Source organism: Polyodon spathula, chromosome 14 (genome assembly GCF_017654505.1).
Source record: "Polyodon spathula isolate WHYD16114869_AA chromosome 14, ASM1765450v1, whole genome shotgun sequence".
Classification (NCBI taxonomy): domain Eukaryota; kingdom Metazoa; phylum Chordata; class Actinopteri; order Acipenseriformes; family Polyodontidae; genus Polyodon; species Polyodon spathula.
The window spans coordinates 21,079,508-21,151,596 of NC_054547.1; positions in this window are offsets into that span (position 1 = coordinate 21,079,508).

Below are 72,089 nucleotides of genomic sequence, written 5' to 3' on the forward strand. Positions count from 1 at the left end.
GGACTATCGGGGAATACAGAGATTCCCAATCGGGACTGTTGTCCTCCGGGGGTCCGAGGGGCTTCCACCAAGCGGTGTCTCGGTGGGAGACGAGGGCAAGGAAGTGGAGAGTGTGGAGCACCATCGCGTACAGGATCCTACTCAACACGGATCGGAGGAGGAGAACGGCGAGATTCTGCTCAGGTTATTCTCAAGGGGAGATCGAGGGGTGTGCTGCACCTTGGGTTCGATTAACAGGAAAGGAGAGCAGGGGGTAGGGAGGGAAGTGTGCTCTCCAGTTCCGAGGACCCCCTCGAGATACCAGACAGAGTCTGACAGGACCACCCTTGTGTCCGGTGCAGAGAGCCAACCCTGTGAGCCTCCTGCGAAGGAGTCAGAGGAAGGGCACGATGCACAGCGCTTACAGTTGTCCAGACAGAGGGCAGCCCTGACGCACTCCTCTCCTGAACGCGAGAGGCACAGTCAGGGACCAGTTGACCTTTATGAGGCAATCGGCAGAGGCATACAACATCCGGAACAGGCTGACGAAGCGGTGCCTGAATCTGAATGCTCGTAGGGTTCCAAAGAGATATTCATGATCCACCAGGTCGAATGCCTTCTCCTGATCTAGAGAGAGGAATGCAACCGACCAACCACTCCTCCTGCAGTAGTGTATGAGGTCCCGAACCAGGAAGATGTTTTCAAATATCGTTCCTGTTTGGGACCGTGTAGGACTGGTCGGTGTGGATCACGTTTGCCAGCATGGACTTGAGCCTCAGGGAGGTGGTCTTGGCCACGATTTTGTAGTCCATGCACAGCAGCGAGGGGCGCCAGTTCTTGAGGCAGTGCAGATCCCCTTTCTTTGGCAGCAGTATAATTACTGATTGCTACCAATGCTATACGTGATCCTCTGTAAGGATTTGTTGGTGACACTTCACGGAAGATCCTGAGATCTCCCAAAGTTCAGCAACTGATTGTGAAACTTTCGGGCACAAATGTCCATGCTTGTGCCCAAAGTTTTGTTGGCGTGACTGGCCCTGAGGAAGAATCTCACCGAGTTAAAGATCCTTTGGAAATCCCCCCCATTTGTCCGGGGCCAGATGTAGCTTATCCCTGTGGTGTATGGTGGCCTTCAAGAACTCCAGGAGCTCTGCCGCAGGGATGTCTGGAGGAGGAGCAGACAGACTCTCCGAGCCCATGGTTCTCCATCGCCCCCCTCGCAATGGAGAAGCACAAGGCACTGAAGTTGGTGGGTGAGCACATTTTATTTTGATTTTAACCGAGTCTCCCAGCGCCCCACCCCCAGGGGACGCAGCAGGAGAAATTGGCAGAGGGACCCTCGCAGGGACAGTCTGCACCCTCGATTTAGGGGCACAAATGGGCACTCGGCGTCACCAGAATTGGTCCCTCTTTTGAGGGCCGAGGCATGGTCTCAGGCCTGTCCCCGGCCCTTGGATGGAGGAGATCTACCCTCTCAGGTTCTTCCCTTCCCTTTGCGGCAGTCACGGGCTCCGGCATACCCATGGAGCCCGGAACCACCTCAGGTAATGTTGCGGTCTCCCCGTCAGCAGTTGCACAAGGGCCGGGGCCCTCTTCGCCACTGGTAGGGTAAGCCCGAGGCAATTACTTTTTCTGGGGCTCCTCCTGCGCCCTCTCAGTGACCGCGTTGTAGCTGGCACCTCGTGTTGGGTGGGGAACCGACTTGGTGGCCCCATTTCATGTCGGGAAAAGGATCTACCCTGAGGGCACCACCTTCCGCCCTCCCTAGTTCTTTCCCTCCCCTAAATGCCTCGGTGGCCATTGTTTGCATGGCCACCTTTTCAGCAGAGCCCACGTTTGCATCAGTGGCTGGTTCTGTCTGCCCTCCCTCCACGGCATGAGGGCTAAGACCCCTGCCATGGTCGGGGAGGGAAGCTCGAGGAAGCCCCTATTCTGGGGGCTTGTGGCAGAGCAGAGCTCTGCCCTTTATAAATTGGCAGTTATGGGGTTAAATTCCCCTACCTGCCTGGGTAGTTTGTGTTTATTTGTAATAAAAGTATTATTTTTTTGAACTGCAGTCTGTCTCTGGACCTCTAGCCACTCGTTAGCCTGTCACATTTGGTGTCAGAAGAGGGATATAGCACCTCCAGGATGCTCAGAGCAGTACTGCGGGGGATTTTTTTGGGACATTTTATTTTTTTAAGAAAAATAAATTAGAAAAAAAAATGGGAAAGAAGAGCAAACAGCGGCAAAGGCAGAAGGAGATCCAACAGCCGAAGAAATGTAAGCAGCTGCAAGAACAGCCACCGCTGGAGGACCCGGCCAGCCTCTTCCCCTGGTGTTCCTGGTGCGGGAAGGAGGACCACTGCTGGAGGTCCTGCCCAGATGTGCCACCGGCAGACTGGTGTGGACATTGTGAGGAGGACAGCCACAACTAGGCAGGATGCCCCTACAATCAGGCCCAGGAAGAGGAGCAGTTTTCACCCTGGGCATCAGGGACCACCCCACTACCTCCACCACCATCCCAGGAGATATGGGACTGGCTGATGCACCCTGAGGCGGACCTCTTCCACGACCTCCCCATAGTTATCAACATGCTGTGGTGTCGAGATGGGGAGAGGTGGGAAAAGTGGGAGGAACAACATCACCCGGCGTCCTTCCCAGAGATTGCCCTCATGGTAGTTAATTACCTGGTGGTAGACATGGGAGAGGCCCCAGTCATTCAAACAAAGAGGGTGGAGCCGTCGACCCGAGAGCCAGAGAGGGAGGAGCCGCCGCCGTCCCGAGGCAGTCTTCCCAGCGACAGCGAGTGGAAGCGACAGAGTGGGAGAAGTACAGGCGTGGAAAAGTACAGAGCAGTTTAGAAGCAGAAAGGAGAAATTGCATCTTGAATTGCTTTAATCAGAAAACAGAAGACATTGGGGGAACACAGCAGCAGCTCAAAGTCAAACAGCCGCGTGTGTTTTGCTGATAACAAACAAGCTGAAACTCTGAGCAGCTGATTCAAATTCAGCGCCGTTCTGAGACACGGGTGAGGGGAGGAGCCAACAGCACAGCAGAACCACGCAGTTAAACGAGGCAGTCTTCCCAGCGACAGCGAGATGTACAGGCATGGAAAAGTACAGAGCAGTTTAGAAGCAGTTTGAAAGCAGGTTGACGGCTGCAGAAGAAACTAAACTTAAAAAAAAACCCTCAACATGGTCTTCAAGCCAATAATCTGTGACACCTGCTTGATGTGGGAAATCCGAGAAAACCCAGTGGATCTAAACCAAGTGTGCGTAAAGTGCCGCGCGATCCAGGATTTGCAGAAAATAGTAAGTATGCTAGAAATGGAGCTGGAAGAAGTGAGACAGCAACAGGATCTTGAGGAACTGGCACACCCACAATTCATGGAAGTCTGCATCACCCCTATCAGACTGAAAGCCACCAGGGAGATAGAAGGTCAGAACAGCTGGGTTCAGGTAGGCAGAAGCAGGGAAAAAAAGAAACTTCGTCAAACACAACCACCAGAAATCAAAACAACCAACAGATTTGAGTCACTTCAGAATTTTGATGAGCAGAACCAACAACAAGAGAATGAAAGGCACAACATCCAGGATCCCATTGACAGTGGTGACCAGACAGCAAAAAGAAGGGAGGTCATGATTGTTGGGGACTCCATATTGAGAAATACAGCAAGTTCAATTCGCAGTTTGGACCCCCTTACTACAACAGTGTGCTGCCTTCCGGGAGCCTCGGTCAAGCACATCACTGAGAACGTGGACACGCTCCTAGAACGAACAGGAGACGACCCGGTAGTAGTCGTCCACATCGGTACAAACAACATTGGAAGAGACAGACCAAAATCCCTGCAAAACAAATTCAGAGAGCTAGGAAGTAAATTAAAAGAGAAAACCAAAACTGTAGTATTTTCTGGTATACTACCGGCACCTTGCAAAGGACCATATGGACAGCTGGAAATAATTAATCAAAACTCATGGCTGAAGACGTGGTGCACATGGGAAGGCTTCACCTATCTTGATCATTGGACCACATTCTACAACAAGGACTATCTGTATAGACGGGGTGGACTGCATTTAAATAACAAGGGAACCAGTCTACTTGGAGAAAAAATCCTTGAGCAGGTTCAGAAGCATTTAAACTAGAAAGGAAGAGGGGAGAAATCAACAAAAGAACAGAAGGGAGACAGCATCAAAACAAGAACAACAACTCAGGTAAGACTACCATTAAATGTATTTATCTAAATGCTAGAAGTATCAGAAACAAAATTCTAGAACTTGAAGCTACTGCACTAACAAGTAACTATGATGTGATAGGTGTTACAGAAACGTGGTTGTCTGAGAGTGATGGGGACGAATATAATATTTGTGGGTATACACTGTATAGGAAAGACAGGCAGGACAGAAGAGGAGGAGGGGTGGCACTATACATAAGAAACAGTCTTGAAGCCCAGGTGTTAAACCTGGACAAAGAAAATAAAGCAGAATCAATATGGGTCAGAATAACAGACGAAAAGTCAAAGGACATAATAATAGGAGCATGCTATAGACCGCCAGATTCAGACGGTGAGCACAATAATCTGTTATACAATGACATTAGAAATGCGTGTAGCAAAAGAGAAGCCATACTAATGGGGGATTTCAACTTCCCCCCAAAAAAATGGGAAAACCGGTGGGTAGCGCGAAGGATGAAATAGAAATGGTGGAAATGATAAATGACTGCTTCCTAACACAATTTGTCAAGGCACTAACTAGAGGGGAGGCATGCCTTGATTTAGTCTTTTTAAATAACGAAGACAGAATAAATAAAACAGAGGTCAGAGAACCACTGGCAAACTCAGACCACAACATGGTCTCATTTGAAGTGTTTTTTAAATCCCCAAAAGTAATGACTAAAGCTAAGGTTTACAATTTTAGAAAAGCAAACTATGAAGGTATGAAACAGAGACTAACAGAAGTAGATTGGAGTAAAATAGAGAAAACACCCACAGAAGAAGGATGGTTGTTCTTCAAAAATGTAGTACTAGAGGCACAAAACAATTACATCCCTAAAGCAGACAAATCTAAATGTAAAACTAAATTGCCAAAATGGTTTAATAGATCAATTAAAAAAAATATTCAGCGAAAAAAGGCACTTTACAGAGCATTAAAAAAGGACCAAAAAGAAAGTACGCAGAAAGAGTACACAGAACTGCAAAGGCAAGTCAAAAAGGAAGTTAGAAAGGCCAAGAGAGAAATAGAAATGAACATTGCTAAGGGAGCTAAAACCAATTCCAAAATGTTTTTCCAATATTACAACAGCAAGAGAACATTCAAAGAGGAGATTAAATGTTTAAGAGATACAAATGGCAAAATCGTAGATGAAGAAAAAAAAATAGCAAATATATTAAATGATTACTTTTCACAAGTTTTTACAAAGGAAGATACTGACAACATGCCCCACATGTCATCCAGTTCCTATCCAGTTTTAAATAACTTTAGCATAACTGAGGCAGAAGTGTTAAAGGGACTAGGAGCTCTTAAAATAAACAAATCCCCTGGGCCGGATGAGATCCTCCCAGTAGTACTCAAAGAAATGAAAGAAGTAATTTACAAACCGCTAACCAAGATCATGCAGCAGTCTCTTGACACAGGGGTGGTACCGACAGACTGGAAAATTGCAAACGTAATACCGATCCACAAAAAGGGAAACAAAACTGAACCAGGTAACTACAGACCAGTAAGCCTGACTTCTATTATATGCAAACTTATGGAAACTATAATAAGATCCAAAATGGAAAATTACCTATATGGTAACAGGGTACTGGGAGACAGTCAACATGGTTTTAGGAAAGGGAGATCGTGTCTAACTAACTTGCTTGATTTTTTTGAGGATGCAACATCGATAATGGATAATTGCAAAGCATATGACATGGTTTATTTAGATTTCCAGAAAGCTTTTGACAAAGTCCCGCACAAAAGATTAATTCTCAAACTGAACGCAGTAGGGATTCAAGGAAACACATGTACATGGATTAGGGAGTGGTTAACATGTAGAAAACAGAAAGTACTGATTAGAGGAAAAACCTCAGAATGGAGTGTGGTAACCAGTGGTGTACCACAGGGATCAGTATTAGGTCCTCTGCTATTCCTAATCTACATTAATGATTTAGATTCTGGTATAGTAAGCAAACTTGTTAAATTTGCAGATGACACAAAAGTAGGAGGAGTGGCAAACATTGTTGCAGCAGCAAAGGTCATTCAAAATGATCTAGACAAGATTCAGAACTGGGCAGACACATGGCAAATGACATTTAATAGAGAAAAGTGTAAGGTACTGCACGCAGGAAATAAAAATGTACATTATAAATATCATATGGGAGATATTGAAATTGGAGAAGGAATCTATGAAAAAGACCTAGGAGTTTTTGTTGACTCAGAAATGTCTTCATCTAGACAATGTGGGGAAGCTATAAAAAAGGCTAACAAGATGCTCAGATACATTGTGAAAAGTGTTGAATTTAAATCAAGGGAAGTAATGTTAAAACTGTACAATGCACTAGTAAGACCTCATCTTGAATATTGTGTTCAGTTTTGGTCACCTCGCTATAAAAAAGATATTGCTGCTCTAGAAAGAATGCAAAGAAGAGCGACCAGAATTATTCCGGGCTTAAAAGGCATGTCATATGCAGACAGGCTAAAAGAATTGAATCTGTTCAGTCTTGAACAAAGAAGACTACGTGGCGACCTAATTCAAGCATTCAAAATTCTAAAAGGTATTGACAGTGTCGACCCAAGGGACTTTTTCAGCCTGAAAAAAGAAACAAGGACCAGGGGTCACAAATGGAGTTTAGAAAAAGGGGCATTCAGAACAGAAAATAGGAGACACTTTTTTACACAGAGAATTGTGAGAGTCTGGAATCAACTCCCCAGTAATGTTGTTGAAGCTGACACCCTGGGATCCTTCAAGAAGCTGCTTGATGAGATTCTGATATCAATAAGCTACTAACAACCAAACGAGCAAGATGGGCCGAATGGCCTCCTCTCGTTTGTAAACTTTCTTATGTTCTTATGTTCTTAAGTGATAAGACGTTTTATCTTTCCTGAAATACAACGGCTGGTGAATGGGGACTTTTATTACATTAAACTGAAGACCTATTTGAATTATTAGTACAGTATTTGGTGCTGTGAGAGTACATCCACCATGTCAACTAGGATTACAGATGTTCATATAAATATTGTAACTGCACTTTAGGACGGTATGTATAGGAAGCCAATAATTTTGTGTGTTTCTCAAATTATATATACACCTTAAAACATCATCTTCCACTAAAAACGTGTAGGTTTTCTATATTAAAACTTGTTTAGATATAAGAACAAAAGAAAGTTTACAAACGAGAGGAGGCCATATGGTCCTTTGCAAGGTGCGGGTAGTATACCAGAAAATACCACAGTTTTGGTTTTCTCTTTTAATTTCCTTCCTAGCTCTCTGAATTTGTTTTGCAGGGATTTTGGTCTGTCTCTTCCAATGTTGTTTGTACCGATGTGGACGACTACTACCGGGTCGTCTCCTGTTCGTTCTAGGAGCCTGTCCACGTTTTCAGTGATGTGCTTGACCGAGGCTCCCGGAAGGCAGCACACTGTTGTAGTAAGGGGGTCCAAACTGCGAATTGAACTTGCTGTGTTTCTCAATATGGAGTCCCCAACAATCATGACCTCCCTTCTTTTTGCTGTCTGGTCACCACTGTCAATAGGGTCCTGGATGTTGTTCCTTTCATTCTCTTGTTGTTGGTTCTGCTCATCAAAATTCTGAAGTGACTCAAATCTGTTGGTTGTTTTGATTTCTGGTGGTTGTGTTTGAGGAAGTTTCTTTTTTTCCCTGCTTCTGCCTACCTGAACCCAGCTGTTCTGACCTTCTATCTCCCTGGTGGCTTTCAGTCTGTTAGGGGTGATGCAGACTTCCATGAATTGTGGGTGTGCCAGTTCCTCAAGATCCTGTTGCTGTCTCACTTCTTCCAGCTCCATTTCTAGCATACTTACTAGTTTATGCAAATCCTGGATCGCGCCGCACTTTTCGCACACTTGGTTTAGCTCCGCTGGGTTTTCTCGGATTTCCCACATCAAGCAGGTGTCACAGATTATTGGCTTGAAGACCATGTTGAGTTTTTTTTTTTTTTTTTTTTTAAGTTTAGTTTCTTCTGCAGCCGTCAACCTGCTTTCAAACTGCTTCGAAACTGCTCTGTACTTTTCTACATCACATTACTTATCACATTTCCTTTTTTACAGCAGTAAAGGAAAATAATTAGACACAAGCACAAGAATATAAGCTGTAAATCTTTTATTAAATTTATGTTTACCATGGTTACTTTTTTAAACAAAATTGTCTTTATTTGACTGCAACATATAAATACATAAAAGTATTATTAAGCCCCACAATAGTCCTACAAGTCTCTGCATGCTGTTAATTTTTTTTTAAAATATAATTTACAGCAAGTAAGGTGGGGAATCATGCATATCCTTTTAAGATTTCCTCACAATTTTATATATGATCATATGAAGAAACATGTGTATTTCTGTGTGTGTATTGAGAGGAACGTTAGTTCCTCGTACAAGTTAGAAAAACTTGTTTGAAACTACCTTAGCCCGCAGCGCCACTGGGCAGTTGTTGAAATTCGTTAATTTTTTAAGCTTACATCCATGCCTGATCAGCTTTTGCTGAAAACTAAGGTTCTGCTCGATTCTAGAAATGCTCTCTTTCATGTTTGAAAATTTCTGTTTTCCCGTTTGGTAGAATGTAGTGCTCCGGGCAGATTGTTTCCCCAAATATTGATCTAGGATCAGTGAGAGAAACAGAAAATGAAAAATACCTATTCATTAACTCCGATAGCGGGAAGACAAACTGTACCTAACCGTACCCTAACCCTAACCTTAACTATAGCCATAACCTTGCACTATTATATTCTGAAAATTGTTTTCTGTGTTTTCCTCTCACTGATCCTGGATCACTACTCGTGTGAACCGCACCGAATGTAGTTCCTTGTTTAACACTAGAACTGCCAGTCCTATTTAAAAGCCCACGTTGGGACTGTCCAACACAGAGGACTACTCCATCCATCAAATGACGGCTGGAGAGAAGAATTCAAATTAGCATCCTCAATTTGAGGATGCTAAATGGATGGGCTTTTAACTAATTAAATGAAAAATCGGTTGAAAGGACTGTAAGTTAAATATTCAAAACAAAAGGGGGGAGTGGTACAGAGCATGTCACCCAGAGCCCACTCGTCTACAAAGGCTGACATGTTGCTCCCTGAACATGGCTCCGCAGTCAAGGAGACCCTTCCCGGCGATCTTACACTTCCTAGTCTTGTAGCTAGCCAGTCTAGCAAGAGCCAGGAGCAGATTCACCAGGAGGTCTCTCGCCTTGCTGGAGCCACGAACAGGGTGCCCAAAAATGAGATGGGGGGAGAAATGCACTGCACAGCAGAAGGTTCTTTAGCAGAAGAAATAACGGCTGCAGCCTGGCACACAAATAATAAATGTGAACTACCAACTCGGACTGACCGCAGAAAGGGCACGCGGCGTCCGAGTCAGTAAAGTGACGCAGGATCTCTCCTAACGCAAATGCTCCGTGTAGCACCCTCCACCCCAGGTCCCCAGCTTCCCTTGGGATCAGCGGGGAGTACAGGGCCTCCCACTGGGGACCGCCGCCCTTCGGTGGTTGGAGGGGCTCCCGCCAAGCGGTGTCTCGGCGGGAGACACGGGTGAGGAAGTGGAGGGTGTGGACCACCATCGCGTCGAGGAGATCTGCGAGATCCTGCTCAGGTTGTTCTCGAGGGGAGGCCAAGGGGGATCCCGCGCCTTGGGTTCCTAGAACTGTCAGTCCTATTTAAAGTCCATTAAACGGGACCATCCAATGTACAGGTCATTTGACGGCTGGAGAAAAAAGTTCTCATTAACATCCTCAATTTGAGGATGCTAAATGGGCTTATAACTAATTTAACTAAAACCGGTCAAAAAAAAGGACTGTAAATTAAATATTCAAAGAAAACGGGGAGGTGGTACAGAGCACGCCCCCTAGAGTCCACTGGTCGACAAACGATGCCATGTCGCCAGCAGACTCCGCGTGGGCGTGCTCTTAATTAATCCTTGAACGGACGAGGGCCCTGAACATGGCTCCGCAGTCAAAGAGACCTTCCCCGCTCATCTTCCGCTTCCTGGTCTTGTAAATGGCCAGTTTAGCAAGAGCCAGGAGCAGATTGATGAGGAGGTCTCTCTTTTTGTTGGAGCCACGAACAGGGTGCCAGAAAATGAGGAGGGTGGGAAAGAAATGCAGCCAGAACTGCAGCAGAAGGTTCTTGAGCATCAGGAAGAACAGCTGCAGCCTGGCACAAAGAAAATAAATGTGAGCCACCGACTTGGACTGACCTCAGAAAGGGCATGCGGCGTCCGAGTCAGTAAAGGGACGCAGGATCTCTCCCGACGCGAGCGCTCCGTGCAGGACCCTCCATCCCAGGTCCCCAGCTTCCCTTAGGATCAACGGGGAGTACAGGGCCTCCCACTGGGGACCACCTCCCTCCTGTGGTTGGAGGGGCTCCCGCCAAGCGGAGTCTCGGCGGGAGACAAGGGCGAGGAAGTGGAGGGTGTGGACCACCATCGCGTCGAGGAGATCTGCGAGATCCTGCTCAGGTTGTTCTCGAGGGGAGGCCAAGGGGGGTCCCGCGCCTTGGGTTTCTAGAACCGCCAGTAGTAGTCATTTTGACGGGTACATTTTAAACATCATATGAAAATGAAATGCAAACTATCATATACAACTCAAAATATTTATTTATGAACATCATAACTAACACTTGCATAGCAGAAACACCTTATTTAAATGAAAAAATAAAAAAAGGCTTTTTTTCTAAATTCATGCATATATTGCATGACGTAAAAAATGAAAAACTAATAAAATAAACATTCCAAAAGGAGATATTGTGTAAACAGGTGTAAACTGCTATATGTACGTACAGAATTATAAGAACAAAGCAATGAGGTCAAACAATAGGTCTTGTTTTACTAAACATTTTAAAATTAATAAACAATCAATTACCACAATGACAATTATCGTAGTATGCTGCTTAAAACATAATAACACAATATTCATAATAAAGTTGAGTTCTTATTTATAAACAGTAACATGTTTAAAGCTTGGGACTCCCTGTCTGTAGCTTGGTGTTGTTTACATTATCTTCAGCATATTTTAAGTGACTGAAAGCTGAAATTACTTTTTTTAAAACCACTTTTCTTATACCAATACAGTATTGGTAAGCAATAATCAGTTTGTTTGAAAATAAGGATTTCATCACTGATAATAGGTGCACAGGCAGTGATTCCATGAGTGCTACTGGGCTCAAGCACAAAATTGAGAAAATAAAAAGTCAAATTATAGTGTGGATGCTTTACAAACAGAACTGTTATTGCCGCATTTAAAAATATAAAATCCATTTATCAAAAGCCTCCCATCTTTCTTTACTTTTGTATTTGTTTTTCTATCATTAGTATCTATAGTAGATAAGGCATCCGTCAGTTCTGGCAGATTCTATTGCACTTGTTGAAGTGGTTTTCTCCCACTGTTAATTAAAAAAAAATAGCCACCTAGCTATTTCATCCCGGGGTTCAACCTGCGTTATGCCTACTGTAGATGCCTGTAACCAGATCCAGTCTGCTGTGCTTGATCGTATGCCTGGAGAGGACATTCATCTTATGGACTGTGGAATGCCCGTTTAACTTCCAGAGAAATATGCTGAAATAAATTAACGCCTACACAGCTGACTGCAGTCGTATAGCTGGACTGGAAACTACCCTACGAGTCAAAATAGGATGCAAACGAATGTGTCATTATTCCAACTTCTAGGCATTGCCATCTAGTGCTGAATTCTGAAGTTGAAAAACTAAACTGCATATCTCCAAAGTAGGCTTTCACTAAATGTTGTTATTGTCATCAGTACACTGAAAAAAATCTAATGCTGCCCAAGAAGTTCATGTGCACTGAACCATATGCATTAGCCAAATCCAGGAATGTCACATGGAGCTCCTTCCTCTCCTTTTTTGCTGATTGAATTTGTTGCCGGATTACTCTTATGTGTTCTAAGCATCCTGGGAAACCTGGAATGCCTGCTTTTTGTACTGAGGTGTCAATTAAGCAGTTTTTTAATAGGTAGGTTGACAATCTCTGAGCAATAATGCTGAAGAAAATCTTGCCTTCTACGTCTAATAGGGAAATAGGACGAAACTGACCGATGCTTGTAGAATCCTTTTCTTTTGGTATAAAGACTCCACCTGCTTGACGCCATGCTCTTGGTACAACCTGTTTTTTCCATGCCACTTTCATCAATTTCCACAGGATTCGTAGAACTCCAGAAGCACTCTTGTACACTCTGTATGGAATTCCATTAGGCCCTGGCGATGATGATGCCCTTGATTTTTTCACAGCTTGCTCTACTTCTTTCCACTTAGGTGCACAGTCCTCCATTTGGTATTTGGGTGGATCGATAGGTGGGATGTCTGAAGGAAATGACATAGGCTCCTGCCTTTTTGAATCTGTATGCATTTCCTCCAAATCTCTCTCCAGCTCAAACTTAGATGATTTTAGTGTGCCATTTTTCTCACTGGTGAATATCTTCTTTACAAATTTGAATGGATCTTTATAACAGTTAGTTCTCGCACGCTCTTTCTTTTTGTAGCGTTTCCGTAGGCACTCAGCTCTGTACAATGTTGCAAGCTTATCTTTTATGACTCTTTGTAACAGATGGAGTCCCTCCTTCTGACTTTGTTTTGCTTTTCTCCATTGCTTCCTCAACTGCATCCTTTCGCTACTTAAGTGTTCAATCTCCTGCTGCCATCTAGACTTTCTAGGAATAGTTTGTACTTTTTCCTTCCTTTTTTCAATTCCAAACCTCTCACTTCTATATGCGTAGATGATGTCCCCAGATTTATCCAGCTTCTTTTCAACTGTTCCATTTAACCTTTCCAAAGTAAAACAGACAGCCATGTTTACTGTGTCCCATGCAGTTTTCTCACAAGCTCTTAACCATTTAACTCCAGGCTTGAGCCCGTTGAGGTTCTTTTTTCCAACAGTTATCAAAATACAGTTTGACATACAACAATCATCACAATGTGGATAGTGTTTGGTATTGTTAGTTTAAGAAATTTATAAACAAAATGCTAGTGTCAATCTTGTATTTAGAAAGTTTTAGGAAAATTATGTATACTCATGTAAACATTTTAAAGGTTTGCTGACTCTCTGACTCACTTAGAGTGACTCATAAATTTCAATCTGGGCTAGAGACAGCAATTTTATCAGAGTCTGACCATTTAGAAAAACAGACACACTTTCTTGAGCCACTTGGGCTGGTATTCTTATCACACAATCTTGTTAATTTCTTCCTGGACCTGGCTAGCAGATCTGCAGACTGCTTTCTTAGTTTCTTTTGAAGCTTGTATTTTAAGTTGGGTGAGGGGAGATGAGAGAAAGAATGCATGAAGAACTCAACACATACAAGAAAAATATAAAATTATATTAGAATACATACATTTCACCCACAATATACATTTGCAATTAAAACAATACAATGTTTACACTTTCAATATTGTCCAAAAATCCCTTCTACAATTATTTTACTTTCAAATCTTTTCTCTTATTACTCTACTTATTACGCTCTTGTCTTATCTGTCTATTTACCGTTCACATTCTCGAATAGCTTTCCCTCACTTTATTCATTATTTTATTAAATAAAAAAAGAAGTGATATCTATAACAAAAACATTGTCAATGTAAAAAAAAAAAGTTAGAAAAATGTAACAGCCATTTAAAGGGGTGATATCAAGCATAAAAGTCCAAGTTAGGAGAAACAAATAGGCCAATCTTGTCAAGCATCAAGCAAATAGGCACAATTGGAAAGGTGCTGGGGCCCAAGATTCACACAATTCTTGCTTCTAATTTTGCTCCTTTTTTTACTCGCTTTGCTCCACTTTATCGCTCCACTTGAAATGATCTTAGTATGACTTGAAGTGACTGAAACACACACTCACACACTGAGACACACACACACACACTGAGACACAAACATACACACACACACACACACACACACACACACACACACACACACACACACACACACACATACTGAGACGAGACACACACACTGAGAAACATACACACTACAACACATTCAGTCTCAGTGTGTGTGTCTCAGTCACTTCAAGTCACACAAAGGTCATTTCAAGTGGAGCAAAACGATAAAAATAGTTCCCAGGGGGCAGCACACAATTGGCCAAGTGCTGACCGGGTAGTGAGGGCTTAGGTCGGCAGGGGAATCCACAGCTCACCAGGCAACAGTGACCCCTGTGGCCGATAGGACGCCTGTAGTTCTGCAGTGGAGCCTCCAGATCAGAGTTGTCCTCTGGCACTATAGGTCTGGCGGCCTCGCTGTGGATCCACAGTGTGTAAAATGATAGATTGGCAGGAGCATGTTTCAGAGGATGTGTGCTCCAACCTCCATTCCCCAAGTCAGCGGGGGCATTATGAGCGGTAAGCCAGGGAAACAGATAATAACTGAGCATACCAAAATTTGGGAGAAAAACCAAGGTAAAAAAAAATTGCCAATGACTAAATTAAAAAAAAAAAAAACTGCCTATAAAAAGTCTACAGCTCCTTGAATTTTGTTGTGTCGGTGTCTTAGAGTTTCTTTCATTTAAATGAGGATTTTTTTTCCACTATCTACACACCCTACTCCACACTGATGAGGGGATTTTTTTTTTTTTTTATTGAGATAAAAATTATATTTTAAAAATACAAAACTGAAAGGTCATAATTAGATATGTCTCCACCCCCCTGAGTTAATACTTGGTGGAAGCGCCGTTGGCAGCAATTACATCTGTGAATCTGTTGGGATAGGTCTCTACCAAATTTACACACCTATATTTGACAATATTTAACCAGTCTTCTTTACAAAACTGTTCAAGCTCTGTCAGTTCCTTGGGGAGTCAAGTCATGCCACAAATTTAGAGGTAGGAGGTTCTTACTGTGGAATGCAGTGTTTCTTTTTCACCAGACATAACGGGGCCCATGTTGGCCAAACAGTTCAACTTTTGACTCATTGTCCATAGAATATTTTTCCAGAACTCTTGAGGATCATCCAGGTGCTTTTTGGCAAACTTGAGACGAGCATTCATGTTCTTCTTAGTGAGCAGTGGTTTCCACCTTGTTACCCTGCCATGAATTCCATTTTTGCCTAGTGTCTTTCTGATGATGGAGTCATGAACACTGACCTTAGCTGAGGCAAGAGAGGCTGTCTGATACCTGGATGTTGTTCTAGGGTTTTTTGTGACTTCATGGACAATTTTACGCCTTGCTCTTGGAGAAATTTGGCTGGAGGCCACTCCTGGGAAGATTCACTACTGTCCCAAACTTTTTCCATTTGGACAATATGGCTTGGACTTGGTTTGGTGGAGCCCCAGAGCCTTAGAAATGGCTTTGTAACCCTTTCCAGACTGATTGGCATCAATAAATCTTTTCTAGAGGTCTTCAGGAATTTCTTTTGACTGTGGCATGATGTGCCTCTAGAACCTGTGTGCTTACAACTTCACTCTTGTGGTAAGGGCCAAAGTTAGTTAGATTTATATTGGCAAGGCTTGCCCAAATCAGACCTGATTGTTAACCAAATTATTCAAACAGCTGACCCTAACTATCCCTTTAATTGGGGTGAGTTAACTAGGGGGGAAATAACTTTTTCACACCTGAAGACTGCATGTTTGATTACCTTGCACATCAATACATTTTAAACACTTCTATTACACAGACCCATTTATATCCCACGTACCAATGACTATACACCAACATTAACACACAACATAAAACACAAAATACACACAGGGGCGGGGCACTTTGCCACAGGGGGGCAATAATTTTTTTAATACCTGAAGATTGCATGTTTGATTACCTTGCACACCAAACAAATGAAAGAAGCACCAAACTTTGGTGTCATTTATTCTCTCAGACTCCCTCTATATACTACTACAACACACAAAAAGATCTGACCAAATTCAATGTGAAAAATGTGCAAAAATGCAGAAAAACTGATATGGGGCAAATACTTTTTCACGCACTGTATATATAACTATAACAAAAACAAGTTAAAAAAATGCAACAGCCATTTTAAAGTGGTGATATCAACCACAAAAGCCCAAGTTAGGAGAAGCATTTGGGGCAAGCTTATCAAGGTACAATTGGAAAGGTGCTGAGGCCCAACATTCACACAATTCTACTAACTTGACTTCTTATTTTGATCGCTCCACTTTATCGGGAGGGCCTGGTTGGGGGTGCTGCTGAGTGCTTCTGGGCAGTGAATCAGACCTGACCATCTCCAGCTCCAAGAGGGAGGAGCCCGAATGTCCTGTGCCTGAGTGGGAGGAACAAGAATGTCCTGCGCCTGAGTGGGAGGAGCCCAAACATCCTGCGCCTGAGTGGGAGAGCCTGAATATCCTGCACCTGAGTGGGAGGAGCCCGAACATCCACAGCCCAAAAGGGGGGAGTCGGTGCGTCTACAGCCCAAGAGGGGGAAGGCCGAACATCCACAGCCCAGAAACCCACCAGCAGAGGAAGAATACCTGCTGGTTCCGCCTCTATGAGAGGACTGTTTGCTGCTCCTACCTCCACCAGCAGAAGGAGAATACCTGCTGGTTCCACCTCCTGGAAGGACTGCTTGCCGCTCCAACCTCCAACAAGAGAGGGAGAATACCTACTGGTTCTGCCGTGGGAGGAGCCCCTGTTGCCTTTGCCTCCAGAATGGGAGGAGCCCCTGTCGACTTTCCTGCCAGAAAGGGAGGAGCCCCTGTCGCCTTTGCCGCAAGAAGGGGAGGAGCCCCTGTCGCCTTTCCTGCCAGAAAGGGAGGCGCTCCTGTTGCCTTTGCCGCAAGAAGGGGAGGAGCCCCTGCCACTTTTGCCACCAGAAGAGGAGGAGCTCCTGCTACCTTTGCCACCAGAAGGGCAACCCCTGCCACTTTTGCTGGTTGAATGGGAGTTGCCCCTGTCGCCTTTGCTGGGAACAGAGCAGCAGGAGCTGTCACTCCCTCCACCACCATCACCACCTGGAGCAGAACAGTAGGAGCTGCCTCTGTCTCCATCCCCGCCAGAGGGAGAGTTACAGGAGCTGCCTCTCCCTTCATCATTGCAGGGACCAGGGCAGGATGCTGCCGGTCCTGAGCAGCCCCTATATAGGTTGCTGAGGGGAGCACGGGGGAAAACCGTCTGGCCACAGAGGCTGCGAAAAGGGCAAACCCCAGCATCCCCACTAGCACCACACGCCTGCTCCTCTCAGGGATGCAATTCCTGCTCTGCTCAAGGATGCCATGTCTAGATCGCCTGGGGTTACCTGCTGCTCCGCATCACCTGGGACTGCCTGTGTCTACTTTTTATCCCCTGGGGTTGCTGAAGGACTTGCTTCGCCTGGTGTTGCTGAAAGTCCCGCTTCGCCTGGGGGTGCTAAAGCTCCCACATCACCTGGGGCTGCATGTGTCTCCTTTGCTTCTCCTAGGGTTTCTGCCAGTCCTGCTTAGCCTGGGGTCGCTGAGGGCTCTGCTTCGGCTGGGGTCACTGCCTGCTCTGCTTTGCTTGGGGTCATCACCAGCTCCGCTTTGCCTGGGGTAGATGTCAGTCCTGCCAGGCATCAGGAAATACTGTGTCTGGAGCCTCGTCAGAGGGGAGCTGTCAGCCACGAATAAGGGGGGGGGGTCAGGATATCAGGAAGAGGCAGCTGCCAGCCATGAAGAAGTGAGGGGTGAAGGACCTCCCACTATTTCCACCCCCATGGACACCCTGCTTCCCCTCTTCCGGGACTTTAAGACTGAGGGGGGAGGTGTGTGGCCATGTGTGCTTCGCACAAGGAGGGGGACATTGTAACAGGGCTAGGAGCCCTGTACTGTTGTTTATGTTTAAAACTGGGTCTCTCCCTCCACCACTGTGTTATTTTGTGTTTGTTTATTTATTATTTGTGTATATGTATATGTATATAAATGATGACGAAAGCTGTGTGTTTTGTTTATTATGATTTATGTGTATTTGTATATATGCCGGCAAAGCGCCATGTGTTTCTTATTGCTTTGAAAATTTATTGTATTTAAAAATTACAGCGAGAACCCATAGTTTGTTTATGTTTTGTAGCATGGATGGGTAGCACCATCCATGATAAAACCTCGTGCAGAAGGTGGTCATCTCCCAAGTCTAATTAGTTCATTTATTAATTGGGAGATGATCACCAAGATACATACTAACAGCTCTCTGCACTCCGGGTGGGTGTTCGGAGGAGGAACGGGAGAGCAAGAGGAGAGAGAAATTTAAGAACAAAACCGAAACTAATAGGATCAGTCATGGCCTGACCTGGGTTTGGTGTTTATTTTGTGTTTGTGACTTGTTTTGTTGATTATATTTTATTTTGCTCTGTGAGCAGTGTTTTTGTTCAAATATTTTATTTATTTTTGTTTGTGTCTGAATAAACGGCACACCATGTGTCTGCCTGTGTGTTTTCAGTTTCTGCATCCGGCCTGACTTCCCCACTCGTCAGCCTGTCACAAAGGCATTTGTAAAGCATGAGCTATCTTCATAAAAGGACATGTCCACGTCCTTTACATTTCTTGGCCATGATTTGACTTCAATCAGTGCATCATTTGCATGCACCCATTTTCCAATAGCACCCACAGCAAGAAGAGAGTAAGTAACACCCTGTCCTTGGTGTATGATAATGGAAGCTAATTGGTCATTTCTGTTGTCCACAGTAATGTTGCTCCTCTGCACAGCAGTAAACTTGGCATTATGTCGCTTTGTAACAGTCCCGTTTGGTTTGGTTTCCCAAAGTATAAGTTGTACTGCAATCATTCTTCCTGCTGACTGAATAAGTTCACATTTCATGATTGTAGAAGTTGCATTGCCTACATTTGCTACCATGAATCATTGCCCGATTGTCATTTCTATAAATAAGTTCTTCCAAACACATGGAATCTGTACCAGCAGGTACATGTAGAGGGTAAACATGCAACACCTGTCAGTTTGATGAGCAGTAATTACATCTACTACATAGAATGTCATGATTTATTGTGACTGAAACCATGCGAAATACTTCAGGACAAATTTCAGACAATTTGGTGAGAAACTCTTCAACATCTTGCTGCTCACCTCTATTGAAGGCTAAGAAGTGACAAGTATCCACAGTAGTTAGAGATACAGTGAATGGCAAGTGTTCATAGTTGTGAACAAAGCACCTGATAGGCTCTTGTTGATTGCGTTTTAATGAATCCTTCAGAGGTTGCAAATGAAGAAAGCTCTGCAATGTTGCCTTTGCATAGCATGAGGTGAAATTTGGTTTGCTCAAGCTTCTGAATGGATGTGTAACTGCAAGTGTTCTCTTAGAAGATTGAGGCTTTTGCTGTTCCTGAACATTAGTGATGGCTCAGTGAATGAAATGCACTCGATCTTTTACCTTGTGTCCCTTGTGCGCCTCCTTCAAACTTATCAACTTAGCGCAATAAATCCTTCTGAGACTATTGTACTCTGCAACTGCAGTTTGAGGTGCCTAAAGCAGGGGTCAACATTTGATAAGGTTGACACCGTCTAAGGATGTAACTCTTGAAATTGCAATGAAACTTTGTCCATAACTTTGTTACCAAGATCCATCCTAACTGTTTTTAGAGTCATATCATGGCATTTGTGAATGGTGATTGCATGAGCACCAATGATTGGAAACTGTTGTCAGACAATGTAGACTCGTTCCATGATTTCAGACTTTGAGCGTAAACGTTCAAAGGTCTGGGTGATTCCATTGTTAAATTAGATGATTATGGTTTTGTATATACTTGTGTTTTTCAGATAGTAGGAAACAGCTTGGAGTTTCACTATTGCCCCATTGATGGGACCAGTGGCACTGTCAATGTTCTTGGGAAGCACCAGTTTGCAGCCTATTTTGACTGGCATGGTAGTTTCAAGTCCAGCTGTATGCCTGCAGTCAGCCTTGTAGGTGTTCATTTTTTAGCACGTTTCTCTGGAAGTTACAAGGGCAGTCCAAAGTCCATAAGATGAATGTCCTCTCCAGGCATACGACAAAGCACGGCAGTCTGGATCTGGTTACAGGCATCTACAGTAGGCATGACGCAGGCTGCGTTTGCAGAGGTTATGATACAATAGTGTTTTTCTTTGTTCCACTGGAAGCATTAGTTGTCTGTGAATGGTATGCTGCAACTCCAGTGGTTGATGTGATTCCCACTTCTTTTCCCAGGCTTTGTTTCACCCATGCTGTAACAGATTGAATAAGAAAAGTCTTCCCTGTGCCTCCAGGGCCACTCACAAACATGCGGAGGGTGGGGGAGTTTGTTTCAGTTTGTTGTTGCAAAGTTTTGGCAATGTGTTCAAATTACAGCCAATTTCATCTGGTTGAACCTTACATAGCAAAGGTTCTTTTGGGATGAGGTTGTTCTTTGATTGTTTCCTCCAAAGTAATTGCATCGTCATCTTCTTCATTGTCAGAATGACATTGAAATGCATTCAAGTTTTGATTAGTAAGCAAGTTGGTAGAGTTTTGTGGCAAGTTGTTGTCTTTTTAGAAATGATTGATTTCCTTCAACTTCCTTAAAGCATTATACACTTTATTGACATCCACAATGTCTTCCCAAACAGTTTTGACTAATTAAAACAAATGTATTACCACTAAGATATACACTGTATAGGCCTATTATTATTATTATTTTTTTAATATAAATTTTAAGTTTTCTGCTTTTACATGGTATGTTAACTGTCATAGTAATACCTACAGTACATGAACAAACTCTTAAAAGAAAAGTCAGTGATTTTCAATATTATAAAGGCACACTAACAAGGGTTAAAATTAATTAAAATACAATAATATCAGGGTTAGAAACTAACAATATTGTGCCTTTTAAAACTCGCCAGTCCTGATATAAACTTGCTAGTCCTTATGTGAAGTGCCTGAGTTGGAATCAACAACAACAGTTCCCTTTCAATTTGAATGGCAACCATTACCAAATGGGAAAAGCCTCTCTGACCGTCAATCACTGAGCATGTATAAAAAAGCTGCCATATCAGGGCCCTGCTGTGAGGGGGAAGTCCCTCCCACCTCCTGGTGAAGATGGACGTCTCTAAGTTTAAGCGTTACTAAGAGTGCTCTCGCCTAATTCTCACCTCAGTTTACTGACTAGAGCTGGTTTCGACCCCTCTTCTGAGATTGGCGGCGGCCATTACTTTTTTTCAATCTTGTGTAGTTGATATACCATGTGAGGAGCTATTGTTGTGCTGTAAGGAAACAACGCGGGCTCGCAGCGTCATCCTCTACGGCGATTTAATCGGTTACAGTGACCAAAAAATAAAAAAATAAAACCAGCTCAGGCCTAGTGCCCATCTGGAGCCTTTTAGCGTGGCTGCACTTGCCCTTGGCGACCACGCTGACTGAATCGGCTGCATACCCTGGCGTTCACCGCAGTTTTTCCCGCCGATTGTGAGGTTGAGAAAAACAGCGCCTACCCGGCCATAATTGACTCAGCATCGGTGTAAACATCTTCGGGGTCACCTACAGCCCGGCACCGACCGTACCTACCATCAGCACCGATGAATAGTTTCGAGGCCATCTACAGCCCGGCACCGACTGTGCTACAAGTCAGCACTGACCTTGGCACTGATTGACTCGGCACCGACCTCTCGGCACCGTCCGCGCTCTTTTCGATGCTGATCCTATCGCTTTAAAGCGTCTATAGCTCGGCACCAACCGCGCAACTATATGCACCGAGCACAGCCGCTTCACCTGCAAGCCATGTCAGTACAGTTGACTGGGTCCTCAGCTGGTTTCCACCAGTGTGACCAAAACATGCGGCCAAAGCACTGGCAGATGAGCTAGACTGCTCTCTGTGTAGGAAGTTCTCGAGAAGAACTAAGCGCCGGAGAGCAGCCCTATCCCCCCGGCAGAGTCTCTCTCCTCGAGCCATGGGAGAATGAGATCAGTGGTCCAAGAGCCTCCGCAGAGGTCATCCAGGACCCCCCTGCTACAGTGACCAGGAAACTCTACCGCACAACTGGGTCACCCTCCCCTTCCCCACCACCGGTACAGAGGTGCAGACACCTCTCAGGGGAGGCAAGATGGTTACCGCCAAGGCAGTACCGCTCGAGGGGACGCTCACCAGGGTACAGACGGTCGCTGCGCAGGCACCGCTTCCCTTCCCCATGCAAGTGCAGACGATCCCCGTCACAGTTGCCTAGAAGGCACCCAAGCTCGGCCAAGCGGCACTTTGCGGAGCTGGCGGACGCTGTAAGGGCTCAGAAAAACATGCTCGAGACTCTATTAAAATCACAGGGCAGCCCCATCCCCCACAGTCTTGCTCCCCATCCCCTCTGCCTAGACCTCCTAGCCCAGGCGAGCTGCCCTTGATGTCGTCCAGATTGGACTTCTCGGACCCAGCTATCTCCATTGTGTAGGCCACAGATGGAGGCTCCTTACCGCCCTTGCCACAAGTGTCGCAGAGGGAAGAGTTCCGGGCACTAATACAGCGTGCAGCTGCAGCCATGGATATTCCCTGGCCTGCAGAACAGGAGGGAAAGGGGAACCGCTTCCTCCAGCAGAAAGGGCACTCACAGCATGCCCTCCCTTTATGCCAGGACTTCCTGGAATTGGTGCACTCCTCCTGGAGCAACCCAGCATCTGCACCCACAGCCTCCAGAACAGCAGAGTCTCTGTTTCATACTGCAGGAGCCCAAAAATTGGGCCTAGGCACATTCCCTGGGCACACTATCGGGGACACGGTCATGGTATTAGTGCAAGGTTCCACCTTCACCAAGGGGGATAAAGACCCAACCTGTCCATCCAAGCCTTACAGGACAATGGATGCGATCCTTAAAAAGGCTTACACATCGGCAGCGCTGTCAATCCGAGCAGCAAATGCCATGGCTATACTGGTGCTCTAGCAGAACCAGTTGGCAGAGAGGCTGCAGGAAAGGGCTACAGAAGTAGACATGGGGGACCTCCAGGCGGTAGCTAAGGCGATGACTGATCTAATGGGGGCGTTAGGTCAGGCATCAGGGAGGTCGCTGGCAGCGATGGTGGCACCCCTCCGCCATTTGTGGCTGACACAAGCCAAGGTTGTGGAGACTGAAAAGGTGGCGATACTGGACGCCCCCATTACACCAAGGCAGACTTTTGGAGCAAGCATTGATGTGAGCCTTGAGAGGTCCCACAATGCCATGGAGGTCTCCTCCAAGTTTTCACGCATTCCGGCTTACTGTCAATGCGACCCAACGACCCATGGCAAGACTGCACCCAGGACTCCTGGGTGCTATCGACAATGAGACACGGATATGCATCACAATTCCGCTTAGGTCTGCCACCCTTCAAAGGTGTGCTCCTCACCACCGTCGAACCAGCAAGAGCTATACTCCGTCAACAGGAGATCACCAATCTTCAAAGGAAGAACGCTGTGTGCTTCGTAAGTCCAAGCAATGTCCTCAGCGGCTTTTACTCTAGGTACTTCCTGATGCCCAAAAGGGACAGCGGTTTCAAATCAATTATGGACCTCAGGGTCCTCAACTTGTTCCTCACAGAGGAAGTACAACATGTTGACAGCACAGCGTATCCTCCAGTCCGTCCAACCCGGCGACTGGTTTACATCAATCGACCTGCAAGACGCCTACTTTCACGTCCCGATCCATCCCACGCACAGAAAATATCTGTGCTTTGCCTTTCAAGGCAACGTGTACAAAATCCTTGTGCTGCCTTTTGGCCTCTCACTGATGCCCCACACTTTTTCAAAGTGCATGGATGCAGCACTGGCTCCACTCAGGCTGCGGGGTATTCGGATCCTGAACTATCTGGACGATTGGCTAGTTTGGGCGCATTCAAAAGCACACGCAGAGGCGCACACAAAACAGGTCATAGATCATGTGACGAAGTTAAGGCTCTCAATACATCAACAGAAGAGCAACTTCATACCATCTCAGTCCACAGTGTTTCTGGGGATCAAACTGAACTCTGTGAGCATGCTTGCCTCACTGTCGGATGACGGGTTGTTGGAGGCCACACTCTCCTTATTCAGAGAGGACACTCTCTTACAGGTCAAAGTATATAAAAGATTGTTGGGGCTGATGGCAGCTGCCTCGAGAATTTTTCCACTAGGGCTGCTGAGAATGCGCCCACTCAAGCCTGGGTAAATACTCTCAATGTGCACCCGGTCCGAGATGAGCACCGGCTGGTGTGTTTGTCCAGACAATGCCGGAAGACACTGGAGTGGTGGCTCCATCCTGGCAATCTGCACCTCGGACTCCCCCTCGGATCCCGTCACAGAAGGGAAGTGGTCAATACAGATGCCACCAGCCTGGGCTGGGGAGCGGACTGGAATGGAAGAGTAATAAGAGCTCAGGGGAAGGGACATTGGCAGCAATCACAGATAAATGCCCAAGAGCTGCAAGCAGTGAACCTAGCGTTATCACATTTTCATCAGTATTTAGTCCACAAACATGTGCTGGTCCGGACAGACAATACTACAGTGGTAGCCTACATAAACCACCAAGGTGGCCTGCACTCGCCATGCCTTCACGACGCAGCACACAGACTCCTGTCCTGGACGCACAGAAACTTGCATTCCATCAGGGCGGTTTACCTCCCGGGTGTGGACAACAAGGCAGCAGACCTCCTGTCCAGAAGAGGTACAGACAGCTTGGAGTGGAGGCTGCATCCTCAAGTGGTGAAACAGATTTGGGAGAGGTTTTCAAACTGCACGAGTTGACCTCTTTGCCACAGCCGATTCCACTCATTGCCCCCTATAGTTCTCCATGGAGAAAGACGGAGGCCCCCTGGGTCACGATAGCTCACCCCTGGCCACAGGGGCTATTGTATGCATTCCCTCCACTACCATTATTAACCCTGACACTAAAGAGGATCAGGGTGGAGAGAGCACAGGTTTTGCTGGTTGCACCCAGATGGCCGAGACGCCCCTGGTTTGCTCTCCTCTCCAACATGTTGTGAGATCAGCCGTTGCAGCTCCCGCTGCCCAAGAACCTCCTGAGCCAAGAGAAAGGGTTATTATGGCACCCAAACCCAACCCAGCTCTGGGTATGGCCGTTGAATGGAGCAGTCTATTCAGATGAGGTTTGCCAGATGCAATAGTAGAAACACTACAGTCTGCTAGGGCGCCAGCACTAGAACCCACTACTCATATAAATGGAAAGCTTTCCAAGACTGGTGCCTTGCCGAAGGTCACGATCCTGTGACTTGCCCTATTGAGACGATATTAACCTTCTTGCAACACTTGTTTGATGCAGGAAAATCAGTATCCATTTTGAATGTATCCCTGGCAGCAATATCAGTGCGTCATGACAAAATTGACTCCGTGTCCCCTGGGACACATTTCCTGGTAGTGCAATTTCTTAAAGGGGCTCGGAGGCTTCGGCCTCCCATGAAAAGTATGGTCCCCAGGTGGGATCTAGAACTGGTACTGTGGGCCCTTGTGGGTCCCCCATTCGAGCCCATGGCGTCGGCAGAACCGCGTTCTGTTTCCTTGAAGGTGGCATTTTTAATAGCCGTTACATCTGCCAGATGAGTAAGTGAGCTTCATGAGCTGTCCACTGATGACACATGCATGGCTTTTATGGAAAATGACTCGCGGGTAACATTAAGAACAAATCCATTCTTTTTGCCAAAGGTGGTGTCCTCATTTTATATTAACCAAACAATGGTTTTGGAAACTTTCATCCCGCACAAGTCAGAGGAGGACTGTAGACAACAGACGCTATGCCCAGTTTGGGCTCTGCGCTGTTACACTGGGTGACAGATGCGATACGCTTGGCAAACTCCCTGCTATCGGGGTCATTACGGCCCATTCTACCAGGGGCCAGGCAACTTCGTGGGCTTTCCTTCATGGCGCCTCCTTGGATGAGCTATGCTGCTGCTACATGGACAGGTAGTCAGACATATGTGCCTTTTTACCGGCTTGCTGTTACAAACTGAACAAGGCCCTCTCTGGGCTCTAGAGTGTTGCAGGCAGCATGCACTTAGGCGTCATGTGGGCTCTGCGGCTATTGCCGTGGGGCTGTACTGTCGGTAATCTGGAGCCACAACAGCTTTGGTACAGCTTTCCAATTCGGTAATGGTTGTCATTCGAATTGAAAGGGAACGTTAGGTTATTACCATATCCCTGGTTAAGAACATAAGAACATAAGAAAGTTTACAAACGAGAGGCCATTTGGCCCATTTTGCTCGTTTGGTTGTTAGTAGCTTATTGATCCCAGAATTTTATCAAGCAGCTTCTTGAAGGATCTCAGGGTGTCAGCTTCAACAACATTACTGGGTAGTTGATTCCAGACCCTCACGATTCTCTGTGTAAAAAAGTGCCTCCTATTTTCTGTTCTGAATGCCCCTTTGTCTAATCTCCATTTGTGACCCCTGGTCCTTGTTTCTTTTTTCAGGTCGAAAAAGTCCCTTGGGTCGACATTGTCAATACCTTTTAGAATTTTGAATGCTTGAATTAGGTCGCCGCCTAGTCTTCTTTGTTCAAGACTGAACAGATTCAATTCTTTTAGCCTGTCTGCATATGACATGCCTTTTAAACCTGGATAATTCTGATCGCTCTTCTTTGCACTTGTTCTAGAGCAGCAATATCTTTTTTATAGCGAGGTGACCAGAACTGAACACAATATTCAAGATGAGGTCTTACTAATGCATTGTATAGTTTTAACATTACTTCCCTTGATTTAAATTCAACGCTTTTCACAATGTATCCGAGCATCTTGTTAGCCTTTTTTATAGCTTCCCCACATTTTCTAGATGAAGACATGTCTGAGTCAACAAAAACTCCTAGGTCTTTTTCATAGATTCCTCCTTTAATTTCAGTATCTCCCATATGATATTTATAATGTACATTTTTATTTCCTTCATGCAGTACCTTACACTTTTCTCTATTAAATGTCATTTGCCATGTGTCTGCCTAGTTCTGAATCTTGTCTAGATCATTTTGAATGACCTTTGCTGCTGCAACAGTGTCTGCCACTCCTCCTATTTTTGTGTCGTCTACGAATTTAACAAGTTTGCTTACTATACCAGAATCTAAATCATTAATGTAGATTAGGAATAGCAGAGGACCTAATACTGATCCCTGTGGTACACCACTGGTTACCACAATCGATTCTGAGGTTTCTCCTCTAATCAGAACTTTCAGTTTTCTACATGTTAATCACTCCCTAATCCATGTACATGTGTTTCCTTGAATCCCAGTTTTTTTCTAATACTCATTATGAGTAATTTTTCGAGATTTACAATTATACTGTAAATTTACAGTATAATCGGAAATCTCGAAAAACTACTCAATTCTACATCTTTTGTAGTTATTTTTATTACTTTATTATAAATACATGTTAATTTGGATTTATATGTTGTTTTTTTCTGACTTAATGTGAACGAAAAGACAAAAAAGCACCCGTTTTCTCACTGGAAATAGTGATATTTCAAAATATCACTGTCCTGGTCACAAAAGCAAAGTTTGTGGGGAATAATAGCCATTTTCAAGACTTTTGAGGCATAAGCAATTAGGAAAGCACTTACTACCCAGGAACAAAAATTGTGTTACATAGTGTGTTCAGTGACTTGGATATTTTTTTTTGTACCCTTCTCCTGATCTGTGTTTTTCAATGACTTTATCCCTGACTTGTTTTGAAAGCTCCTTAGACTTCATGGTTGAGTCTTTGCTTGAAATTCACTATCTGAATGAGGAAGAAAGGTGTTTTTATTCTGAAATCATTAGAACCACAAATATTGCACACAGACAGGGGCCATTCACAAATTGTGTGGCTCGTTAGGTCATTTTGTTAAGTTAAGTTACGCTTGCCACAGCAATGGGTTTGAATACTTACGCAATCTTGACTTTTCCATTTTTATTTCATATTAATTATCTATTTACTTCTTTCTTTTTGTTTTTGCATTGAATGTGTGGAGTAGGTTGTGTATATAACACATATTAATTCCTACTTCAAAGTGTCATGACTGCAAGCTTTAAAAGCAACAAAATGTGAAAACTGTATGAGGGTCTGAATACTTTTGCAAGGCACTGGGTGTATATTATATATATATATATATATATATATATATATATATATATATATATATATATATATATAGTGCCTGATAGATAAGATTGATGACATTATTATTTTTTAGCAACAACCACAGCCCTAAATGAGATACTTCACTTATAAATTAAAAGAGTTTAATGAGCCATACATGACTTGAGCCACCCGTTGGTCAGCCCTGAGAAAGAGTTAAAGAGTGGTGCTCTTGTAGATATGCCACTGTTTATATTATTAAAACAAGCCCCCTGTGGTAACAGAACAAGTTACCGTGAATGAACCTCAATATACAGTCTTGTGCTACTGTACTAGCATGTATGGTACACATTCTCAATATAAAATACAGGTTCAAAATGACAAGTGATTAGAACTCAAGAAGGCTTCCTAATGTTTAGCTCCCAGAGGCCAGTTTTGCTTTACTTTAGAGACCAATAGAAATAGAAATAGAAATCAATGCATCCCCCAACCCCCCCCCTTCAATAAAGGGTTTTTATGGCCTTAAACAAAAGCTTTTTATGTCTCTTCATACAGACTCCCCCCTCCCTTTCTCCCCACCCACCTCTACACCACCACTTTCTTTTCCTCTTTTTTCATTAATTTATTCCACTGTGTGAAAATAGGCTGTGGCAACAATTAATTTAAGAGTGAATTGAGCCAAGATCTATGACTTATCTCGGCCTCTGTTGTTGTAATGGAAATCTATTTCATTTCTCTTTTGTGTCCAATATAATTTAATGCCTATTTTATTAATGACCTGAAATAATTAAGGAAGACCATTGTGATTCATGGGTATGTTTCGTTTAATTGGGCAATACAAGTCTAATCTAGCCTACCATCTAAAGCTATAATCGCATTAAAATTAACAATTATGCCACAAATGTCTTGGTGAATTTGCTAAGGTCTATAGAAATCGTTGCTGATAACAAGACATATAAATCATTCATGAGGGCTGTTTCTGAAAAAGAGAGAGAGAAAGAGAAGGAATGGTGAGAGAATGAAAGAGACTTTTTTGCCTTTTTAAAGCTGTTAATTAAATCAAAATCCTATAAACAAAAGCAAACAGCAATCGATATCAAAGATACAGAGAAAAAACCTTTTCAAAAATTAATATATAATTCATATATAGTTCACAAAGGGCATTGTTAATGCACCATTTTATTTTAAAACTTTCTAAGTCACCAGTCATTTTATAAAATGCATATTCAATTTTTAACCTAGTGATGGCCAGTACCCTTAAAATATGCATTGTGAATGCCCAACCCCCCCTCTCTTTGCCTTGTGAGATTTTAAAATAGCAAGTTTTATTTGACCCACAATAAAATTAGCTAAAGAACATGCAGCTTTTTTTGGGCCAAATATTTTATCTAAAAATAACGTCCTCTTTTGTAAAAATAAAACCCAAAGCAGTGAGTATGTTCCCTAATAAATCAAAAATGGGCATAAGCCTTGAACAGTCGCAAAATACATAGTAAACGGTGTCTCTTTCAATATAAAAAGGTCACTGCTCTACTATTTTAGGATCTATTTTGTTCACAAATGTACTCATAGGAATAATCCCATGCAGGATCCTTCATTGCAGATCTCCCAAGCATTTTGGGATAGGTGGCTTATACAATGATGTCCAGGCAGAGGAGACAGACTCAGACACAGACAGGTGTGCTCTCCAGCTAGTGTCAGCCCGATCTGTCAGCTGTTTAAACACACACACCTTCACACACACAATGTGCAGTTGTGTTTTTCTCTAGTTTTAAAACATACATTTCTAAAATCTTTAAAAGTCAACAGCTTCCCTGTCTCTTCCCTCTTCTCGCAGATCGAGGGAGTCACTACCAGAAGGGAACACTGGCTGCCACTCAGACAATTGCTGCTTCACTAAAAAAGGGTTAACGTAAGACCCTAGGGAAAGTGAGCCTCTAAAATCCAACAGAACCATTTCAATAAATCGAATGGAATCCATCCTGTGCAGCTAAAACCTCACCAGATTTCCAATGAAAACAGTCAAGGTCCATTAAATGAAAGAGCTTCGTCACTCCTGCTTTTTTAAAAGCAGAAAACAGATTATTAGAGGTAAAAAAAAAACCTGACAGGTGAAATACAGGTTAAAAAAATAAGGGCTCCTAAATCAAGAACTCACCAGCGCCTCTTATATCTGTGGTGCTTTGAAAATGCTCAGGCACAAAACAGGTTCTCATAACAAAATACATATTTATTATACTATTATTTGAAAAACTCAGTCTTCTACTATCGAGGAAAAAATAGTGACGATCAAAACCAAGCCTCCCTACTACATGGAGGATGGAAAAGCAATGTTTACAGCTCACATTGTCTGGAGATAAAGCAGTTTTTGAACTGCTTGTAGCCGAAAAGCTGCCACTCTGCTAACCAGGTTAATCAACCCCTGCACCCTTCATTTAATGGTAAGTACAGTACAGCAGGCCTCAGCCAGTGAACACCACCCCAGAAGAAGGGAACGATACATTTCTGAATCACTTCTAATAACCCTGAGGTGGATCCAAGCACACTAGCCTATGCCATAACATAGAGGCTACCAGGTTATTAATAACCAAAATCCGGACCCTGAAGAGCTGGGACAGGAGCCACTGCCACTTTTGCAGCTTACCCTTCACTTTCTCAATCATACCCTCCCAATTTTTCTGCATAAAGGCATCACTTCTCAAAAAAAAAATCACCCAGTGCCCTGATACCCGTCCTATTTCACTGTAACTGTTGTGGAAGCAATGGAGACCCAGATCCATGCCACACACATACAGGTAGAGGGTGCTTTTTCAAATTTGTGTAAGCAGGCTGGAAGTGCTTTTACATCATGATCATTTTTAACCCTTTGAGTAGTGAGTTCTAAAATTAATTGCCTGTCCTACGGGAGTGAGTTTTTTTTTTTTTTTTTTTTTTCCTTATGCATGCGCTTGACTATTATGAGTACAGCATACAAACAAGCTAAAAGCTGTCTGTTTGTATGTATTAATGAATACTGACAAAATACAGACAAATCATTTTTAATATTAATCATTTAAATAAATAATATATATATATTATATATATATAATATATATATATATATATATATATATATGTGTGTGTGTGTTTTTTTTAGTTAGTCATAGGGACAGGTTTTTACAAAAAAATAACAGGTAGGCAATAAACAATAAACAATGGGGTGGAGCAACCACAACAACACGTCCTACCAAAAAAGAGAGAGAGAGAGAGAGAGAGAGAGAGAGAGAGAGAGAGAGAGAGAAGAAATCATATCCGGGTAAACAGGTTGTGGGGGCGAAGGGAGTGAGTGTCTAATGTTTCAACGTATGAGCATGGAGCAATGCACAGAGCTTGGTGCCACCTCTGCACTGTCATTTGATGTTGATGGTAAATATTCTTTGCTTATGTTTTTACTGACACATTGTTGTGTTGTAGACCATCAAGACACGTTGGTAAAGTATAACTGATTTATTCAACAAGTCGATAACACTCGCGGTACCAACTCTTACTCTGTACTGTGTATATCTTTCCCGCTTTTCCCCTACATCCCCTGCTTATCTCACTACAGCACAAGCCTAGTCACAGCAACATCTATTGACGCTTTTAAGGTAGAATACCACACACTCACTGACGTCGGATTCTTTGGAAGAATTGTATATAATTCAGTATTATTACTAATACTTCTTTCTCACTTGTAGCAAAATGGTTGATAGTGTGCAGGTGCAGATGATTAAATAACAGATAGACAATTGTAATCCAGGTGAAAAGGTTTGCTTTATTTATTTTTATGTCCAGTGCAGGATGGCGAAACAAACAGAAAATAATAATTTATAATCGCTTGGCTGGTCCCGAAATAATAGTCCTGTTATTGTGTCCCCATATAAACAGAAAACACATACACAAGTCAATTTAGTGTGCAAATTAGTGATTGTGGTACAATTGAGAGGAATAGTAGTTCTTCGTACAAGTTAGAAAAACTTGTTTGAAACTACCGAGTCTTTATACAGCTCCAAGAGTTTAGCTGTTTTCACCATGTTGCAGCGGCAAAACTAGAATTACCATCTGTACCAGTACCAAAAGTCTAAAACTTTCTTACACCAAATTTGAAAACACAATAAGATAAAAGTCATCAAACTAAGGTAAAATTGTTATTCTCCTTCCTCTTCCATTTACTTTTTTTAAGAGTGTGTAGCGACTGTTCAAACAGAAAAGCTAAATAACTGGACATCTACCAATCATGTGATTCCACATGTTGGTCAAAGTCAAAATAAACCAGGGAACGCAAGCAGTTTGATATCCACATCATTTAAATTAAACATCGTATTTATGTTTGAAAACAGCAGATATCGCAGAAAAAATAAATAAAGAATTACTGTGGTTTGAACTTGCTACCTGATGTGCTTGAAGATCACACAGCCTTAGCCCACTGCTCCACCTGGCAGTTGTAGAAATGCATTAATTTTTTAAGCTTACATCCATGCTTGATCAGAATTTGCTGAAAACAGGTTTCTGCTCGATTCTAGAAATGCTCTACTTCCTGTTTGAAAATGTCTGGTTTCCTGTTTGGTAGAATGTAGTGCTCCAGGCAGATTCTACCCCCAAATACTGATCTAGGATCAATGAGAGAAACAAAAAACGAAAAATACCTTGTCATTAAGTCCTGATAGCGGGAAGGCAAACTGTACCTAACCATACCATAACCCTAACCTTAACTTTAGCCATAACCTTCTACTGTTATATTCTGAAAATCGTTTTTCTGTGTTTTTTTCTCACTGATCCTGGATCAGTACGTGGGGGAACAGTCTGCCTACACCGAATGTAGTTCCTCGTTTAACACTTGAACCTCCGGATTTATGCTACTAACCGCCAGCAGTAGTCATTTTGACGAGTACATTTTAAACAGCTTTGAAATAAAAATGAAAAGCAAACTGTCAGATACAACCCAAATATTTATTTATGAACATCATGTCTAATATTTGCATCGAGGAACACTGTATTTAAATGAAAAAAATTGTGCATATAATGCATGACGTAAAAAAAGTAAAACTATAATAAAACATTTCAAAAGAAGATATTAAAGAGTAAACAGATGTAAACTGATATATGTACATGCAGAATTATAAAAACAAACTATTTACAAAAATAAAATAAAAGGCTTTTTTTAACTTTAGCCTACTGCATAGCAAAAAATGAAAACTGTAATAAAATAAACATTTCAAAAGAAAATATTGTGTAACCAGCTGTAAACTGGTTATATGTTACAGAACTGTAAAATCAAAATCATTACTAATAAAACGTAACGTTAGTTACCTACAGAAAACCTGGTTCCCTGAAAGAAAAGATGGCCACCAAAACATTGTTATGGGATATACTCCTGCCTATTGGTAGGTGTCACTGAGCTCTTTCTATCAAAGCTGACGATAGGCCCTCTCCCCTCGGTGAATCCCTTGGTCCCGCCTACCAAGGGTACTTAACTGTCACGCAGGGGAGACTCACTCTCTTTTCGTGACGAAACCGTGATGTCGACCGATGCGACCTCACTGTTGGTGGCCATCTTTTCTTTCAGGGAACCAGGTCTACCTTAGGTAAACCAACGTTCGCTTTCAATTCGAAGATGGCCATTAAAACATTGTTATGAGAAAACATGTACCAGAGTCATCGCGAGGGAGAAAACAATAGCAGCATATGAGGGTCCATGTAGCATGGCAGACGAGAGCTGGTCAGATTGACGCAGCGGCTCTCATCCTATCCACTTCCTATCCTCCTCCGAAGCAAGCAAGTTGTACCGACAGACTGGAAAATTGCAAACGTAATACCGATCCACAAAAAGGGAAATAAAACTGAACCAGGTAACTACAGACAAATAAGCCTGACTTCTATTATATACAAACTTATGGAAACTATAATAAGATCCAAAATGGAAAATGACCTATATGGTAACAGTATCCTGGGAGACAGTCAACATGGTTTTAGGAAAGGGAGATCGTGTCTAACTAACCTGCTTGATTTTTTTGAGGATGCAACATCAATAATGGATAATTGCAAAGCATGTGACATGGTTTATTTAAATTTCCAGAAAGCTTTTGACAAAGTCCTGCATAAAAGATTAATTCTCAAACTGAATGCAGTAGGGATTCAAGGAAACATGTACATGGATTAGGGAGTGGTTAACATGTAGAAAACAGAAAGTACTGATTAGAGGAGAAACATGAGAATGGAGTGTGTTAACCAATGGAGGACCACAGGGATCATTATTAGGTCCTCTGCTATTCCTAATCTACATTAATGATTTAGATTCTGGTATATTAAGCAAACTTGTTAAATTTGCAGACAACACAAAAATAGAGGAGTGGCAAACTGTTGCAGCAGCAAAGTTCATTCAAAATGATCTAGAAAAGATTCAGAACTGGACAGACACATGGCAAATGACATTTAATAGAGAAAAGTGTACTGGACACAGGAAAAAAAAAGTGCATTATAAATATCATATGGGAGATACTGAAATTAAAGAAGAACTCTATGAAAAAGACCTAGGAGTTTTTGTTGACTTGTCTTCATCTACAATGTGGGGAAGCTATAAGAAAGGTCAACAAGATGCTCGGATACATTGTGAAAAGTGTTGAATTTAAATCAAGGGAAGTAATGTTAAAACTGTACGATGCATTAGTAAGACCTCATCTTAAATATTGTGTTCAGTTCTGGTCACCTCGCTACAAAAAGGATATTGCTACTCTATGAAGAGTGCAAAGAAGAGCAACCAGAATTATTCCGGGTTTAAAAGGCATGTCATATTCAGACAGGATAAAAGAATTTAATCTATTGTCTTGAACAAAAATGATTACGCAGTGACCTAATTCAAGCATTCGAAATTCTAAAAGATATTGACAATGTCGCCCCAAGGGACTTTTTCGACCTGAAAAAAGAAACAAGGACCAGAGGTCACAAATGGAAATTAGACAAAGGGGCATTCAGAACAGAAAATAGGAGGCACTTTTTTACACAGAGAATCGTGAGGGTCTTGAACCAACTCCCCAGTAATGTTGTTGATGCTGACACCCTGGGATCCTTCAAGAAGCTGCTTGATGAGATTCTGGGATAAGCTACTAACAACAAAACGAGCAGGATGGGCCGAATGGCCTCCTCTCATTTGTAAACTTTCTTATGTTCTTATATTCTTAAACGGTGGAGGATGAAAGGACTCCACTTCCACAAACTGATTCATTTGGAAGGCTGTAACCACCTTTGAAAAGCAAGGTTTTCATGCAGTGACACTCTGCTGCCATAATCCCAAGTACGCATGCAGGAACTATGCACAGACAGCACCTGCAGCTCACTAACTCGCTTTTGCGGAGGTGATAGCCAAGAGGAAAGCTGTCTTCATGGACAGGTGCTTCAACTCAATGTAATATATAGGCTCAAACAGAGCCTGTGTGAGAGCCTCCAGTATAATCTCAGAGCTCCATTTGGGGAGAGTAGCCCTAGGAGGGTGCAATTGCCGAGCACCTAAAGTAGCCTCAAGCAGATCTTGTAGAAACTGCAAGATGACAGGCATGGGACAGGAGACAGGCCTGGAGCAATGGCAGAGGCAGGAATGCATAAAGGAGCGCTCTGGGCCATACGTGGGCTAGGTCTTTGACGGCAAGTGGACCGCCGCAGCGGTGGAGGGAGTACCACAGGGGGCAGAGGCCGATTCGGCAGCACGGAAAACTCATACCCGCTGCCTTGAAAGGCGAAGCAGAGGTATTTCCTGAGGTGGGATCTACGAAACAAATGGCGCGCTTGTCCAGCAAGGCTGCCACTTCTGTCTGGAGCACCGAGGATCCGTCACATATGTAGTTGTGACGTAACGAAAAGGAGGGGGTTTTCTCAGTGGTGTATGTCGAGGGTATATGCAGGTAAATGACGTTTACCCACTTTGAATTTGGGCAATATATCGTTTACCCACTTCTCATATAAGGGATACAGAATTTACTCACTTCTACTCTCCTGTGATGTGCAAATCCTGTGTTAAAGACAATGGGCATGATCTTTGAAAGGTTTGCGCACCACTCAGAGGCACGTCGCAAATGGCTGTTGGGCCGAAATTGTGCCACGTTGCCATATTCGAAACGTCCTTTTGCGCATCATAATCCATTCTGCGCTGTGTAGAAATAAAATGCTTGCATTGCGCAATATGGGGTGAGTGGCCAACAATATGTGTGATCCTGGTATATTCAAAGGTATGAGCCAAGCACAAAACCAGGTTTGTGACGTGCAGAACAAGGATTGTAAAAGGACTGCGTTAACTCCGCGCACGCTACCACTCCAGCACTGACTACAAACAGGCAACAATGGGAAAAGTGGGTAGCATGCAACATGTCCATCGACATGTGGAAGTGAGTGATGTAAGGCACATCCAGCAACAACAACCACGACATAGGCAAAGATATACTGAAAGGTTGCACCGGTCTCGGCTCATATATTAGGAGCTCAGCAACACTACCACTCCAGCACTGACTACAAACAGGCAACAATGGGAAAAGTGGGTAGCATGCAACATGTCCATCGACATGTGGAAGTGAGTGATGTAAGGCACATCCAGCAACAACAACCACGACATAGGCAAAGATATACTGAAAGGTTGCACCGGTCTCGGCTCATATATTAGGAGCTCAGCAATGAACAAATCATGTCCAGGTATCGTCTCGACTCATCTATGCCACATGCTGCATGATGACCTGGCTAGAACAAACCTGAGCTATCATGCCTTGTCTGAGCAATTGGTAGTGTCTGTTTGTATGTGTATTCTGGCTGCAAGGACCTTCCAGAAGGTATCTGGTGATGCATTTGCGTCCCCCAAGTTAGCTGTGTCCTGCTACCTCGACAGGTTCATAACCGTGTTGCTGCGATGTGCTGAGGAACATATTAAATTCCCTAGTACCAGAGCAAACAGTGAGGAGATAATGCAGGGTTTTTATGAGGTTGCTGCGCGTGGTAGGTGCAATTGCAAATTCCAGTTGTATTCAGAATAGTGGGAAATTTTAATAGCTTTTCCATACCATGTAAACAGGGTATTCCGAATGAATTCATCCATATTCTGGATACCAGTATTCCAAAAATGTGATACCGAATACCCACTTAGTATTAGGACACTATCGGAATACTAGCCATTCTAGACACCTGTGGCAGGCTGGCGAGTGGAAAGAGGCCCAGAGACAGACTGCAGTTCAAAAAATCCTAATGTTATTATAAAAAAAAACACAAAAGTAAAGTGCACAAGGGCAAAATAAAGAGCTTTAAACACAAATAGAAAGATAACAAAACAAAAACTTACAAAAATAAGGTTTCCAGGCTGGGCAATGCCTTCACTGGATTTATCAAAATTCAAAAATCACAACGGCGGCTCCTCCTCCCTCTCTGGCTCTCGGGAAGGCGGCTCACCCCTCTCTGGCTCTCGGTAAGGTGGCTCACCCCTCTTTATTGGAGTGACCGGGGCATCTCCCATGTTTACCGCCAGGTAATTAATGAGGGAAACCTCTGGGAAGGACAGTGGGTGGTGTTGTTCCTCCCACTGTCCCCACTTCTCCCCATCTTGACACCACAGCGTGTTGATAACTATGGGGACATCGTTGACGAGGTCTGCCTCAGGGTGCATCAACCAGTCCCAGATCTCCTGGGATGGTGGTGAAGGTGGTGGTGCTGGAGGTAGTGGGGTGGACCCAGATGCACGGGGTGAATACTGCACCTCTTCCTGGGCCTGGTTGTAGGAGCATCCTGCCCAGTTGTGGCCATCCTCCTCACACTGGACACACCAGTTTGCCGGTGGCACATCTGGGCAGGACCGCCAACAATGGTCTTCCTTCCCGCACCTGGAACACCAGGGGAAGAGGCTGGCCGGGTTCCAGCAGTGGCTGCAGCAGCTTACATTTCTTCAGCTGCTGCTTTTCCTGCCTTTGCTGCTGTCTGCTCTTCTTTCCCATAATCCAAAAAAAAAATGAATAATACTAATTCTCCCAAAAATTCAAAAAATAAAAAAATAAAAAAAAATACTGCTCTGAGCCTCTAGGTGGCGCTATCCCGCTGCTGACACCATATGTGGGAGGCTGGCGAGTGGAAAGAGGCCCAGAGACAGACTGCAGTTCAAAAAATCCTAATTTTATTATAAAACAAAACACAAAAATAAATTGCACAAGGGCAAAATAAAGAGCTTTAAACACAAATAGAAAGATAACAAAACAAAAACTTACAAAAATAAGGTTTCCAGGCTGGGCAATGCCTTCACTGGATTTATCAAAATTCAAAATTCAAAATTCAAAAAACACCAACACCAACACCAACACCAACACCAACACCAACACCAACACCAACACCAACACCAACACCAACACCAACCTACTTCCTCAGCTCCCTCTTCCCAAATGAGAAGCAGAGGCCTCCTTTTATGTCAGGTGGCTGGGCGCTGATTGGTCATTAATTAAACTAATCATCTAATCAACCCCAGCCACCTGAACACAATGAACCCAGGCAGGTAGGGGAATTTAACCCCATCCCTGCCAATTTCTAAAGGGCAGAGCTGTGCTCTGCCACAACACCTTATTCAGAAAATCAGTTTTTTTTTCTAGACACATGAGTTGTCGTTTTATAATGTATAATATATAAGATGATGTCTTGTGTGCCCAACAAAGCCTTTGCAAAAAGTGTGCACAAATATATTAGTACTTGTATGACCCCAAACTAGTAGATCAACAGTCAATACCTATATTTATATATACATACAGTCTCTTGCAAAAGTATTCAGACCCCTGACCACATCTCTCATATTACTGAATTACAAATGGTACATTGAAATTTCGTTCCGTTCAATATTTTTTTAAAAAAACACTTAAACTCAAAATCAGTTATTGTAAGGTGCCATTGGTTTTATGTTGGGAAATATTTTTAAGAACCATCTTTCGCTGAAATAACAGCTTTAAGTCTTTGGGGTAAGTATGTGCCAGCTTTGCACACAGTGTTGGAGTGATTTTGGCCCATTCTTCTTGGCAGATTTGCTCCAGGTTTTTCAGGTTGGTTGGACGACGCTTGTGGACCGCAATTTTCAAATAGTCCCACAGATTCTCAGTGGGATTGAGATCAGGACTTTGATTGGGCCACTGCAGGACATTCACCTTTTTATTCTTGAGCCGCTCCAATGTTGCTTTGACCTTGTGCTTGGGATCATTGTCCTGCTGAAAGATGAATATCCTCCCAAGCTTCTGTTTTTTAACAGACTGAAGCAGATTCTATTGCAGTATTTTCCTGTATTTTGCTCCATCCATTCTTCCTTCAATTGTAACAAGATGCCCAGTCCCTGCTGATGAGAAGCATCCCACAGGACGATGCTGCCACCACCATACTTCACTGTAGGGATGGTGTGTCTTGAGGCATGGGCAGTGTTAGGTTTGCGCCACACATAGTGCTTTGAGTTTTGGCCAAAAAGCTCTATCTTGGTCTCATCTGACCACAAAACCTTTTCCCACATCGCAGCTGGGTCACTCTCATGCTTTCTGGCAAACTCCAGACGTGCTTTCAGATGGTACTTTTTGAGTAACGGCTAAGGTAATTGTGTCCTCGTTAGAACAATTTCTTTCATCGGTGCAAACTGGGAGCTTCCATAGCACAGGGGTTGAATACTTATGCAAGCAAGATATTTCAGTTTTTTATTTTTCTTAAAAATATTTCCCAACATAAAACCAATCTCACCTTACAATAATTGATTCTGAGTTTCAGTGTTTAAAAAAAAAATTATCAAACAAAACGAAATTTCAATGTACCATTTGTAATTTGGTAATATGAGAGAATTGGTCAGGGGTCTGAATACTTTTGCAAGGCACTGTATATATATATATATATATATATATATATATATATATATATATTATATATATATATATATATATATATATTATTTATTATCCTTGTAGTCACATTGAGATTAAAACCTCTTTTACGAGTGAGACCTAGCCAAGCAGGTAGCAGCAAGTCAATCGGACAATAAGAACAATACACAATAAAATACAATTAAGGCACAGGCAAATCACATTTCATATAATTTACATTGATTAGCCTTATATACCAGAATATACCAGTGTTTCAACCTGCGTAAAGCCAAAGAAGTCCAGCCTACCAAATCTTATAATATACAAGGATGAGTATTAAATCTTGTATTTGTATTGTACCTTAATGCTGCATGATAAAGCAAGTCCAGTTTACCTAAAGTTGATGGTGATGCAAACCTATATACTGCATCACCATAGTCAATTTGCAGCAAAAACATACAAGCAATAAGCCTCTTTGTTTTTCAGTTTTCATAACATGTATAACATGTGCATATCATAGTGATGCTTATAGCGTATTCCCATGCCCAACAGACGAGTGCGGAACCATGCACTCACCTCTGTCCAGCACACTGCCTTCCTTCTGTTCCTTTAATACAGTCCTATTAGCATATGGTAATGCATCGGTAAATAGAAGCATGTTTTGCACATATTCTAGGTGGACATTCAATATGCACATAGCGCGATCAAATTTGAATTGGGCGAAAGCCCTAATTCATTTGAATATACCAATATCTGCGTGATAATTGTGATGCACTAGTTCCAATAACTGCGTACCACTGGCTCAAATAGTGTCGGAGTAACAGTCCACTCTGGAGTTGGGTACAATAGTACAAACGTACAATAGTACAGAACATTTTAGGAGCGTATTTAGAATAAATTATGATTCTTACAAAAAAATGGCATAACGAAAAAAAATCCATTCCGGCGACACTCAAAACCTTACAAACTGGGCTTAATCATGATGTTCAAATGGGTAGATAAAATGAATAACAACGCATTTCTGTGTATTGTGTATATAAAAATGCTTGATTGATGTTTACTTTGCAGGTGAATGACCTCGTTACATTTACAATTCAGAGAGTGCACTACCACAGTAAACTTTGTCACGGCACGACTTATAATAAAAAAAAAAAAAAAAAAACTCATTCAGAAAAAACAGACAGTATCCAAACCCTTTTTTTATTTTACTTCAAAAGCATACAGCTATGTCAGATCAGCTGGCCTTTAAAGAAATCTATATAGTATTTCCTCGTGATACAATACTGTCTGTATTCAATAAAACAGTGGCGTTATCAGTATATTCATCTGAAATCTCGACGCCTAGCTATGGAGCCAATTGTGTATTTGAATGGTCCTGTATGTATGTGTGCACGATATATTGTGTGGTCTCATCTGCTGTCATATCGGTACATACTGTTGCAACACCAATGATAGCAGCTTGTCGCATTACTAATGGTGACTGTCCATCATTCTGCATTCTCGTTTGGCTGTTGTGTGGAGTTGCTATATGGTAGTTAATGCACAGACGGTTTTGATAGGCACAAACAGATTTGCGAATTGCTCAAAAAACTGCTATATTCCAATGTCTCGCAACTGCTTTGTGCCGTTTTGGAATATCTCTCATTTTGTGCAAAAGCACTATTTTTTTGCGAGGCACAAATTTAGCAACGGGGATTGCTTGTAGATCGAAAATCAGGCCCACGTTGTTTTCACCACTCATGGATGTACATTTGCAACTAAATCAATACAAGATTTTCAATATTATCCAAAAGTCCCTTCTACCATTATTTTACTTTCAAATCTTTTCTCTTTTCTCTTATTACTCTACTTATTACTCTCTTGTCTTGTCTCTCTGTTTATTTACCGTACACATTCTCAAATAGCTTTCCCTCACTTTATTCATTATTTGATCAAGTAAAAATATAAGTGATATCTACAACAAAAACATTGTCAATGTAAAAAATAACAAGTTAGAAAAATATAACAGCCGTTTAGAGGGGTGATATCAAACACAAAAGTTCAAGTTAGGAGAAGCAATTAGGCCAATCTTGTCAAGCATCAAGCAAATGGGCACAATGGGAAAGGTGCTGGGGCCCAAGATTCACACAATTCTTGATTCTAAATTGTTGCCATTTTTTGATCTTTTACTCCACTTTATCGCTCCACTTGAAATGCTTTTTGTATGACTTGAAGTGACTGAGACACACACACACTGAGACTGTGTTGCAGTGTGTGTGTTTCTCAGTGTGTGTGTTTCAGTGTGTCTGTGTGTGTCATCTCAGTGTGTGTGTGTGTCTGCCTCTGTGTGTCTCAGTGTGTGTGTCTCAGTGTGTCTTAGAGTGTGTGTGTGTCAGTGTGCATGTGTGTGTCAGTGTGTGTGTCTCAGTGTATGTGTGTCTCAGTGTGTGTGTGTGTGTCTCAGTTACTTCAAGTCATACAAAGAGCATTTCAAGTTGAGCGATAAAGTAGAGATATAAAGTGGAGCGAACCGATCAAAAAAAGGCACCAATTTAGAAGCAAGAATTGGGTGAATCTCGGACCCCAGCACCTTTCCCATTGTGTCCATTTGCTTAATGCTTGACAAGATTGGCCTAATTGCTTCTCCTAACTTGGACTTTTGTGTTTGATTTAGCCCCTTTAAACGGCTGTTACGTTTTTCTAACTTGTTTTTTTTTACATTGACAATATTTTGTTTTTGTTATAGATACAGTTTACAAGTGAAGTGCTGTCCCGGGTTTATGCTGGCCTCTGGCGACAGCTCAGGAACGTGTTAGCCATCTAGTGATTTACAAACACAGATGATTACTAACAGACACAAACAAACAAAACACTCACAAAACACAAGTTTATTTCAGCAGTAGTTACTGCGTCTCTCATGGTCCTTCAGGTTCAAGTTCACAAACCAAGCGAAGGAGTCGATTACCATTCTCCACCCCCCTTATTTGCTGACTTGCATGACCACTTGGTAAACAAATGCAGCTGCCTTTACAATCTGCAGCTGCTACATTGTTTCCCATCCAGGTCGATACATTCTTGCAATGTTCTTGAGTCTCGCCTTTTTCCAGACTGACTGACTTCCCGACCCGGGGAAAGAACTGTCAAGTCAGCCCTTCCAAAGAACTCTGCCCTTGCTTAATGCCATCACAGTTTGGGAGGGAGATTTACAACCAAGGTATATTTTTATCACACACTGAGCAATTTTCGTTGGTTTACAATATACTGTTGACATTTTTGTGACTGGGATAATTATATGTAATTCATTCAATATTTAGCAGAGGGCGCAAGAGATCAATAAAAGGTAATAACAGAGACCTTGCGTTACAATATTATGCGATCAGGGGTTTTGTAGGCTAGGTAATTCAAGTTTAAAGTTGTAGAACATAATAGTACGTTGGGACCAGACAGCAGCGAACGTACCGGTACGTTCATACTACTCAAAGTGTTAACAAATACAGTGATGTCGTTAGTGGAAGCTGGGCACTTCTGGCACTGTGAGCCCACTCAAGTGTTTCCTCAAAACATTTAAGAGAGGCTCTATTGACAATGAGTACAACAACCCAGAGTGCACATACTGGGAAAGGTCTGCTAAATATATGATTAATTTTTAAAACACTGTACAGATTGTTATATAAAAGCTTGACATAAGAAATAAAAACAGTCCCGAAACAAAGTATTGCATCATTTTAAAAAGACACCCATGGTCAACCCTATCAAAGGTTTTTTCTTAATCAAGTAAAAACAAATTATCAAAGATGCATCTGTCCGGAATGCAGTATGTTTGGTCAGAATGAATGAGAGGGTCCATATATTTTTGAGACAGTGTGTTAGAGCCTTTGAATGAAGTTTGAGCAAAGCCTATCCACAGGGCACCAGTTCTTTAGTTTGTAGAGGCTTTTTTAGCAACAGTGTTACCACAGCCCTGTGGCAGCTCAAAGGCAATTCATTCACCTGGATACACTCAGCACATTAAGATCCAGAAAAACTTGTAGAATTCAAGCAGCCCATCAAAGCCAAGAGATTTTCTATTAGTTTGCTATTGAACAGCAGCTTTAAGTTCCTGCAGAGATACAGGTGTGTCCAGACTCTGCCTCCCTCTGTCAGACAGGCTGGGCATGTCCTTGTGGAGCTCCTCCACTGCCAGCTCCTCACAGTCCTCAGCCTGGTACTACTCGCTATAAAAAGAGACTGCAGCTCTGCAGATCTCTTCTGGGTCAGTGACTTCCCTACCACAAGGCAGCTTTAAACAGTGAAACTGCTTATGCTGAGCATTTTTTTTTCTCCAACCAAAAAATAAACCGATGGTAGCATCTATATCTTTCATCTTGGTAAACCTGGCCCTGACCAATGCCCCTGCACTCACTCCTCCAGCATACTGACCAGGCACTGCTTTTTTCTCTCAAGGTCTGCCCCAATCTGGTCCCGCTAGCACAATCCAGTCTCCAGAATCTCCTGCTCCAGCTCACTCATTGCCTGTTTGAGAGACCTGGTGCTATTTTATGTATATTGCTGAAAAACACCATAATCTGGACTTTCCTGATGTCCCACCATTGTCTCAAGGGCTCATACAAAACTCACTCTTGTCTCCAACTCTCCTAGAAAAAAGTAAACATTTTCTTGAACCGAGTATCTTGAAGCAATTTACAGTTAAAATGGCAATAAGAATTGTGATGTGTGGGTAAAGGCTGGGAAAAAGTAACAGAAATATAATGGTGGTCAGATAAATTATTGGGAGAAATGCTACTCTTAACAAACCTATTCATGCAGTATTGTGAGGTGTAGAAACGATCTAATCTTGCTCCTGACACCTGATTTGAGTTGACTTTCAACCAGGAATACTGTTTTTCTGTGGGATTTATCACTCTCCACACATCAACTAGGTTAAAAGAATTTAAAACAGCTCTTTATTGTTCCTGTCTGCAAAGTCGTCTAAAGTACAATTAAAATCTCCAGCTGATAATACCACATTTTCAGGGCTGCATTTTAATAGAGCATGAGACCATTTTTTTTTTTAATAAAAGCAATGTATTCACTTCCTAAATTAGGGGCATATATATTAAAAAAGTGAAAAAAAACGTATTCTATTTTTACACAACTCTCAAAAGATGACCCTGCATAATTTCTTGTGTAGAGCTTGGCTGAGCTCCTAGCCTTGGAGAAAATAGAATAGCCACACCAGCACTAACATTTGAACCATAAGTTATAAAAATGTCCCCCTTCCAACCTCTAACCCAATAATTTCAGTTCTCTAAATCTGTGAAAAAATTACACTAGCCCCCTTCTGTTCATGGAATTCAAAAAGTAAAGCTCTTTTCTTTATATCTCTACAACCCCTCAAGTTGAGAGATCCTACTTGAAAAAGTACCATGGAGACTAAAAATATAGAGTGCTGAGAAAAAGTTTGTGACCCCCAATAATAATTATAAATTCCACAGTTTTACTATGATAGCCTTCTTGAATCAAAACCAGTCTTTTCTTAAATATCCAGTAGGGTTTATATTAACCAATTCCATGTCTTTTGAAACAAAATGATGTATGAATTAGACAAACAATGAGTAATTAAATCGAGGGTATGTGAAAAAGTAAGTGAACCTCTGGTTTTATCAGCTCAATTAAAGGGATAATTAGAATCAGATGTTTAAATAATTAGGTAAATCTTCATGGGTGAGTTTGGGAGGCCTCATCCTATATAAAGATCAGAAACTCTGTGAGTTTGTTCTTCACCATACAGTGTGTGGAAACACGTCATGCCCTGATCAAAAGAAATCTCTGACGACCTCAGAAAAAACAGTTATTGATGCTCATCAGTCTAGAAAGGGTTACAAAATGCTTTCTAATGATTTGGAGCTCCACCAATCCATTGTCAGACAAATAGTCTGCAAAGGGATAAAGTTCAAGAGCACAGTCCCTCTACCCAGGAGCAGTAGTAATACCAAAATCTCTCCAAGAACAAACCGGAAAATCATCAAGGAATCACAAAGAACCCCAGAGTAACATCCAAGGATCTGCAGGCCACTCTTGCCTTGGCTAATGTGACTGTTCATGACTCAACTATCAGAAAAAAGACTGAACAAGAATGGTTTTCTTGAAAGGATAGCCAGGAGGAAACCATTGCTCTCTAAAATTAACATTGCTGCCCGTCCTACATTTGCCAAAGAGCACATAGGTGATCCACAAGACTTCTGGAACAATGTTCTCTGGAGAGACGAGTCAAAGGTAGAACTTTTTGGCCTCAATGAGAAAAGTTATGTTTGGTGAAAACAAAACACTGTGTTCGAACAGAAGGTCCTTTGCAAGCAGCTGACTCGTGGAATCAAACAAATCATAATGTAGCCAACACAGACCCCTCTCTCATACAGCTGCACCGTGCACGTGACCTAGGCAGCACGCCAGCACTGCCTAGACACGAAACGTGCTTCCACTCACAACTGTGTCCTCGCCAATTACCATTAAAGAAAATACCCATTATAGCTCATAATGTAATTATTAACCATAATAAACACAATACCTCAATAAGAACTAACGATTCTGGCTTAATTATCTCTAGACTCATGATGAAAAGAAATTAACAATATTATGTACCAGTATGTTTAAGTATTTCAAATCAGTCAAAAAAGTATATTTGTTATAAGACAAAAAGAAAAATAACAATCCAAATTATTATTACATTTATTCATATTCTCAAAGGAAGAAGAATAAAGGTTAGGCTTCATAGTCAAAAATATATGTATAAAGAAGAAACAAATTAAAACATTCATGGAAAAGTAATGCATTGTTAAATGTTCATAATGAATCCTTGCTGTGCTATCTGGTTATAGAGTTTTGCATTAGTGAAGCAGTCTTTAATAGTTCATCATGCATTGTCAGCTAAGTACACAAGTAAGAACATAAGAACATAAGAACATAAGAACATAAGAAAGTTTACAAACGAGAGGAGGCCATTCGGCCCATCTTGCTCGTTTTGTTGTTAGTAGCTTATTGATCCCAAAATCTCATCAAGCAGCTTCTTGAAGGATCCCAGGGTGTCAGCTTCAACAACATTACTGGGGAGTTGATTCCAGACCCTCACAATTCTCTGTGTAAAAAAGTGTCTCCTATTTTCTGTTCTGAATGCCCCTTTTTCTAAACTCCATTTGTGACCCCTGGTCCTTGTTTCTTTTTTCAGGCTGAAAAAGTCCCTTGGGTCGACACTGTCAATACCTTTTAGAATTTTGAATGCTTGAATTAGGTCGCCACATAGTCTTCTTTGTTCAAGACTGAACAGACTCAATTCTTTTAGCCTGTCTGCATATGACATGCCTTTTAAGCCCGGAATAATTCTGGTCGCTCTTCTTTGCACTCTTTCTAGAGCAGCAATATCTTTTTTATAGCGAGGTGACCAGAACTGAACAAAATATTCAAGATGAGGTCTTACTAGTGCATTGTACAGTTTTAACATTACTTCCCTTGATTTAAATTCAACACTTTTCACAATGTATCCGAGCATCTTGTTAGCCTTTTTTATAGCTTCCCCACATTGTCTAGATGAAGACATTTCTGAGTCAACAAAAACTCCTAGGTCTTTTTCATAGATTCCTTCTCCAATTTCAATATCTCCCATATGATATTTATAATGTACATTTTTATTTCCTGCATGCAGTACCTTACACTTTTCTCTATTAAATGTCATTTGCCATGTGTCTGCCCAGTTCTGAATCTTGTCTAGATCATTTTGAATGACCTTTGCTGCTGCAACAGTGTTTGCCACTCCTCCTACTTTTGTGTCGTCTGCAAATTTAACAAGTTTGCTTACTATACCAGAATCTAAATCATTAATGTAGATTAGGAATAGCAGAGGACCTAATACTGATCCCTGTGGTACACCGCTGGTTACCACACTCCATTCTGAGGTTTTTCCTCTAATCAGTACTTTCTGTTTTCTACATGTTAACCACTCCCTAATCCATGTACATGTGTTTCCTTGAATCCCTACTGCGTTCAGTTTGAGAATTAATCTTTTGTGCGGGACTTTGTCAAAAGCTTTCTGGAAATCTAAATAAACCATGTCATATGCTTTGCAATTATCCATTATCGATGTTGCATCCTCAAAAAAATCAAGCAAGTTAGTTAGGCACGATCTCCCTTTCCTAAAACCATGTTGACTGTCTCCCAGTACCTTGTTACCATATAGGTAATTTTCCATTTTGGATCTTATTATAGTTTCCATAAGTTTGCATATAATAGAAGTCAGGCTTACTGGTCTGTAGTTACCTGGTTCAGTTTTGTTTCCCTTTTTGTGGATCGGTATTACGTTTGCAATTTTCCAGTCTGTCGGTACCACCCCTGTGTCAAGAGACTGCTGCATGATCTTGGTTAGCGGTTTGTAAATTACTTCTTTCATTTCTTTGAGTACTACTGGGAGGATCTCATCCGGCCCAGGGGATTTGTTTATTTTAAGAGCTCCTAGTCCCTTTAACACTTCTGCCTCAGTTATGCTAAAGTTATTTAAAACTGGACAGGAACTGGATGACATGTGGGGCATGTTGTCAGTATCTTCCTTTGTAAAAACTTGTGAAAAGTAATCATTTAACATATTTGCTATTTTTTTTTTCTTCATCTAAGATTTTGCCATTTGTATCTCTTAAACATTTAATCTCCTCTTTGAATGTTCTCTTGCTGTTGTAATATTGGAAAAACATTTTGGAATTGGTTTTAGCTCCCTTAGCAATGTTCATTTCTATTTCTCTCTTGGTCTTTCTAACTTCCTTTTTGACTTGCGTTTGCAGTTCTGTGTACTCTTTCTGCGTACTTTCTTTTTGGTCCTTTTTTAATGCTCTGTAAAGTGCCTTTTTTCGCTGAATATTTTTTTTTATTGATCTATTAAACCATTTTGGCAATTTAGTTTTACATTTAGATTTGTCTACTTTAGGGATGTAATTGTTTTGTGCCTCTAGTACTACATTTTTGAAGAACAACCATCCTTCTTCTGTGGGTGTTTTCTCTATTTTACTCCAATCTACTTCTGTTAGTCTCTGTTTCATACCTTCATAGTTTGCTTTTCTAAAATTGTAAACCTTAGCTTTAGTCATTACTTTTGGGGTTTTAAAAAACACTTCAAATGAGACCATGTTGTGGTCTGAGTTTGCCAGTGGTTCTCTGACCTCTGTTTTAGTTATTCTATCTTCGTTATTTGAAAAGACTAAATCAAGGCATGCCTCCCCTCTAGTGGGTGCCTTGACAAATTGTGTTAGGAAGCAGTCATTTGTCATTTCCACCATTTCTATTTCATCCTTTGCGCTACCCACCGGGTTTTCCCATTTTATTTGGGGGAAGTTGAAATCCCCCATTAGTATGGCTTCTCCTTTGCTACACGCATTTCTAATGTCTTTGTACAACAGATTATTGTGCTCACTGTCTGAATCTGGCGGTCTATAGCATGCTCCTATTATTATGCCTTTTGAATTTTTGTCCGTTATTCTGACCCATATTGATTCGGTTTTATTTTCTTTGTCCAGGTTTAACACCTGGGCTTCAAGACTGTTTCTTATGTATAGCGCTACCCCTCCTCCTCTTCTGTCCTGCCTGTCTTTCCTATACAGTGTATACCCACAAATATTAAATTCGTCCCCATCACTCTCAGACAACCAAGTTTCAGTAACACCTATCACATCATAGTTACCTGTTAGTGCAGTAGCTTCAAGTTCTAGAATTTTGTTTCTGATACTTCTAGCATTTAGATAAATACATTTAATGGTTGTCTTACCCGAGTTGTTGTTCTTGTTTTGATGCGGTCTCCCTTCTCTTTTTTTGTTGATTTCTCCCCCCTTCCTTTCTAGTTTAAATGCTTCCGAACCTGCTCGAGGATCTTTTCTCCGAGTAGACTAGTTCCCTTGTTATTTAAATGCAGTCCATCCCGTCTATACAGATAGTCCTCGTTGTAGAATGTGGTCCAATGATCAAGATAGGTGAAGCCTTCCCGTGTGCACCACGTCTTCAGCCATGCGTTTTGATTAATTATTTCCAGCTGTCCATATGGTCCTTTGCAAGGTGCCGGTAGTATACCAGAAAATACCAGTTTTGGTTTTCTCTTTTAATTTCCTTCCTAGCTCTCTGAATTTGTTTTGCAGGGATTTTGGTCTGTCTCTTCCAATGTTGTTTGTACCAATGTGGACGACTACTACCGGGTCGTCTCCTGTTCGTTCCAGGAGCCTGTCCACGTTCTCAGTGATGTGCTTGACCGAGGCTCCCGGAAGGCAGCACACTGTTGTAGTAAGGGGGTCCAAACTGCGAATTGAACTTGCTGTGTTTCTCAATATGGAGTCCCCAACAATCATGACCTCCCTTTTTTTTGCTGTCTGGTCACCACTGTCAATGGGGTCCTGGATGTTGTTCCTTTCATTCTCTTGTTGTTGGTTCTGCTCATCACAATTCTGAAGTGACTCAAATCTGTTGGTTGTTTTGATTTCTGGTGGTTGTGTTTGACGAAGTTTCTTTTTTTCCCTGCTTCTGCCTACCTGAACCCAGCTGTTCTGAGCTTCTATCTCCCTGGTGGCTTTCAGTCTGTTAGGGGTGATGCAGACTTCCATGAATTGTGGGTGTGCCAGTTCCTCAAGATCCTGTTGCTGTCTCACTTCTTCCAGCTCCATTTCTAGCATATTTACTAGTTTATGCAAATCCTGGATCGCGCGGCACTTTACGCACACTTGGTTTAGCTCCGCTGGGTTTTCTCGGATTTCCCACATCAAGCAGGTGTCACAGATTACTGGCTTGAAGACCATGTTGAGGTTTTTTTTTTTTTTTTTTTTTTAAGTTTAGTTTCTTCTGCAGCTGTCAACCTGCTTTCAAACTGCTTCGAAACTGCTCTGTACTTTTCCACACCTGTACTTCTCCCACTCGCTGTCGCTGGGAAGACTGCCTCGTTTAACTGCGTTGTTCTGCTGTGCTGTCGGCTCCTCCCCTCGCCCGTGTCTCAAAACGGCGCTGAATTTGAATCAGCTGCTCCGAGTTTCAGCTTGTTTGTTATCAGAAAAACACACGCGGCTGTTTGACTTTGAGCTGCTGTTGTATTTCCCCAATGTCCTCTGTTTTCTGATTAAAGCAATTCAAGATGCAATTTCTCCTTTCTGCTTCGAAACTGCTCTGTACTTTTCCACGCCTGTACTTCTCCCACTCGCTGTCGCTTCCACTCGCTGTCGCTGGGAAGACCATGTTGTAGTTGAATAGATGCACATTGCGTATTGTGACGATTTCAACATCATGGCTTCAGTTCAGTTATTTGTAAACACACAATATAAGTTTGATACTCAATCTGTTGGTGCGATGTTTAAAACAAAGTCTTCTTAACATGGTCATCCTCTCTGTGGAAGTTAGTTGTTCAGCAGTGCAGTTCAGTATCTCCGTGAAGTCTGTAGGCAAAAGCTTTCGTTGTTCCGGAGGGAGTCCATTTTCTCTGGCACAGCTTTGAAGATTACATCTTACATATTACGTCTTCATTGAAGAACTTCAGAGTTTGATGATTTGAGAGCGATGACATATTTTAAAGAAAGAGCGAATCCAGCGAGCAAGATTGAATCCAGAGAGCAAATCTAGAGACAATGGAAATCCTTTTTTTAAGTTTAATTTACACAATGTATACACGTTCTCTTTTACTGTAAAAAAGTCCTTGTTGGTCCTTCCATTGGTTCACAGTATTTGATAGACAGTTGCGTGTCACCCAAAAAGGGTGTGTTAGAAACAGAATGTATCCACCTATTTCGTTATCAAAGGATTTTACATTTATCATTTAAACCTCCTATTCAGTATAACTTTAGTTACATTCATCAGAGTATCATATAAATTTCAGTTTCATTCTCTATACAAAATGACAAGCATATAAAACACATCATAATAAAATCAAATGATAATATTCAAAAATAGTTATTAGTTTATAATATTCATTTAAAACACAATAATCCCTTCAGATTTATTTGGAAACTTACTTATAATAACCATTAAACTTGCATCCGCAAGTTATGTAATTAAAAATTATTCTTAAATCACAAAATTTCACTAGTAATCTTCAGAAACAGTATGAGCACTTTACACATAGCTAATTTACAGGACAAATGTCTCAACCTAAAAAAAAACACGCATGGAAACTCTACCATATAGATAGGCCCATCCAAAGAATAAATAAATGAAAAACAAAAGTTGGATTAAAAATAAAAATAAATTCCCCTTGTTGGGGTGTCAAGTGGTTATTGTAGCAGGGAGGACGCAGGAAACCAGAAGTCTTGTGAAATTGTGCTTAACTTTTATTTTCTCCAAACAACAAAGTCAAGAACAGGACTTTTAAAATAAATATTTACAAATATAGCTAATGGCAGATGAAACATACAGGGTCAACTGCAGCATTCCAGCGATTTAGTCCACATTAAGTGGACTAAAATGCAGACTAGAAAATCCTGCAAATCTGTACTAAATCCAAACAGATGCACCTGGTAATTGGTTTAACTGATTAGAACAAGGAGAATAAATCAGACTGATAAAAAGGACTAACCTATATTGCTTTGGCCAAAAGTTTTGATTCACCTTACATAATTAACATATTTTGATTCATAAAGTCAAAAGAAACCTGCTGAATAATATTGGAGTTTTCCATATACAGTGGCTCTCAAAAGTATTCACCCCTCTTGGACTTTTCAACATTTTATTATTGTGTTACAATATGGAATCAAAATAGATTTAATTAGGAGTTTTTGCCACTGAGCAACACAAAAAAAGTCCATGATGTCAGAGTGAAAAATAAAATCTACAAATTGTTCTAATTTAATTACAAATACAAAACAGATAATAATTGATTATAAGTATTCACCCCCTTTGCTATGACACACCTAAATAAGCTCTGGTGCAACCAGTTGTCTTTAGAAGTCACATAATTAGTTGAATGGAGTCCACATGTGTGCAATTAAGGTGCTTCACATGATTTCATGATAAATACTCCTGTCTCTGGGAGGTCCCACAGTTGGTTAGTACATTTCCTAACAAAAATTACATCATGAAGACGAAGGAACATTCAAAGCAAATCTGGAATAAGATTATTCAAAAGTACCAATCAGGGGTAGGATATAAGAATATTTCCAAGGCATTGAATATCCCCTGGAGCACAGTAAAGTCCATTATTAAGAAATTGAGAGAATATGGCACAACTGTGAATCTGTCTAGAACAGGCCGTCCTCAAAAACTGAGTATCTGGGCGAGAAGGGCACTAGTCAGGGAGGCCACCAAGAGGCCTATTGTATCTCTAAAGGAGTTACAGTCTTCCATGGCTGAGCTGGGAGACACTGTGCCTGCGGAAATAATAGCCTGTGCTTCACAAAACTGGCCTTTATGGGTGTGGAAAGAGCAAGAAAGCCATGGTGGTTAAAACCTAAAACATCACACCACGGTCTTGGCTAGAGTGTTGCCAGGAATGTGGCAGTGGGTGGGGAGACTACTGAGACAAGTGGCATAGATTCTATAGTCCCGGGAGATGCGAAGCGCTGGGTGCACCCAGAGCTAGGGTCAGTAGACCACAACTCTAGATAGGGAGGTCTCGAGGCAGATTCCAAGGACCGGCAGCCACCTCTGAAAACACCCCACCCCCCCAGAGCAACCCCCGTCCGGTAGTGCAAAGCAGCGTTGCACCCAGACTCTGTCAGGTATCTCGAGGGAGTTCTCAGGACCGGCGAGCCATCTACCCCCACACCCCCGACCCCCGGCTCTCCGGTCCTGCTGATCGAACCCAAGGCCCGAGCCCCCCCTCGGCCCCCCCTCGAGAACAACCTGAGCAGGATCTTGCAGTTCTCCTCGACCCCCTTGCCATCGGCATCGAGGAGGACCCTGTACGCGATGACGCTCCACACCCTCCATTTCCCCGCCCTCGTCTCTCGCCGAGACACCGCTTGGCGGGAGACCCTCCGACCGCCGGAGGGCGTCGGTCCCCAGTGGGAGGCCCTTTACTCCCCGCTGGTCTCCAGGGGAGCTGGGGACCTGGGCTGGAGGGTCCTGCACGGAGCACTCGCGTCAGGAGAGATCCTGCGTCACTTTACCGACTCGGACGCCGCATGCCCTTTCTGCGGTCAGTCCGAGTCGGTGGCTCATATTTATTTTTTATGCGCCAGGCTGCAGCCGTTCTTCCTGCTGCTGAAGAACCTCTTGCTGCAGTTCTGGCTGCACTTTTCACCCACCCTCCTCATTTTCGGGCAACCTGTTCGTGGCTCCAGCAAAAAGAGAGACCTCCTTGTCAATCTGCTCCTGGCTCTTGCTAAACTGGCCATTTACAAGACCAGGAAGCGGAAGATGAGCGGGGAAGGTCTCTTTGACTGCGGGGCCATGTTCAGGGCCCTCCTCCGTTCCCGGATTCATTTAGAGCACGCCCATGCGGAGTCTGCTGGCGACATGGCATCATTTGTCGACCGGTGGACCCTAGGGGGCGTGCTCTGTACCACCTCCCCTTTTACAATTCTTATTTAATTTATAGTCCTTTTTCTGGTTTATCTTTTAAAATTTAGTTAAATGCCTATTTATTTAGCATCCTCTTTTACGAGGATGCTAATTGGAATTTTTTGTGAAGGTGGAAGGTGACGTTTTGCCCTTTAGGCATTTAAATAGACCTACTTTTGTGTCAGCTGCAAATTTAACAAGTTTGCTTACTATACCAGAATCTAAATCGTTAATGTAGATTAGGAATAGCAGAGTACCTAATACTGATCCCTGAGGTACACCACTGGTTACCACACTCCATTCTGAGGATTTTCCTCTAATAAGTACTTTCTGTTTTCTACATGTTAACCACTCCCTAATTCATGTACATGTGTTTCCTTGAATCCCAACTGCGTTCAGTTTGAGAATTAATCTTTTGTGCGGGACTTTGTCAAAAGCTTTCTGGAAATCTAAATAAACCATGTCATATGCTTTGCAATTATCCATTATCGATGTTGCATCCTCAAAAAAAAAGTTAGTTAGACACGATCTCCCTTTCCTAAAACCATGTTGACTGTCTCCCAGGACCCTGTTACCATATAGGTAATTTTCCATTTTGGATCTTATTATAGTTTCCATAAGTTTGCATATAATAGAAGTCAGGCTTACTGGTCTGTAGTTACCTGGTTCAGTTTTGTTTCCCTTTTTGTGGATCGGTATTACGTTTGCAATTTCCTAGTCTGTCGGTACCACCCCTGTGTCAAGAGACTGCTGCATGATCTTGGTTAGCGGTCTGTAAATTACTTCTTTCATTTCTTTGAGTACTACTGGGAGGATCTCATCTGGCCCAGGGGATTTGTTTATTTTAAGAGCTCCTAGTCCCTTTAACACTTCTGCCTCAGTTATGCTAAAGTTATTTAAAACTGGATAGGAACTGGATGACATGTGGGGCATGTTGTCAGTATCTTCCTTTGTAAAAACTTGTGAAAAGTAATCATTTCATATATTTACTATTTTTTTTTCTTCATCTACGATTTTGCCATTTGTATCTCTTAAACATTTAATCTCCTCTTTGAATGTTCGCGTGCTGTTGTAATGTTGGAAAAACATTTTGGAATTGGTTTTAGCTCCCTTAGCAATGTTCATTTCTATTTCTTTCTTGGCCTTTCTAACTTCCTTTTTGACTTGCGTTTGCGTATCTGTGTACTCTTTCTGCGTACTTTCTTTTTGGTCCTTTTTTAATGCTCTGTAAAGTGCCTTTTTTCGCTGAATATTTGTTTTAATTGACTTATTAAACCATTTTGGCAATTTAGTTTTACATTTAGATTTGTCTACTTTAGGGATGTAATTGTTTTGCTCCTCTAGTACTACATTTTTGAAGAACAACCATCCTTCTTCTGTGGGTGTTTTCTCTATTTTACTCCAGTCTACTTCTGTTAGTCTCTCTTTCATACCTTCATAGTTTGCTTTTTTAAAATTGTAAACCTTCGCTTTAGTCATTACTTTTGGGGTTTTAAAAAACACTTCAAATGACACCATGTTGTGGTAGGATATAGGGGTGTCACAAAGATGGCCAGAGTGAGGGATGTCCGAGCCAGAAACAGGAAAATAAACAAAGACAGAGGTGGAGTTTGGTGGAGCTGAGCGAATGGTCTCGCTTAGCATTTAATGAATGAACAGACAGACAGAAAATAAACGGTGGTAACAAACAAAAACAAGAAATGTATGGAATAAAGTTCAGATGTACTAGTCATTTCAGTGTGTCACCTTCCTAAGCAGAAACACGCCCGCAACAGAAGAGGAAAAAATAGGCCAGCTACATTATGATATTTATATGAACAAATAATATATACTTTGTAATTGATTGTTTTAAATTATAAAACAAATGTACAGTGTCAACTCAATCAGGTTCAGTGACTAACATTAGGAAGGAATCAATGCTTCTAAATCATATGAATGGGGAAAATTCAGCGCCGTTTTGAGACACGGGCGAGGGGAGGAGCCAACAGCACAGCAGAACAACGCAGTTAAATGAGGCAGTCTTCCCAGCGACAGCGAGTGGAAGCGACAGCGAGTGGGAGAAGTACAGGCGTGGAAAAGTACAGAGCAGTTTCGAAGCAGTTTGAAAGCAGGCTGACGGCTGCAGAAGAAACTAAACTTCAAAAAAAAAAAAAACCTCAACATGGTCTTCAAGCCAGTAATCTATGACACCTGCTTGATGTGGGAAATCCAAGAAAACCCAGCGGAGCTAAACCAAGTGTGCGTAAAGTGCCGCGCGATCCAGGATTTGCATAAACTAGTAAGTATGCTAGAAATGGAGCTGGAAGAAGTGAGACAGCAACAGGATCTTGAGGAACTGGCACACCCACAATTCATGGAAGTCTGCATCACCCCTAACAGACTGAAAGCCACCAGGGAGATAGAAGGTCAGAACAGCTGGGTTCAGGTAGGCAGAAGCAGGGAAAAAAAGAAACTTCGTCAAACACAACCACCAGAAATCAAAACAACCAACAGATTTGAGTCACTTCAGAATTTTGATGAGCAGAACCAACAACAAGAGAATGAAAGGAACAACATCCAGGACCCTATTAACAGTGGTGACCAGACAGCAAAAAGAAGGGAGGTCATGATTGTTGGGGACTCCATATTGAGACAGCAAGTTCAATTCGCAGTTTGGACCCCCTTACTACAACAGTGTGCTGCCTTCCGGGAGCCTCGGTCAAGCACATCACTGAGAAACGTGGACAGGCTCCTAGAACGAACAGGAGACGACCCGGTAGTAGTCGTCCACATCGGTACAAACAACATTGGAAAAGACAGACCAAAATCCCTGCAAAACAAATTCAGAGAGCTAGGAAGGAAATTAAAAGAGAAAACCAAAACTGTGGTATTTTCTGGTATACTACCCGCACCTTGCAAAGGACCATATGGACAGCTGGAAATAATTAATCAAAACGAATGGCTGAAGACGTGGTGCACACGGGAAGGCTTCACCTATCTTGATCATTGGACCACATTCTACAACGAGGACTATCTGTATAGACGGGATGGACTGCATTTAAATAACAAGGGAACTAGTCTACTCGGAGAAAAGATCCTCGAGCAGGTTCAGAAGCATTTAAACTAGAAAGGAAGGGGGGAGAAATCAACAAAAAAAACAGAAGGGAGACCGCATCAAAACAAGAACAACAACTCAGGTAAGACAACCATTAAATGTATTTATCTAAATGCTAGAAGTATCAGAAACAAAATTCTAGAACTTGAAGCTACTGCACTAACAGGTAACTATGATGTGATAGGTGTTACAGAAACGTGGTTGACTGAGAGTGATGGGGACGAATATAATATTTGTGGGTATACACTGTATAGGAAAGACAGGCAGGACAGAAGAGGAGGAGGGGTAGCGCTATACATAAGAAACAGTCTTGAAGCACAGGTGTTAAACCTGGACAAAGAAAATAAAACCGAATCAATATGGGTCAGAATAACAGACAAAAATTCAAAAGGCATAATAATAGGAGCATGCTATAGACCGCCAGATTCAGACGGTGAGCACAATAATCTGTTATACAATGACATTAGAAATGTGTGTAGCAAAGGAGAAGCCATACTAATGGGGGATTTCAACTTCCCCCAAATAAAATGGGAAAACCCGGTGGGTAGCGCGAAGGATGAAATAGAAATGGTGGAAATGACAAATGACTGCTTCCTAACACAATTTGTCAAGGCACCGACTAGAGGGGAGGCATGCCTTGATTTAGTCTTTTCAAATAACGAAGATAGAATAACTAAAACAGAGGTCAGAGAACCACTGGCAAACTCAGACCACAACATGGTCTCATTTGAAGTGTTTTTTAAATCCCCAAAAGTAAAGACTAAAGCTAAGGTTTACAATTTTAGAAAAGCAAACTATGAAGGTATGAAACAGAGACTAACAGAAGTAGATTGGAGTAAAATAGAGAAAACACCCACAGAAGAAGGATGGTTGTTCTTCAAAAATGTAGTACTAGAGGCGCAAAACAATTATATCCCTAAAGTAGACAAATCTAAATGTAAAACTAAATTGCCAAAATGGTTTAATAGATCAATTAAAAAAAATATTCAGCGAAAAAAGGCACTTTACAGAGCATTAAAAAAGGACCAAAAAGAAAGTACGCAGAAAGAGTACACAGAACTGCAAACGCAAGTCAAAAAGGAAGTTAGAAAGGCCAAGAGAGAAATAGAAATGAACATTGCTAAGGGAGCTAAAACCAATTCCAAAATGTTTTTCCAATATTACAACAGCAAGAGAACATTCAAAGAGGAGATTAAATGTTTAAGAGATACAAATGGCAAAATCGTAGAGGAAGAAAAAAAAAATAGCAAATATATTAAATGATTACTTTTCACAAGTTTTTACAAAGGAAGATACTGACAACATGCCCCACATGTCATCCAGTTCCTATCCAGTTTTAAATAACTTTAGCATAACTGAGGCAGAAGTGTTAAAGGGACTAGGAGCTCTTAAAATAAACAAATCCCCTGGGCCGGATGAGATCCTCCCAGTAGTACTCAAAGAAAAGAAAGAAGTAATTTACAAACCGCTAACCAAGATCATGCAGCAGTCTCTTGACACAGGGGTGGTACCGACAGACTGGAAAATTGCAAACGTAATACCGATCCACAAAAAGGGAAACAAAACTGAACCAGGTAACTACAGACCAATAAGCCTGACTTCTATTATATGCAAACTTATGGAAACTATAATAAGATCCAAAATGGAAAATTACCTATATGGTAACAGGGTACTGGGAGACAGTCAACATGGTTTTAGGAAAGGGAGATCGTGCCTAACTAACTTGCTTGATTTTTTTGAGGATGCAACATCGATAATGGATAATTGCAAAGCATATGATATGGTTTATTTAGATTTCCAGAAAGCTTTTGACAAAGTCTCGCACAAAAGATTAATTCTCAAACTGAACGCAGTTGGGATTCAAGGAAACACATGTACATGGATTAGGGAGTGGTTAACATGTAGAAAACAGAAAGTACTGATTAGAGGAAAAACCTCAGAATGGAGTGTGGTAACCAGCGGTGTACCACAGGGATCAGTATTAGGTCCTCTGCTATTCCTAATCTACATTAATGATTTAGATTCTGGTATAGTAAGCAAACTTGTTAAATTTGCAGATGACACAAAAGTAGGAGGAGTGGCAAACACTGCTGCAGCAGCAAAGGTCATTCAAAATGATCTAGACAAGATTCAGAACTGGGCAGACACATGGCAAATGACATTTAATAGAGAAAAGTGTAAGGTACTGCACGCAGGAAATAAAAATGTACATTATAAATATCATATGGGAGATATTGAAATTGGAGAAGGAATCTATGAAAAAGACATAAGAACATAAGAAAATTTACAAACGAGAGGAGGCCATTCGGCCCATCTTGCTCGTTTGGTTGTTAGTAGCTTATTGATCCCAAAATCTCATCAAGCAGCTTCTTGAAGGATCCCAGGGTGTCAGCTTCAACAACATTACTGGGGAGTTGATTCCAGACCCTCACAATTCTCTGTTGTAAAAAAGTGTAACTCCTATTTTCTGTTCTGAATTTGCCATGTGTCTGCCCAGTTCTGAATCTTGTCTAGATCATTTTGAATGACCTTTGCTGCTGCAACAGTGTTTGCCACTCCTCCTACAAGATGGGTTTTTTTGTGTCGTCTGCAAATTTAACAAGTTTGCTTACTATACCAGAATCTAAATCATTAATGTAGATTAGGAATAGCAGAGGACCTAATACTGATCCCTGTGGTACACCGCTGGTTACCACACTCCATTCTGACGGTTCCACATTGCATATACTTAGATGCCCAGGTATTTGGAGATGTGATATCCTGATAAATGTATTGAAAATGTATTCAAACTGAACACAGTTGGAATTCAAGGAAACGCATGTACATGGATTAGGGAGTGGTTAACATGTAGAAAACAGAAAGTACTGATTAGAGGAGAAACCTCTATTTAAATGCCTAAAAGGCAAACGTCACCTCCAGCCGTCATTTACGACGGCTGGAGAAAAAAATACAAATTAGCATCCTCGTAAAAGAGGATGCTAAATAAATAGGCATTTAACTAATTAAAAGAAAAACCAGAAAAAGGACTGTAAATTAAATAAGAATTGTAAAAGGGGAGGTGGTACAGAGCACGCCCCCTAGGGTCCACTGGTCGACAAACGATGCCATGTCGCCAGCAGACTCCGCGTGGGCGTGCTCTAAATTAATCCGGGAACGGAGGAGGGCCCTGAACATGGCCCCGCAGTCAAAGAGACCTTCCCCGCTCATCTTCCGCTTCCTGGTCTTGTAAATGGCCAGTTTAGCAAGAGCCAGGAGCAGATTGACGAGGAGGTCTCTCTTTTTGCTGGAGCCACGAACAGGGTGCCCGAAGATGAGGAGGGTGGGTGAAAAGTGCAGCCAGAACTGCAGCAAGAGGTTCTTCAGCAGCAGGAAGAACGGCTGCAGCCTGGCGCATAAAAAATAAATATGAGCCACCGACTCGGACTGACCGCAGAAAGGGCATGCGGCGTCCGAGTCGGTAAAGTGACGCAGGATCTCTCCTGACGCGAGCGCTCCGTGCAGGACCCTCCATCCCAGGTCCCCAGCTCCCCTGGAGACCAGCGGGGAGTACAGGGCCTCCCACTGGGGACCGACGCCCTCCGGCGGTCGGAGGGTCTCCCGCCAAGCGGTGTCTCGGCGGGAGACGAGGGCGGGGAAATGGAGGGTGTGGAGCGTCATCGCGTACAGGGTCCTCCTCGACGCCGATGGCAAGGGGGTCGAGGAGAACTGCGAGATCCTGCTCAGGTTGTTCTCGAGGGGGGGCCGAGGGGGGGCTCGGGCCTTGGGTTCGATCAGCAGGACCGGAGAGCCGGGGGTCGGGGGGGTGGGGGTAGATGGCTCGCCGGTCCTGAGAACTCCCTCGAGATACCTGACAGAGTCTGGGTGCAACGCTGCTTTGCACTCCCGGATCGCTCGGCCGGCCGTCCGGACGGACACCCGAGCCGCCCTGGCGACGAGCGCCTCGGGCGCCAGCCACGCCGAGCGTTCGCGATCCAGGAGATCCCAGACTCTGGTCACCTTGGCCGAGATCAGCGCGCGCCGCACCGAGGGGGACTCCAACGCCTGCGCACCTAGGTGGGGGTTGTGCAGCAGGGGCTCCAGCAGGAGTCCTTGGCCCTCGGTCGGCACGGCGTCTCGGCCGACGGAAAACATGCTCCGGGTCCTGAGCAGGTCCTGGTAGAAGACCGGCAGCTCGGGGAGACGGATTCCCCGCAGGTCGATCCAGAAGAGCTGCCGGTCGTAGCCCAGGTCGTGCAGCTGGCGCAAAAGGAGGGACGCCAGCGTGCACCACTGCGGGGCCGGGTCTGCGTACAGGTATCTCTGCAGGGTCTGGAGGCGGAAGGTGTGCACCTGGCTCCTGATGCACACCAACCCTTGCCCCCCCTCGGCGAGAGGGAGGCTCAGAACCGCCGCAGAGACCCAGTGCTTTCCGGCCCAGAAGAAGTCCGTCAGCTTCCTCTGGACCCTGGCCACAAACTCAGGGGGCGGGCTCAGGACGGTGAGTCGATGCCAAAGCATCGACGCCACCAGTTGGTTAATGACCAGAGCCCTTCCCCTGAAGGAAAGCAGTTTGAGCAGACCCGACCACGACCTCAGTCGCGCAGCCACCTTGTCCTCCAACTCCGTCCAGTTGGCGGCGACCGAGGCCTCCGCGGGGCTCAGGTGGACTCCCAGGTATTTGAAGCTGTCCGCGCTCCACTGGAACTGCTGGAGCGCGGCAGGGAGGGAGTCCGCCCGCCAGGGACCCACCAGTAACCCGGAGCATTTGGTCCAGTTGATCCTGGCAGAGGACGCGGCAGAGTAGACGCTCTGGCAGCTCCGCATCCTCTCCAGATCGGCCGGATCCGAGGCCACCAGGAGCACGTCGTCGGCGTAAGCCGACAGGACCACCCTCGTGTCCGGCGCGCCGAGCGCCAACCCCGTGAGCCTCCCGCGAAGGAGGCAGAGGAAGGGCTCGATGCACAGCGCGTACAGTTGTCCGGACAGAGGGCAGCCCTGACGTACTCCTCTCCTGAAAGCGAGGGGCGCGGTCAGGGACCAGTTGACTTTGATCAAGCACTCGGCAGAGGCGTACAGCATCCGGAACAGGCCCACGAAGCGCGGCCCGAATCCGAATGCTCGCAGGGTTCCGAAGAGATATTCGTGATCCACCCGGTCGAACGCCTTCTCCTGATCCAGGGAGAGGAAGGCGACCGACCGACCGGTCCTCCTGCAGTAGTGCAGGAGGTCCCGAACCAGGAAGATGTTGTCGAAAATCGTCCGGTTCGGGACCGTGTAGGACTGGTCGGGGTGGATCACGTCTGCCAGCACGGACTTGAGCCTCAGGGAGGCGGCCTTGGCCACGATTTTGTAGTCCGTGCATAGCAGCGAGACCGGGCGCCAGTTCTTGAGGCTGCGCAGATCCCCTTTCTTGGGCAGGAGCGTGATAACAGCCCGCCTCATCGAAAGGGGCATCTCCCCGGTCTCGTAGGCTTCCGCCAGGACCCGCGCAAAGGCGGGCCCCAGCAAGTCCCAAAACTTCTTGTAGAACTCCACGGTCAGCCCGTCGATGCCCGGCGATTTGTTGTAGGGCATCTGACTGAGGGCGTCGGTGAGCTCGGCCAGGGTCAGGTGGCCCTCGAACTCGTCCCGCACGCCCCCGCTGACCGTGGGAAGCCCGTCCCACAGAACCCTGCACGCGTCGGAGTCGACGGGATCCGGAGAGAAGAGGGCAGAGTAGAAGGCCCTGGCCCTCTCGTTCACGCTCTCCGGATCCGTCAGAAGGGAGCCGTCCTCCGCCAGGAGGCAGGTGATGTTTTTACGGTCTCCCTTCTTTTTCTCCAACGCGTAGAAGAAGTGTGTGCTGCGGTCCATCTCCCGAAGGAACTGGACCCGCGAGCGCACAAACGCCCCCCGGGACCGCTGGAGCCGCAGGTCCCGCAGGGTGCTCTTCTTCTCCTCGTACGCGCTCTGCTCGAGTTGGTCCCCGCGAGCCAGGCGGCTCTCCAGACCGAGCAGCTCCCTTTCCAGCCGCTCGATCCGCGAGTCCCTCCGCCTGCTCGCGCCCCTCGTGTACTCCTGACAGAGGATCTTGATCTGCGCTTTCCCCACGTCCCACCACTGACGCCACGTGGGGAAGCGAGATCGCCTGCCGTGCCAGACCGTCCAAAAGTCCCGGAAAGACCGCTCAAAGCGCTCGTCCTCCAACAGGCTGTTGTTGAAGTGCCAGTAGGCAGCGGCGTGCCTAGCTGGCGCCACGGCCACCGTCACGACCACCAGGTTGTGGTCCGTGAACGGCGCCGGCCTGATGTCGGAGGAGCGAACGCAGTGAGCGTGGTTCCGCGAGACGTAGAACCTGTCGATCCGGGACTGGGACACCCGCCCCTCCCTCACCCGGGTGTAGGTGAAGGCCGAGGCGTCCGGGTGTTGCCACCGCCAGATGTCCACCAGAGAGAGCCGAGCGATCAGCTCTCTCAGGGCCGCCGACGAGAGCGGGTAGGGTTCCCGCCCCACCCGGTCCGCGGCCTCGAGGGTGCAGTTGAAGTCCCCCCCGAGGACCACGAGCTCGTCGGCGCCGATGGTGTTCAGGTGGGCGGACATCTGGCGGAAGAAGTGAACCCTCGCCGGACCCGTGGACGGAGCGTACACGTTCAAGAGGTGAACGGTAGCGTCCCCGTCCCGGATCCGGTGGTGTAAGAGACGGCCCGGCACGACGTTGACCACATCGAGTACCGTCGGAACGAAGGACCCGGAGAAGAGCGTCGCCACCCCACAAGATGACTCGGTGAGGTGGCTAAACGACACTCTCCCCCCCCACTCTAGCAGCCAGTTGGCCTCGGCCTGCGGTGTCAAGTGGGTTTCCTGCAGGAAGCACACAGAGTAACCTCCCTTTTTCAGGTAGGAGATTACCTGGGCCCTGCGGAAATGGTCCTTGCACCCGTTAACATTGACGGTACTGATGGCATACATGGTCCTCTGTCAGGAGCGGCTGGCGACACTCACGGGAGACCCTGAGATCTCCCGAAGTTCACCAGCTGGTCGTGCAGCTTTCGGGCACGAATGTGCACGCACGTGCCCGAAGTCTTGCTGGCGTGGCCGGCCCTGAGGAAGGATCTCACAGAGTTTAGGACTCTCTCGAAATCCCCCCATTTGTCCAGGGCCAGCTGAACCTTATCCCTGCGGTGGGTGGTGGCCTCCAAGAAGTCCAGGAGCTCCGCCGCAGGGATGTTCGGAGAAGAGGCGGACAGAGCCTCCGAGCCCGCGCCGCACGCGGACTTCGACTCCTCCTCCCTCTCCTCCGGTTCTCCACCGCCCCCCTCGCGGTGAAGAAGCACAACGCACTCACGTTGGTGAGTGAGCGCGTTGCGTCTTATTTTGATTTTCACCGAGTCTCCCGGCGTCCCACCCCCGGGGGACGGCGCGGGAGACATCGGCGGAGGGACCCTCGCGGGCGTCGTCTGCACCCTGGATTTAGGGGGCGCAGACGGGCGCTCGACGCACGCCGCCAAACCCGACGGCTTGGGTCCCTCTTTCGGGGGCCGAGGCACGGTCTCAGGCCCGTCCCCGACCCTCGGAGGGAGGGGATCTACCCTCTCGGGTTCTTCCCCGCCCTCGGCCGCGGCCACCGGCTCTTTCGGGGGCTCCTCCTGCGCCCCCTCGGTGACCGCGACGGAGACCGGCCCCTCGGCGGTGGGTCGGGGACCGGTCTCGCGGCTCCTTTGCGCTTCCGGGAGGGGATCTACCTCAAGGGCGGCGTCTTCTGCCCTCTCCGGTTCTTCCCCTCCTTTCCGCGCTCCGGCAGCCGACACGAGCGCGGGCTCCTCGGAGCCCGCCTCTGCCTCGGCGGGTGTTTCAACGCCCCCCTCCGCGGCGGCGCGAGAGCCGGAGCTCTCGTCCCCGCAAGAGAGGGACGCCCGAGGCAGTTTTGGTTTTTTCTTTGAGAGGGGAGGCTCTTTTCCCCCCTCCGGCCCCTCGGCGGGGGTCTCTTTCGCGTGCTCCCCGGAGCACGTTTCCGCCTCGGGGCCAGAGTCCATCTCCTCGCCGGAGTCGGCAGGAGGAGGCGGGTCTTTTTCCGGGAGGGGCGTTTCCTCGCCCCCCTCCTGCCCCTCGGCGGTGGTCTCCCGGATGGGCTCCTCGGGAGCCGACTCGGCCACAGGGGCCGAGACCGCCTCCCCGCCAGAGCGAGGAACCCGGGGCGGATCTTTCTCCGGGAGGGGCGTTTCCTCACCCCCCTCCGGCCCCTCGGCGGGGGTCTCCCGCATGGGCTCCTCGGGAGCCGGCTCGGCCACGGGGGCCGAGACCGCCTCCCCGCCAGAGAGAGGGACCCGGGGCGGATCTTTCTCCGGGAGGGGTGGTTCTTCACCCCCCTCCGGCTCCTCGGCTGGGGTCTCCCGCATTTCCGCGGAGCCCGCTTCTGCCTCGGGGGTTGGTTCAGCCGCCCCCTCTTCGGCAACACCGGGTTCTGGGCCCGTGTCGCGGTCGGAGGAGGACGGCGCCCGAGGCAGCTGCTCCGCGGAGGAGCCCTCCTTCGCCCCCTCGGCGCTCCCCGCCGCGGCCGGCCCCTCGACGATGGAGTCGGGGCCGACGTCCGCGGTCTCTTGCGGCGCGGGGAGGGGAACCGCCTCGAGGGCTTCTTCCGGTCTCTCGGCGGTGGCTTCCTCCATGGGCTCCGCTTCTTCGGCGGAGCCCCGGACCGCCTCGGCAGGTGGATGTTTCTCCCCCTCTTTGGCATGACGAGGGCCGAGGCCCCCGTTGCCGGTGGAGGGGGGACGCCGAGGCGGGCGTTTGGGTTTCGGGGGGCTTTCTTTCGTCCCCCCGGGGACCCTCGCCAAGAGACCGGTTTTAGTGCACTTATGTGCACAGGTGGGGAAGAGGGCTTGTGCTTTCCTCTTCCCCCTTATGCCGCCAGAGAAGGTCCCCCGCCCCGTCGCGGCAGCGGGGAGCTCGCCTTCGGTGGCGTTTCTTTCCACCCGCTCGGGGAGGAGATGTTTTATTTTACGGGCGGCTTTGCCGCCCTGCCTCGCAGGGGGTTCCGGCGAGGGAGTCTCCTTTTCAGGAGCGCCCCCTGACCCGCCGCCAGACGACGAGGCGGCGGGTTTCGTCTCCCCCCGCTTGGCCTCCCCGGCGGACCCGGCCGCCGCCGCCTTCTTTTTGCTGCGGCCGGCGACCACGGTCCACCCGGCGGCTTTCTCCCCCGGCGCGCTTACGGTAGGCGCGGAGGGTCCGGCCGCCTCGGGGGCCTCCTCCCCCTTCCCCCCCTTTGATGTTACCGGGAGGGGGGCGGGTGTTGTCTTGCCCCCCTCCGCGGGCCTCTTTGAGGGCCCCGGGGGCGAGGTGGACTCGGAGGGGCGCGGTGCGGGCGCGGGTGGCTTTGCGCCCTGCTGGAGCTTGGGGCACCTCTTCTTCTGGTGCCCCAGCTCCTTGCAGTGGTAGCACCGCACCTCCTCCGATGAGTAAAAGATGACATAATTGGTCCCCTCGAAGGGGACCACGAAGCTGCCCTCCGCCACGTCCTGACCCGCCAGTTGAATGGTCACCTGGCGGCGGAATGATAAAATGTGGCGGAGGTGCTGGTCTTTGCAGCCTAGGGGGAGGGGGTGGATAGATGTTTTTATCTCCCCCAAGGCTTGCAAATGGGGCCTGAGCAGGTCGTCCTTCAAGAAAGGTGGCACGTTTGAAAGGACGACCCTAGTGCCCAGGCCCGCGAGCGGTTCGACGGGGATAAAAATCCCCGCCACCGCGAGACCCCTCTCGATTGCCGTGTTCGCGGCGGCCTCCGATTTTAGGAAAAATACGGCTTTCCCGTACATTTTAGAGGCCGCCACGATCGCCGATGGCCCCACCACCTTGGCCATGGCCTTGACAAAGCCCTCAATCGAGAGGGAGTCCTTCAGGAGGCACCGGACTCCGTGCCTCCTGGTAATGTTCTTAAAAGGTGCTGCAGCTTCCGCTGCAGCCACCTTTGCCCACTTTATCGGGGCTTCTTGAGCTTGCCCGCTCATTTTTAAATTTTTTATTTTTATTTATTTATTTAAACAAAAAGAAAACAAAACATAAACACACACCCCTGCACTCCAATAGTGCAGGGGCAAACAAAAAAAATCAAAAAGTTTTTTTTTTTTTTTTTTTTTATTTTTTTTTTTTTTTTTTTTTTTTTTTTTTTTTTTTTTTTTAAACAAAGTTGTGTTTTGTGTTCCCCACATGGTACCCTGCGCTGCCATAGTGCGATCACGGCCAGCACAGGGAACATGTTTTATTTGAAAATCCAAATTTTCCATTTTTTTTTTTTTTTTTTTTTTTTTTTTTTAATTGTTTATCTTATCCCGTTTTATTCCCCACCCAAGAAAATAAAACGAGATAAAATGAAAACAATAATAATAATCAAAATAAATAAATCCAGTTAAAGGTTTTCTTTAAAAAAATAAAAACCTTCAACTAAAAAATATAATAAAAATAAGAAACAGGGCAGACAAAAGTGCCTGCCCTTCCCCTACTCTGCCCAAGGCAAGAGCAGGGGATTTTTAAAACAAAACGATTTTTAAAACAAAATCAAAAACAGTTTTTTAAAACAAAAATAATTTTAAAATAAACTAGACAATGTGCTCTTAATTATAAAGTCAAAAAGGACCTAAAATAAAAGTGAGAAACCAAAGTTAAAATTGAAAGAAGGAAAAATAAAAATCAATCAAAAAGAAAAAATCCAAAATGGCCGCCCCCCTGCACTTACAATGCAAGTGCAGGGAGACAAACAAACCAAAACAAACAAACACTTATTTTAAAGAAAAGAACCGTTCAAAAATTAAAATTCTTTAACTAAAAGGTGCAAAACTACTTTAGACAAATGAAAAGAACCAAAATTTTCCAAAATAAAACTTGAAACAACTGTTTTTTAAACTTTTTCTAAAGGATAAGCAGGAGCTCCACTAATCGGTGACCTGCTCCAAACGACACAAAAGTAGGAGGAGTGGCAAACACTGTTGCAGCAGCAAAGGTCATTCAAAATGATCTAGACAAGATTCAGAACTGGGCAGACACATGGCAAATGACATTTAATAGAGAAAAGTGTAAGGTACTGCACGCAGGAAATAAAAATGTACATTATAAATATCATATGGGAGATACTGAAATTGGAGAAGGAATCTATAAAAAAGACCTAGGAGTTTTTGTTGACTCAGAAATGTCTTCATCTAGACAATGTGGGGAAGCTATAAAAAAGGCTAACAAGATGCTCGGATACATTGTGAAAAAGTGTTGAATTTAAATCAAGGGAAGTAATGTTAAAACTGTACAATGCACTAGTAAGACCTCATCTTGAATATTGTGTGCAGTTCTGGTCACCTCGCTATAAAAAAGATATTGCTGCTCTAGAAAGAGTGTAAAGAAGAGTGACCAGAATTATTCCGGGCTTAAAAGGCATGTCATATGCACACAGGCTAAAAGAATTGAATCTGTTCAGTCTTGAACAAAGAAGACTACGTGGCGACCTAATTCAAGCATTCAAAATTCTAAAAGGTATTGACAGTGTCGACCCAAGGGACTTTTTCAGCCTGAAAAAAGAAACAAGGACCAGGGGTCACAAATGGAGATTAGACAAAGGGGCATTCAGAACAGAAAATAGGAGGCACTTTTTTACACAGAGAATTGTGAGGGTCTGGAATCAACTCCCCAGTAATGTTGTTGAAGCTGACACCCTGGGATCCTTCAAGTTGCTTGATGAGATTCTAGGATCAATAAGCTACTAACAACCAAACGAGCAAGATGGGCCAAATGGCCTCCTCTCGTTTGTAAACTTTCTTATGTTCTTATGTTCTTATTTGTATCTCTGAAAATAGCTTTTACAAATAGCAGTGTTGCAGTTACCATTTAGTGTTTACTTTCTTAAAAAGGTACAGATCCTTCTCTTATCCAAAAAAAGCTGTAAAACTAGAAAACATGTTTTTGTGAAAGTTGCTGACATGTCCGCAGTTTAAACAAACACCACTCTTCTACATGCTTGGTATCTTCTTGAATTCAGAGTAACACAGTGCCACCTACTGATTGATATGTACTGTGCCACTGTATCGATAATGAACGAATATGGATAATCTTTGCCCTTCAATCTCAAAATCATAATGTGTGATTGTGGAAATAAGGATATGGGCTTCTGTTTAGGGGGTGGGCTTATAGAGTACATTAAATGATGGGACTATTTTGGTGTGGAAATAAATAAATAAATAAGTGAAAATATATTAGAAATCCAATTACATGGCATAACTTTGGTTTAATCTTCCCATCCCAACTCACTATGCTGTGGTATCATAATGTGTTATATATTGTATTACTTCAATTTGGCACCGCAGAGTTTATTTTAAATTCATCAAAATGACTGTGGCACTTTATACAAGGGCGACCTTTATTAATAATACTATGATTTTCAAAAGATGCATTATTTTATTACATGATTTATGTCATTTAGAAGTATCGCAGTTGCTTATTTTCTATAATACCGTAGCCTAACTGTCTGTAGCAGCGTGTGTGGCTAACCTACTTTGACTACAGTACATTTATCGGTGACAGTTACCGAGAGCCTATTAGGTGGTAATTGGAAGGTTAAGGGACCCCTGTACCATCGAATCAAGAGTGTGTATTGGTTGTTAAGGGGCGGGGCAATGCTGGCATGGCAGTTAAATCCCAGAGCGTGACGTAGATGTTTTTTCTGCATCAAAAATTACCTCAGAATATCAGTTTGATTTCTACAAGAACTACAATATATCCTGCTCGTTTTTCTTTTTTTTTCTCACTGTAACTCGCTTGTTTGTAATTTCTCTGCAAGAGAAACCGAAACTAAATCTTCTCATAGATAGTAAGCACATTGTTTTTATTTGCATGGGATTCAGTACAAGAATTACAATGAACTAAAAACAAAACAACAAAACCACCTATAAGAACTTCAGAAGGACTGTTGTTCTGTACATAGTTTATCTTTCTTTCTGAACTGTATTACCATAAAATAAATTTGCTTACTATGTGTGTGTACATTAGTTTGTAATTTACATGCTAGATTGACGCTCCCATCTCTTCGGGGGCATTATATTTACATAGTCAGTATTGCGCGTTTATTTTTAATTATTGGAATAATTATAAATAATTATGGGTATAACAGACATGACTAAACAGCCTTCGGTAGATCCGATGTATTAAAGTTACCCATAGAAAAAGCATATCAAAGTTTAAAAAAGCATAGTGAAAGCATGGTAAAGCAAATATAAGCATTTACAAGTCCACAAAGGTTTAACACATTGTTTTTAAAACAGGACAAACTATGATAAGTGCATAAGTATGACTATGATAAAAAGCATGGGAAAAATTACTATGCAAATTTTACACTCCAGGTGAAATGACCAATGACATGATGGCTTGAAAGAGTGATTTGTTTAACCCAGATATCATATTTTAAAAATCCATTTTTACCATAGCTTGCATTTCTTGTAAAAGTCGACAGTTGAGACCTTATGAACAGGCTGGCTGGTGATTATGTCAGGCCAGGAAATGAAGGACACAGAGTGGGGAGTGAATTGCGCTGTTGCGCCGGTTTATTGTAAATAAAAAGTTTAAACAAAACACTGCTAAAACAAACAGGCACATTGGCCGAAACAGGCAGACAAAACCACACACTAAACAAACAGTAAATACAAGAAGTATTGGGCTGGTACTAAGTCAGCACAAGTAGCAATTATTATTTTTACTCCTCCTCCTCCTCCTCCTTCCTGTTCTCCACTCTGAACCCCAACCCCAAGTGAGTGATTCTTGCATCCATATATACAGCTGTGCCAGGACTCTATTATTAGTTAATCATTCACTTGAATCCAACATGTGAACTAATTTGTGCAATCCCCATGTCTAAATACACACACACACACACACACACACACACACATATATATATATATATATATATATATATACAGCTCTGGAAAAAATTAAGAGACCACTTCAAATTTTTCTTAAATCAGCATCTCTACATGTATGGCAGCCATTCCATTCCAATGTCTGTTGAATTCCAGCACAGGCACACCTCATTCTACTGAATTAGGTACTGATTAGGGGATCACCTGAACCAAATCTTATTTAACGAGGAAAAGTATAAAAACCACTCCTATGGTCATCATTATCTTCTTGCAATAGGACCAGCTGGATGGCAAAACAGTGCTAGTAGTACCTCAAAAGTAATTGGAATCAAAAAATAACTATTGACCATGCCCAAAGAGTTGAAAAGGAAAGTTTTGAGTGAGGAAAAGAAGGGTTCAATTCTGGCTTTACTGGCAGAGGGATACAGTGAGCGTTGGGTTGCTTCGTTCCTTAAAATTTCAAAGACGGCGGTTCATAAGAACAAGATCAAGCAGCACACATTGGGGACAACAAAGCTACAGACCGGCAGAGGGCGAAAACGACTCTCCACTGACCGGGATGACCGCCAACTCATTCGAATGTCATTTAGCAACCGTAGGATGACATCAAGTGACCTACAAAAAGAATGGCAAACGGCAGCTGGGGTGAAGTGCACGGCGAGGACTGTTTGAAACAGGCTCCTAGGGGCAGGGCTGAAGTCGTGCAAAGCTAGAAAAAAGCCCTTCATCAATGAGAAGCAAAGAAGAGCCAGGCTGAGGTTTGCAAAAGACCATAAGGGTTGGACCG